General features: G+C 43.5%; 4 protein-coding genes and 2 pseudogenes across 9 annotated transcripts; 1 reads left to right on the top strand and 5 right to left on the bottom strand.

Moving 5' to 3' along the window:
• The first annotated feature begins 4,880 nt into the window (after positions 1-4,880).
• LOC133897799 (uncharacterized) lies at positions 4,881-8,618 on the top strand. 4 transcript variants are annotated; one of them, XM_062338627.1, is made up of 4 exons: positions 4,881-5,096; positions 5,393-6,618; positions 6,994-7,113; positions 8,600-8,618. In XM_062338627.1, exons 2-3 carry the CDS (start codon positions 5,441-5,443, stop codon positions 7,106-7,108), a joined length of 1,293 nt encoding a protein of 430 aa, XP_062194611.1. In that variant the 5' UTR covers positions 4,881-5,096; positions 5,393-5,440; the 3' UTR covers positions 7,109-7,113; positions 8,600-8,618. The 4 variants fall into 4 exon arrangements, with proteins under 4 accessions (XP_062194611.1, XP_062194609.1, XP_062194610.1 ...); XM_062338625.1 differs by lacking the exon at positions 8,600-8,618 and adding an exon at positions 7,265-7,492 and having other exon boundaries at positions 6,994-7,139; XM_062338626.1 differs by lacking the exon at positions 8,600-8,618 and adding an exon at positions 7,265-7,492.
• A 1,078-nt stretch (positions 8,619-9,696) lies between these two features.
• Positions 9,697-11,646, bottom strand: LOC133897797 (7-deoxyloganetin glucosyltransferase-like). Its single transcript, XM_062338623.1, has 2 exons — positions 10,869-11,646; positions 9,697-10,794 (listed from the first exon to the last, which is right to left on the bottom strand). Exons 1-2 carry the CDS (start codon positions 11,365-11,367, stop codon positions 9,842-9,844), a joined length of 1,452 nt encoding a protein of 483 aa, XP_062194607.1. The 5' UTR covers positions 11,368-11,646; the 3' UTR covers positions 9,697-9,841.
• Positions 11,647-18,762: 7,116 nt separating this feature from the next.
• LOC133896940 (uncharacterized) lies at positions 18,763-24,814 on the bottom strand (annotated as a pseudogene).
• A 2,357-nt stretch (positions 24,815-27,171) lies between these two features.
• Positions 27,172-29,576, bottom strand: LOC133896941 (7-deoxyloganetin glucosyltransferase-like; annotated as a pseudogene).
• Positions 29,577-40,273: 10,697 nt separating this feature from the next.
• Positions 40,274-42,326, bottom strand: LOC133896942 (uncharacterized). Its single transcript, XM_062337565.1, has 6 exons — positions 42,247-42,326; positions 41,390-41,921; positions 40,784-41,315; positions 40,678-40,682; positions 40,446-40,557; positions 40,274-40,288 (listed from the first exon to the last, which is right to left on the bottom strand). The coding sequence occupies exons 1-6, from the start codon at positions 42,254-42,256 to the stop codon at positions 40,274-40,276; spliced, it is 1,206 nt and encodes a 401-aa protein (XP_062193549.1). The 5' UTR covers positions 42,257-42,326.
• A 9,828-nt stretch (positions 42,327-52,154) lies between these two features.
• Positions 52,155-56,125, bottom strand: LOC133897963 (cyclin-D2-1-like). 3 transcript variants are annotated; one of them, XM_062338798.1, is made up of 6 exons: positions 55,680-56,125; positions 55,332-55,418; positions 53,834-53,929; positions 53,515-53,716; positions 53,281-53,411; positions 52,155-53,179 (listed from the first exon to the last, which is right to left on the bottom strand). In XM_062338798.1, the coding sequence occupies exons 1-6, from the start codon at positions 55,938-55,940 to the stop codon at positions 52,994-52,996; spliced, it is 963 nt and encodes a 320-aa protein (XP_062194782.1). In that variant the 5' UTR covers positions 55,941-56,125; the 3' UTR covers positions 52,155-52,993. The 3 variants fall into 3 exon arrangements, with proteins under 3 accessions (XP_062194782.1, XP_062194781.1, XP_062194783.1); XM_062338797.1 differs by having other exon boundaries at positions 53,834-53,932; XM_062338799.1 differs by having other exon boundaries at positions 53,010-53,175; positions 53,834-53,932.
• Between the last annotated feature and the right edge of the window lie 5,009 nt (positions 56,126-61,134).

The following is a 61,134-nucleotide window of genomic DNA, read 5'->3' on the forward strand; positions in this document are numbered from 1 at the left end:
TTAAAACCTGTATATAAAACCAGAGGTTCCATCATCAAAATATTGGTGGGGATTGTTGTCTTTTAAGTAAATTTTAATGTTACAATTTGCTTTCTTGGGCCATCCAAATGAGCACATCTCCTTTTGGCCCATCCTAAAATCCAGCCCAAGCCCACGAGTTGCTTCCTCTATGAGCTGGGTGCGTTGCTAGGGTTGCATGGGGCATTTGGGGATCGTTTCAATCCAACCTCAGGTGGCTCAAGGGCGGCGGAACTGCCACGCCCGGTTCTTCTGCACTCATCATGCGCATATCCGTGCGATGGTCGGGCTCTCTATTGTCAGCTGGTTCTGTTTTAGGCTATGGAGATGTGCTGGAGTGGCGCAAAGTATTGGGGAGGTTGAACCGATTTCAATTGAGGCAGCCATCCTTGGAGTGTGTGCTCAAGGTGAGGGCTTCATATATCTGTGGGGTTTCCCTCTCTCGGTTGGCATAGCAGAAAAGGGGATCTCTCTCTCTCTCTCTCTCTCTCTCTCTCTCTCTCTCTCTCTCTCTCTCTCTCTCTCGTTTTGGACACGGTGGCCTTCTCCCTATCCGGCATGTGGTTGAGCATTGGTGTCTTCTCCCTGCTTAACTGGGTGAGATGCCAGAGAGAGCTGGTGGTGGTGGAAGCCGATGCTGTGATGCCGAGACCCACTTGCACGTGCCAATGCAGTGCGGTTGACTTTGTATCTCTGATCTCCTCTCGTCGTCAACGACGAGCGATAGGTTTTCCGGGTTAGCGGCTAGAGTGTCGTGCCTAGCCTCTGTCATCAATACTTTTGAGCGTGTTTCTCTGCGAGTTTTTCCTCTTCTTTGTTCTGGACAGTAAGGTTGCATACAGATTATTGCTCTATGATGATTCACTATACTAAGATTGGGCATATTTTCTAAGTGGAATAGTTTAGACCTATGTTTGGTAGCCCCTAGAGGTTTGTGTAGTACTGCCTGATCTATTCTTGCACACAGATGTTATGACACTGGTGTTGTGACACCGGAGAACATCTATTGTTAGACTTTCTAGTGGGCTACTTGATAAGTTGATCCCTGGTTCTAGTACTGTTGTGATTTAGAGGATTGCTGCTATTTTTTGTTTCTGAATGTTGTTGTTGATTTAGCCCTTTTAGCTACTGTCAGTACTTGTGTTGGTTACTTCTGTTCAGAATTTGCGTCTTTGTTTGGTTGCAGCAGTACTGTCTAGGAAGATGTTTTGAGAATTCTGTCTAGGCTCCACTTACTAGTTGGGAACTTAGGAAATTACCCAATCAATGATGTGTCCAACCGAACAATTAGGGAGCAGGAATTCTAATGTCCTAGGGTCAATTGCTATTTATTATCTGAGAGCACTTTTATATATGCTTTGTTCCTGCTATCTAATTTTTAAGGTACACATAATGTCAGTTACCGTTATTGATGCTTTGCCGTCAGTTTACATCAATGTCATGTGCAATAGAAACTATCTGTTATGCTCTTGCATTTTTACATATAGAATGATTTTCATACTCATTTTATCACAATTTACACAACACAGAGTACAATAGTCAATAAGATAAAGTTGACAAGAACCATATTAAATGGAAACTAATACTCCCTCTAGTCATAAATACTTGACACTCTGATCAAGATTTGATTAAACTTTTAAGACTTTGACTGTCAATAACTTTCACAATATTTAGTTTAAAAATATAAAAATCATACGTGTAGATTTATCTTAAAATATTTTTAAAATATTATATTTTTATTAGATATTAAACTATATTATAATAAAAGTCCGTGATCTATGAAAAATAAAAAATATTATGTATTTTTGATCAAAGGGAGTATAGTGGCAATAAAATTAATACTCAACTCTGCTAAATAGTGCCATCGCGAAGAATCATTGCCTTGTGATTGGCGGATGGTGAAATTCCAACATAGTTTGGCTAAACGCGTGGTGGGGCACACTGGTAAAAGGCATATATGCAAATAGTTGTCAAGAGATACCATCTTCAAGTTTCAACAAGAAATATATGATATGTGTGGTGCTAGCACACATATGGCATGACATGATCAGTCAGTTCCCACATCTGGAGGGCAGCTAGTGAACGCGATAGGTATATTCGGTGGAAGCTCGATACATATACAGACCACGGGAACAAATAACTTTTTTTGGAAATCTAAAATAAATAAATACCTACATCTTATTCTTTTTTCGAGCGCAGCATGGTCAAGTTTTATATCATTAAAGTAAATAATAGATCTATTTTTAGGAACGGGCTGGACTTAATTGATAACTGAAACATTTCACACCTTGCTATGGATCTGTGAGGAACGGTTACGTCTTAAGAAAATGTATGAATTAGAATACTTAAAAATTCAAAATAAATTACTCTAAAAACTTCACAAAATAAACATATATCAATTTCTATCTAAATGTACTCTAGATTTATCTACTGTATCTACTCTACCGTTTAAGAGGATTACAACCTACTCTAGTAAGATAAATTATAAGTATGTACATACAAAACTGTAAATAAGGTAGAGAGATAAACTCGGTATAAGGGATTCTTATCCCATGGTATCGATGATATGAATGTTACCCTTAATCCACGCTATAACTCCACGAAGAATATACTCCTAGTCGTCAAGTCTCTTTCGGTCATGACTCTTGAGCTACCAAGTAACCAAGACAATGTCTCAAGTATGATGAGTCACCAAGCCACCAATATAATTTCTCACAACTAGCCTCTTTTCTGTTACTTGCCGTCGTGATCACTTCAGAGCTTGAGCCACCAAGGCAAGGATCTTCATGTCCCTATACACGTATCTTGCCGCCGCTTCACACCAAGTCGGAGGATCAACAATCTTGAGCCATAAAGGCTCAAGATGTCGTCGAGTCACCAAGACTCCAAGGTGCCGACGTACCACTCGGTACAAGTTAGGATCACTTCTTGATCTCTTCTTCAAGCTACAACACCTAACTACAACTCACTCTAGGCCTATAAACACTAAACACTCTTTAATCTTATGCTTAATTGACTTGTATAATCACTTTAAGCACTTTAGTTGCTTGGATGTCTTCTCAAGTGTGTATGAGCTTTTTTTAGACTCCAGCAGCATGACACATATCAAATGACTGAGTGGAGGGGGCATTTATAGCATCAAACCCACCAACTAGTCATATTCCCAATGGCTTATAAAAATTGTTAACACCGAATGATCCGGTGAGAACAGTTGTACTAACACCGGATCATTCGATGAGTACAAACTCATAAACTAGTCGTTGAAACCCTACTCAAAGTCTCTGTGAACACCGGATACTCTGTTGTGCCTTTAAATCCATCACCAGACCTTCCAGTGAGTTATCTTAGCCATGCGAGCCTTTGCAGTCTCTTTGTGTAAAATGCTCTGGTGCATCTATTCGGTGTGAATGTAAACCTTCTCTTCTTTACCTAGAAATGCTTCGGTGTAATTATCTTTGTGATCACCGAACTATTCGGTGAGTTAATCTTCATTCTTCAACAATTGCAGTCGCCTCTGCAAGAAATGCTCCGGTGCTATAGTCTGATGTGCACAAACCAATCACAGGACCTTTCGATGGGTTGATCTTCCGTCTTTTGCACTTGCATTCTTCTCTGCAAGAAATACTCCGGTGTTACCAAGTGTAGATCACCAGACTACCTGATGATGTCATCAACCTTCTCCCCTTTATCAGAAATATTCCGGTGAGTTCAACACATAGAGTACCAGACTATCCGATGAGGCTATCAACTTCTGTGCATAATGCTTCGGTAAGTGCAAACTCCTCTGCACCGGACATTTCGGTGAGATCAATTCTCCTAGGACTTCTCCAATTCAATCAAACTTTGTCTCAGCTACGGTGGCTTCTTGATGTATTACATCCATGAGACCTATTAACATATATTTTTGACAAACATGTTAGTCCAAATAACTATGTTATCATTAATCATCAAAATCACAATTATAACCTAATAGGATCATTTTCGCTACAGGGTCATTGACGAAAAAGAAAATTACATTGAAACCTTTGATAAGTCCTCATATAATCTTTTTCCTAAGCGACTTCGTGGCCATTGAACAACTTCGACCCTCCTCAAATCTCCATGCCAGATTTTGATGGAGAAGAGCGTCTAGAACGTAGCCGGAGGTCAAATCCCAAACCGATGGAGACACATCAAGTTTTTTAAATTCCACATGAGACAGTACGTCGAACGCATCGATGAACCTTCACATTGCTGAACGTGTTGGGAATGATGAACGATCGTCGACTATTTCTCCGACGAGGATGACAGGATTTGGTAACTCCAACTTGAGTTTCATCGCTGGTGGCCCAAAAGTCGCTTCCCTTGACGACGAATCAAAACCCGTATACAAGGTAACCAAGAAACCCCAAAAGGGAATGAAAACCCAACCCATCCTCACTGGGTTATAGCAAACTTATAACTCACTAGACAAACTTTTACCGCCCTTTCATGGGGTGGATAGGCTTACAGCCCTCTGAAGGGACAATAAGCCCCAGTATATAAACAGTAACCCCGCGGTGAACAATACTCCGAAGTTCAATTTCCCCTCCTATCTTCTCTATTCAAAACAGTGATGTTCTGTTGCTCTAAAAATTCTAAAACTTTTTGTACGCGTTATATAATTCATATGCAACCCATTTTAATTGAATGCATCTAAAAATCCTGTGTAGAATTTAAACTAAAATTTTCTAAAAAATATTATTTTTATAACTTCTAGCAATTGTTAGGGCTCAAATAAATTTCTGATAAAATTCACTAATATCATTCTTATGTGATGTGATAATTTTTAAAATTATTTTCAGCAAGCCCAAGCTGACATTTCATGGCCCACTAAGTAGAAACCGACTCTACAACAAGTGTGTTCCTCGTCTCCCTCGGAAAAAAAGAGAGGGTATTTGTCGTCCCCTTCTCGCTGATTTTTCACCCCCAAATCCTTCCCTTTTCCTCCTCGAATCCGCCCTTCCCCTCTCATCGTGAGGCGTCGCCTCCTCCCAGCCTCTGCTGCCGTGGAGCGGAGATCCACCCGGACTTCGGATTGATTCCTTCTTTCGCCGCTGGTAAGTAACCCTAGCCTGCCTTGAAAAAACCCTAGCTTGCTTCGACGGATTGCTCTAGCTGCGTGGTACCCTGCTAGTATGATCTAATCCTTCCATCCACCCGATTAGGGTCCTTGTATCTTGAGCGCGCAAGAACAATCTACGATTGGTACCCAAGTTGCGGGTGCAATTTATTTTACCTAAATTTTGGGGGTTCGGTGCTACGCGTTAAGTCAGCCCCTGTGTGGAGCTGAAGTAATGATTCATCGGCGTGCCCTAATCATACCGATTTCGTTCTTAATTTGCGTGTTTTGCAGCGGTTGACCTAGAGTGCAAGAGTGGGGAACAGCTGACCTACAGTGACCATGTCTGTGTCGGCTGGTGTTAGCGATGTTGCCATCACGGTGCGCGACAAGCTCCGGGGCAAGATTGGCCAGACCAAGGTCAAGCGGTACTGGCCAGGAAAGGCACCTGAGTGGGCTGGTGATGCTGATGAGGACATTGATATCCGGACGGCACGGGTCTCCCTCGATAAGGCATTCCCGAAGGATGAGGATGGTGATGTCCTGGCAAAGGACGATCGCCGGCTCCGGCGCCTTGCAGAGACCCGTGCGGAGAATAAGGAGGAGCTGAGGGCAGATCACCGCCGTATACGGCAGGCAGAGATTGTGTCAACTGTGGAGGAGGAGAATGAGAGGCAGGAAGCTGACATCGACAAGGAAGATGATGAGGCCCAGGAGGAGAGGAGGAGGAGGATAAGGGAGAGGCAGCTCTTAAGGGAGCAAGAGGAGCTACTTCCTCAGGAAGAGGAGGAACCGGTGGATGAGGAGGAGGAAGAGGAGGAATCTGAGTATGAGACGGACTCAGAAGATGAGCAGGTGGGTATGGCCATGGTGAAGCCTGTGTTCATACCAAAGTCGCAGCGAGACACCATCGCAGAGCGTGAGCGGCTGGAGGAGGAGGAGCGACAGCTTGAGGAGCTGGTCAAGAAGAGGCTGGAAGCTAGGAAGATTGAAACTAGGAAGATTGTGGTGGAAGAGATTAAGAAGGAGGAGCACATTGAGAAGGCGCTGAATGAGGAGGCTAACATTGAGGATGTTGATACGGATGATGAGTTGAATGAAGCAGAGGAGTATGAGTCATGGAAGAATAGAGAAATAGCAAGAATTAAGAGGGACAGGGAGGAAAGAGATGCAAGATTGAAGGAGAAAGAGGAGATTGAGAGGGTAAGGAATATGACCGATGAAGAGCGTCGGGAATGGGAGCGGAAGAATCCAAAGCCGCTTCATCAGACGAAACAGAAGTGGAAGTTTATGCAGAAATATTACCACAAAGGTGCCTTCTTCCAGGAAGGCGCTGATGATGTTATTCAGTCAGCTGGTAAAGATAATATCTACAGCCGTGATTTCTCTGAACCTACTGGAGAGGATAAGATGGACAAAAGCATCTTGCCTAAGGTCATGCAAGTTAAACACTTTGGGCGCAGTGGCAGAACAAAGTGGACACATCTTGTTAATGAGGATACTACAGATTGGAATGCACCGTAAGTACTCCTCTCTCACATTTTCATTTTCTACATGATATTGTTCAATTGGCTTGTTTAATTTTCTTCGATTTGCTTTCAATAAAGGTTGCTAACTTTCATGTAAATATTGATGACCTGAAGGAAAATATTGTATCTTGGATGCTATTCATTAGGAAGTCCAACGGCCACTCTGTTCAAAATGTTTTGAGCTGACAGACATGTTGTAATTTTTTGACCGTTGTATTGACCACAGTTCTTTGATCTAATAGTTAGTCAAAACCAACCTCAAAGTTAGTTTGTATTTATCTATCGAATTGTTTCTTATGTTTTCTGTGGTGCACCTTGGTCTTCTAACAAGGAAAACACGGCACTAATTTCTCAATGAATTTTCAGATGGGCTACAAATGGGCCTCTGCGAGCAAAGTATAATGCAAAAATGGCAGGCATGAACGCACCTATTGCTAAACCAAAGGGAAGTAAGAAGATGAAGGACTGGGATGAAAAGTGAGATGTGTAAGGTCTTTTTGCTGGCTGTGCTGGTACTATTCTCAGCCACTATGGCACTTACCTTCAGTAAAACACTTGGCTGCATAAGTTGCCCTCTCAATGATCTTCTGCTCTGCCAATTTGGCTGCAAATTCTCACCAATCTATAACATTTGCAGGGCTTCAGTCACATATAGATCTTAATCTCCCAAGAACGAATAGTTTTGTTCAGAGAACAGTATGGTTCAAGTCAGCTCAGGTTTTGTGTAACCCTGAAGAATTTCATGTAATATGTTTGCCCTTTGATACATTTTCTCTGAAATCGTAGGAAGCCACTTGCTGGTGGACACCTTTAAAAGGGAGATATTATTTAACGTGAATCAACATTAGCCACTGCCTATTGGTTACATAGCTCGTCCCGTGATAAAGAAACAGTTGGATTAGATTTCGATTATGTTATTTGGCTTCATATTAATAGTCAGTGGACACTAGCTCACGCTTTTAGCTTCTGGACCCCGAACTTCTTTTTTCGGAGCCATATGGAGAACAGTTAGTATCTTAGTGCAACTGTGTACGATCTTCTAGATCACAGTGCTTTTTGCTCAAGTTTAGTTGTAGAAGAACTTGTTAAAAAGTTATGCATAATATGGTTTCTGTAGGTGTTGCTTTGTTTGTTTCTGACAACAAATATGGCAGAGTTATCAACCTTATGCGACGCAGCACGATAGGTCTAAGTGATCACAAACTAAATATGTTAGTTAGAAACTCAGAATAATATTTGATTGGATTGTCATATTTGATTTTTGTTAGGTCTCTTTGGCCTTCCTGTCAGCTTGCTGATGTGTACAACTGTTAGTGTTATACTTAAGTTTTATTACCGGCTTCTCTTGTGGTTGTGGTTCTATCTATTCTCCATACGATGGGATGAGGGAGGGAAGATATTCTCTCTCTTTTCTGTTCCCTTTTAACATACCGGTGTTTGATTGAATTGCTACAACATACATTGAATGATCTTTTCTTTGAATTATCGATGACTAATCTAGCCATTCTGTGCTGCAATAAAAGACTGAATTGATCAAGTTTGTCATTAATGGGTCTGAATTGAATTCAACCAGATCCAGCTATATATGATGTGTCTCATCTGTGCCTAAGGCTTTGAAATGGTAATAGATGAATAAATGAACTATATAGAAGACACAGGAGTAGGACCTAACAAAAATTCTGTACCTTTGCTGTGTCGTAAGTAGTATCTTTCTAGAGGGAAAATTTGAGGATATGCCAATGCCACTCCATATGTTTCAGTGGCCATGTGCCAGTGAGATATGGAGTGGCATATTCTGAAACTTCAACTTAAGGAGTGGCACATCCTGAGAATTCACAAGCTAGGTAGCAACTAGAGCTGAGGCATGAAGCATTTGTAATGAATTGTATTTGTTACAGTCTAATACTGTTGTGTTTTGGAATGGTTGTAGTTATGTGACTCGTGACTGATGTTCTCTTTCACATTGACCCAGAATGTGGAGAGACGACTGATTTGAAGTGGAAGGCAATTATTCTGTTGATTTTGAGGTGCAAGTTGTTCCTTTCTATGCCTGAGCCAAACAATGTGGCTCTGCTAATGCTTACCTAGGGTAACATATAGGCTGTGTCATTCAACCCCATTAGATCCACCTAGTATCACATATTTTTTCCTTAATCCATCCAGGTTGCTTGAATAACGCCTGCTTGACTAGATTAGAGGTCTAACTTCACTTGGCACGGGCACGCGTTTTATCACTTAATGTCACGTGTATTACCGTTGCAGTACTCTGGACGTAGCAGGATGAATAGATAGGATCTACCATTACTTCTGCCTAAGTGAACATGCAACGAGAGCCCATTGGAGCGCATGAAAGGAAAAACATATAATCGAGTGTCATTTCTTTTGCCAGTTACATAATTGAGTGTCATGTCTAATTTAATCCCACAAGATATGAAACCATAGAATTTAAACAAAGCTATGTGTTTGGGCACATCACTTGCGTTCTTGAGTAGAATGAAAGAACTACCAAAAAAAAGTCTTCCATTTGGAACATCAGAGTCTTCACCTTGTATGCTTGTAGATGCAGGCATATTATATTAGTGCATTGGTTCCGGTCATGTTTATAAAGATGCAGGAACACAAGTTCCCTTTTCCCAGCGTTGCTTTGTTTGTAGTGAGAGTGACGATCACTTGTACTATGTCGGAGCTATGCTTAAATAATTTGCGGCCTCCTCGCGAAATCTTGTCATCTTTTCATGGTTGCTTTATCACCGTTAATTAGATTATTCGACAGGATTCATCTGCATGATTCTTGATACTAATACATGAACATGCTGTACTGACACTATACGATCCCGGAGGGATGGGTACCGGAGTATAACATTCCTTAATGTCCTGTAACTGGATGTCGGATACCATTTAAGTGACGACTTTAACTAGTCATTTTCAAGATGAAAACTCCACGAAAGCAAAATCGGATTTGCAAGAGCGGAGCCTCAGCTCTGTGGCCTCTGTCCCCACTCAGCCCATCGTCCGTGACTTGGGCTGCGTGCGGCACGCGTGAACCAGAGATTTCGAAATTCAACAGTATATGTGCAAAATCAGATTGCCAATTCTCACGCGACTAAAAATTAGCAAATCCGATACATTATTGAAAAGGAATGGCTTATCCGCGCACAACACATCTTGCTTTACTTTTCGGTCCAAGAGTAAACGGATCAGGCAACTAAACTCTTCAGGTCTCGGAGTTGGGTGAGCTGCTGAGCGCTCTCACCATGCCCAGCAGGTTCTCATGGGACGACCCGCCGGGGCAGGATGCCGCCTCCGCCTCCGTCTTCCACCTTGCCGCGCTGGCCAGCATCTCCTCGCTCCCCATCGCCTCCCTGACGTGCATGGCGACCTGCTCCCTCCTCACCTCCGCGTCCAGCCGGACACCGACGCCCCAGACCTCGCAGGCGTACTTGCAGTTGGTGCACTGGTCCGCGAACCCCGGCCAGCACACCATCGGCACGCCGGCGGCCACGCTCTCGCACGTCGAGTTCCACCCGTTGTGCGTCAGGAAGCAGCCCACGGCCGGGTGGCGCAGCACCTGCTCCTGCGGGCACCATGTGGTCAGGCGGCATCGCCCCGCCGTCTCGGCAGCGAAGGTCGGGGGCAGCGCGGCCAGGCCGCCGCCGGGGACGAGGTTGTCCCTTATGGACCAGAGGAACGGGTGGCCGCTGGCCGCGAGACCCCACGCAAACTCGGCCAGCTGCTCCGACGTCAGCACCGTGTGGCTGCCGAAGTTGACGTACACGACGGAGCCATGTTCCTGCGTGTCCAGCCACGCGAGGCAATTGGCGTCCTGCTTCCACAGGCTCAGCCCGATCGCGGTGGACTCAGAGTCGGCGGCGCTGTTGAGGTGGCCGTGGCGGAGGAGGGAGCCCAGAGGTCCGATGGTGTAGATGTGCCGGTACTCGGTGCGGAGCGCGGCGAGGACGTCGGCCTCGAGGCCGTCGAAGGTGTTGAGGATGAGGGCGCCGGCCTTGGTGCAGTTGTTGGCCTCCGACTCGTTGAACCGGAGGCCGAAATCGTTCGGGTCGGTGGTGCGGATGAAGCTCGAGATGTCGCCGAGGCTGATCGGCGGCATGCCGGGGATCCAGTCGATGACCGTCGTCTCGAGGTAGCCATTCGTCAACAAGCTCTCATCTGCATGCCGCAATCAACGAATCAAGTGTTTGTGTATGGTGACGTTTGCAAGATGCCAAGATTTGGGTGCTTACCTTTGAGTGGCAAGTAGCCTCTCTCCACGAGCTCCCGGATCCTCATCTGCGCCATCAGCGACGCCGCGCTGCCGCCCCAGAAAATCATGGTCGGGATCCCGAGCTCCCGCGCCACGCCCAGCGCGAAGCTCATCAGCGCCGTGGGCAGCACGCACGTGACAGGCGGCACGCCGGGTTCTCCGTTGAGCCGCGCGATGAGGTCCCTGAGCGGCGCGGCGCAGCGCGTGCTCGTGGACACGGACAGGCCGCGCCCGTAGTCTTGCTTGCCGCGGTCGTCGTCGCGCAGGCCGTCCGGGATGGCCTCGAAGCGGAACCCCTCGCGGCCGCGCACGGCGTCGGCGCCCTCGGTGGCCTGGACGCGGCGGTGGTTGTACTCGGTGTTGACGAAGGTGACGTAGGCGCCGTGGCGGTGTAGCAGCTTGGCGATCTGCAGCGCCGGGTTGATGTTGCCGGAGCTAGGGTACGGCACCACCACGACGTGCGGCCTCCTCCTCGCCATTGATTCTCGGTGCTGCCCCTGCACGCTTCCTGACCAAATTGGCTTCGGTCGATCGGTGCTTATCCTGCGGTGGAGTAAATCAAATGATCGCAATAGCCGGCCGTCGTGACGCCGGAAGTCGATCGAGGAGGATGATCAACTACGTGCACACGAGATGCTCTGGATAAACTTTTCATTTGTTGCCGGCCGCTGCCGCTCAAGTTATTGACTATCTCGATTGCACTCCTCGACAAGACTACAAGATAGATACAGACGTCTGTGAACCAAAATCGGCCGGGACGAAGCCACAACCACAATCGCTGGGGTAACACTGGCTACCGCAGCTACAAACAACCTATCTACGTCACGCATGGTCCAACCTATCTACAGACAAATAATTCATGGCATGCAACTAAGGGCACCCGTGATGCACGCGTGGACTTACGCACGCCTACAAACAGTGCCACTGAAAGTTCTCACATGTGTAAATTGTGGATATCAAATTTAAATTATGATATGTGAAGTCGTATTCTCACATCCACACAACCATATTAATAGATAGTTTCTGCACCCATGCTATATTTTTCGGTCTGAGATTGCTAAACAACACTCAGCTAGTTATTTTCGTGGGGCTTATTCGTGCGCATATGTGACCTTCCAGTAATTTCAAGTCTCACTTTGATAAGGTATGTATATACTCAAATTATAGTTAAATTTATAGTGTAATTCATGGTGTATTTTTTTAATATACTAAGAACAGTATATATGCTGGTTTTCTATGTTAACATTTTGGATAATCCTATCTGCACTTGGTATAAAAAACTGTCAGCAATAAAGGAAATTGGTTGATTGTTCAGGTTGTTGAATATGTTCTTTATCAAGTGTCTTTCTTCTATTGGTCGAAAAACTTGATCGAAATCCTCAAAGTTGATTTTCGAGTACTGTTTTCTCAGCCGTGTGGCATAGACACAACTGCTTTGGTCGGTTATAGCAATCTCCCTTCTAACATTGCAGGTGTAAGACATCCATTAGTATAATGCAAAATGGCAAATTGGCAAGACATGGGGATGCACCTATTGCTAAACCAAAAGGATGTAAGAAGATGAAGAACAGGGATGAAAAATGAGACGCTTAAGTGTTTTTACTGTTGGTACTACTCTCTAACAGTAAAATGAGCGGTAGGGAGAGAGTGTGTGCACATGGGAGGAGAGGGAGTGACGCGAGGAGGGTTGAGAGAGCGAGCAAGGGCCTATTTGTTTGCACTTGGGACTGTGGAATCCAGCTTTTATAAGCTGAAGTGGAAACAAACAAACAGCTGGATTCCACAATCTGTAGTCTAGATCACAATCCCATAATCCATACTCCACCAGCTTTTCTCAGCTTTTGATTTGTAAAAAGACCGAACTACCCATCAATATTGAGTGGAATTTACCCACCTCTGCCCTCCGTTACCCCCCTCCCGTTCCCACAAGCCCCTGAACCGAACCGCGGTCTCCACAGGCACCCACGCGTTCCCCTTCGTCTCCAACGTTCCATGCTCCAACCCTAGCGCCACCGCCATGGACGATTTTGGCACCGCCGCCACCAACGAGTTCGGCACTGCCCTCTCGTACCGGGACGGTCTGGCCGGCGCCTCTCCCTCGCCCGACGTTGCTCCCTCGCCCGCCTCATCTCGCGTCGCGCATCTGATCCCAGGCGTGGAGGCACACAGCCCGTTCCCCGTCGACAGCGCGTCGAGCTACTTCCCTGGAGACGGTGGCTCTCCCTCAGCCATCCCGTCTCCTCCGCCCGGAGCATTTCGTGGCCCGGTGCGGCCTGGCTCTGCTGCGGCCTTGTTCCGAGGCGACAGCGCGGCGGCCTACTTCTCCAGCGTCGGCGCGACGGCGCGGCAGCGTACAGGGCGCCTCAGGCCTCCCGCGCGGCCGGCGCTGCTCCCTTCCTGGGCTTGGCGGCTGGCGCTGCTCCCCTCCCCGGCTTGGCAGCCGGCGCTGCTCCCCTCCCAGGAGCTGGTGGCGTAGCTCCCCTCCTAGGCGCGGTGAGATCAATTTGCCTCAATTTTGTTTAGTGAGATGAAACTATTTTGTGCGTGTGCTTTTGTATGATCATCAACAATAGTTTAGGGCTAGTAAACTAGAATATGGAGTATTTGACTTCCTACCATTTTCATGGTGCATCAAAGCTGCAAACTAGTTCTTTGAGTTTTGCTTCATGTAATCACATGCCTCTTTGATTGGTAAAAGAAGTGCACTCCACTGTTGTACTGCTAGGCTATTAGGTTTCTGGGAGAAGACCTTTTTTGAGAGTGAAAATAACTTCCTAATTGAGATTGCTTAATGCACCTCATTTGTTTGCTCATTTCTGGTATAATCTTAATTTGTTTGCTTTGTTGGAGTTATGTACCTCATTTCCCCTTGGTGACAGTCCTAGAAAGTGATCTCACCATTAGAAAAATGAAATGATAGGGAGTTTGCAAACTGAGAAGATACACTTAAATTGTACATATATTTTCATCTTTCATTCAGCACTTGTTCTGAAATTCTTGTGGAGAGTTGTATTTGTTGCTGTTCCTTTTTTCACCGTTGTGACAAGTTTGTGATATGTTCCTTTGGTCTGATGTTGGATCGAACATTAGCTTTTGATGTATGACTTGTTGTTTGGAAAACCGAAGAGTAGTGTCTGTCATTTGATATGTGCCAAATTACTCCTGATAGCTTGAGTTGAGGCTGGTCAGTAATGGGATAGCTTGAGTTGAGGCTGGTCAGTAATGGGATAGATTGATTGCATGTACTGTTCTATTGCATGTTTAGGGTCAATAGTGTCTGTCATTTGATATGTGCCAAATCTAATGTTCTATTGCATGTTTAGGGGCTGCTAATCTTGCTTATTGTTACCGAATAGATCGATGAGTTTGACAAAGCCGATTGGAATACCATCAACAATAGAGCATTTTGTGAAATATGTGTTGAGGAGATAAGAGCTGGGAATAGACCTATTGGAGTTATGACTACTAGAGGGTATAAGAACATAGCTGAGAAGTTTTTGTTAAGGACTGGCTTGCGTCACTCTAGAACGCGATTAAAAAACAAATGGGATTCACTTAAGGGTTTGTATAGCTTCTGGCTAAGGCTTAACAAAGACACTGGCCTTGGATGGGACAGTGCTAAAGGAACGGTGATGGCTAGTGATAGTTACTGGAAAGTGAACACGAAGGTACTAAATTTTCTAATGATGTCCATCATTTACATTGTATATATTGTTTACAAATCTGAACTACTATTATCTTGTAATGTTTTACAGAATCATGCAGAATGGAGGAAGCTTAAGAATGGTCCACCTGAGTGTCTGGATGAGCTTCAGATCATGTTTGATCTTACAGCAGTGGATGGTTCTTCTTCTTGTGTTCCCAGAGAAGGAATAGGAGAAGGAATTGGAGAAGGAGGTGGTGAAGAAAATGGTAGAGAGGAGAGCAACTCAAAGGGCAGTAATCCACTAAAGCGATGTAGTAGCAGTAACAATGCTACTAGCCCAAAGAAGAAAGTGAAGAATCCCATGGTTAAGATAATGAAGGGCATTTGGGATACTATGCTGTTGCAAATAAGGTGATGCGGGGTGAAATGAGGTTTGAGTCCATTAAGGAAGTGATGAGCTTGACGGTGGAGTGCGGGGCAACCGAAGGAAGTGTAGAGCATTTCATGGCTAGCCAACTCTTTGTAAAGGCTGAAAACCGTGATGTATTCCGCACCATAACCACAAAGAAAGGGAGGCTCAGTTGGTTGAAAATGTTTAGCTAGAAGGAAGGCTATTAGTAGTTATCTAATATTAGCTTGTGTTAATTTATTTGGCTTGAACCTATATTTCACAATGTTTATGTAATATTTGCTTGAACTTATGTATGAAAATGGCTATGTTTGACAATATTTGATGCATTATCAATGTGAAATATGTTTGACAGTATTTGTTGCATTATCAGTGTGAATTATTTTTGACAATGCCTATGTTTGAAAATGTTGTAGATGAACATGTATGGAAGTGATGATGAGGATGAAGCATTTGAGGTTACACACAATCAACTTGATGTGCTTGAACAATATGGAGCAATATTTTGCACATTTGGTATGTACTATGCCGACACTTATTTGAACAAGTCACAGAGAAGAGAATCTATTCTATCGGGTCATGATTGGGTTATGCATACCCTTAATATTCCAAAAGATTGCTATGACATGTTTAGGATAAGTAGACCACTTTTTGATACGCTTCATAATTTGTTGGTGTCATCTTATGGTTTGAAGTCAAGTAGCAACATGAGCTCCATTGAAGCCTTAGGCATGTTTTTATGGACTATTGAGGCTCCTCAGTCATTTACTCAATTGAAAAACCAATTTGAGAGGTCAAAGGAAACAATTAGTAGGAAATTCAATGAAGTGTTGGATAGTATATATCTTATGTCAATAGATGTTGTGAAACCAAGGGACCCAGAGTTTACAATGGTGCATCCAAGACTTCAAGGTTCTCGTTTTGCACCATATTTCAACAATTGCATAGGTGCAATAGATGGTACTCACATACTTGTTGTTGTGCCTGTGGAAAAATTGGTTCAACATGTGGGACGTCATGGATATTCCACTCAAAATGTGTTGGCTATATGTGACTTTAACATGAGGTTTACTTTTGTTGTTGCGGGATGGCCCGGATCGGTACATGACATGAGGGTGTTAATGATGCTATACAGAAATATGCCGACATGTTCCCATTTCCTTCACATGGTATAGACACATATTCTATTGATTTCATCTCACTTCGTTTCAATATCAAAAACTATTTCTCACGTTGTACATAGTTTTTTAGAAAAAAATTATCTTGTTGACTCAGGCTATCCTAATCGAACGGGTTTTCTAGCTCCTTACAAAGGGATGAAATACCATTTACCGGAGTTTCGACAAGGCCCACGTTCTAGTGGCAAGAAGGTGGTATTCAACTATTTGCATTCATCTCTTCGCAATGTGATTGAACGCTCATTTGGTGTTTTGAAGATGAAGTGGAGAATTTTATTGAACTTACCAAGTTATCCTATGCTAAAGCAAACAAGAATAATACATGCATGCATGACTCTTCATAACTTCATTTGAGATAGTGTTATGAGTGATGAAGATTTCGACATGTGTGATCAAGATGAAAATTACATGCCAATACCCTTTCAAGGGAGTGGTGAAAATAGTGAATTATGAGATGAAGAGGGAGATATGAATATCTCCCATGATAACCTTGCTAATGCTTTGTATGCCATGAGAGAGTAGATTATTTATAGGAGGATATTGATATGGACAAAAATTAAAGTTTGTTTGAATGATGTATTTTTTGCAATTTAATTATGCATTTTCGTATTTTACAAATAAGCTACAAGTTCGATTGAATGAGAAACGTGTCACGAAATGGTAAACAATGCACCCAAGACAGATGAGGGCATTTCAGACTTTTGACATGCACAAATAGCAATCCAACCCATCCAGAACCCAGATTGCCAAACAGCCCTCAGCTTTTGGACCCTCAGCTTTTCACAATCCAACTTTCCACAATCCAGAATCCAAAAGCTGTTTTTCAGAATCCACAGCTGAAACAAACAGGCCCTAAGCCACTGACGATTCTATAATTAATAATTAAGAGTTTATTATAAATATGATATATTCTAAAGATAGATATCCTGCACACGTGTCCTTCATATGATATGATAGGTTTCATAACCGTCGTGAGATAAATAAGCCACATATCGATATTCAGGCAGTTTATCATGTTCTATATAGAAATCATCCTCGGATAAAGAAAAAGTAATCTAAATATTCAGAATTAATATAATTCAAGAAGGTTATACTCAGAAATTATGAGTACGATATGTCTCTTTGATCCGACTATATATATAAGCATGAGAGGGGGTGTGTCCAGAGAAAGGGGATTCCAAGCCAGATAATCGGATCCCAGGCCAGAGAGAGCCGTCGAACCAAGGAAAGCGAGAAGCCGAACAAGGAATATAGAGCAAGCCTAGTCGTATAGGAGCAGAAATAACTCATTGAGACCCACAACATAGTCGTCCATGATTAGATTCACTCGACAAGAGCTTTATGATTTTGAATACGCAAGAACTTGTTGCTATACTTAAGATTAGATCTAGACATATCCCCATTGTAATTTTCTTTTTCTAAGAATAATCAAGGTGAAACATGACGTAGGGTTATTATATTAAGGAAGCCTGAACCTGTATAAAATATCGTGTCCTCTTATTCGATACATACAGTTGATGATCAGGTATCTCTATTTTAAATAAGTATTTGGATAATCAACTTTATCAATCATTAAGAGCTGATGCCATCCGTAGGGATTACAACAAAACATGTCTTCATCAACTAAGCGCATCAAGTCTTCGGCACGACTACGATTGAGATGTGTCACCGAGAGCATGGCTGCAATGGAGGCGATGAGGAGGAGGAGGATAAGGAGGGGAGCCCGCCCGAAGAGAAGGATGAGGGAGGAGCCTGAGGAGGACAACAAGGGCTCCAACGACATTGACGAGGAGGAGCCTGATAATCCACATTGGTCACAAATCAACAAATTTGTCACATATTGTGAAATATTTTTCATGGTATGAAATCTGTGACAATCTCATGATGAAAATTCGTTTGTCACCTATCATGCGTCTCTAATCTAATTCAGTGACGAATATTTTATGATGATACTATCTTGTTATTAATTTTATGATGTTAGGTATCGTCACTGTTGAACAAAAAACGTTACAAGCTATGATTGTGGTGGTGCCACGTTGGACAGGGATCATCATAGAATTATGTAACCGGGTGGCATGATCTAATGTGGCAATGTATTGTAATGAATTGTTTGATCATAACTTCTCGTCGGGCTCATTTTGATTGATGAGGCCACTGTGTCCAGGTCCAAGTAGCAACCCACCTATTTGTGGGCTAAGCCCATTTGTAGGCCCAATTTTGTTTGGACCTAGCCTATTTGCTGGCCCAATGTTGGTTGGGCCTAGCCCATTTCAGACACAATGTTGGTTGGGACAAGCCCATTTTTGTAGGCCCAATTCTGATTTGGCTGATACCATTTTGGACCCAATTACATGTGGGTCAAGACCATTTTGGACCCAACTTTCTACGGTTTAAGCCCATTTTAACGATCATTCTAATTTCAAGTCAATTTCATATGTACATACCAACCATTTTTGGCCTAGCCCGTTTTGCTTGGCAGTTTTGGCCGAATTAGCAACCTATCGAAATACATTATAGGCATACAAACAAAAAATATATATAGAGAAACACACATGAATTTATCTCATATCTAAATAGTAGGTAGACCAGCAGATTGTTCATATTGGTCATTGACAACTCCTAGGAAGCAAAATACCACCTCTCATAGACCAAATACTATCCCATTGTTCACATCAGAAATCAGAACTATTAAAATAGCACCAGTTCCTAGCTAGAATGAAAGATCCACAGTTCACAAAATATCATTGCCTCCTAGGTTGCAATCTCATGAAACCAGAAACCACAATGGTTCATCAAAACTAGGAGCTGCTTCAAGCTGACAAGCAGCACCTAGACATGTTAGGGAGTAGAATTGACCTGACCCTGGTTGAAGCTTAGCAAACGATGAAGGAGGGCATTAGTATCTTCTGTCGTCTTCTTCAAATGTTCAATATCGTCTAATTGTGTGTTCCTTGCTACTTCTGATTCTTCTACCTGCTTCTTCAAGGCATCCAACTCTTGCTGCTGACCATCAAGTTTGTGTCGAAGTTCTGCTACTCCTTGTTTCTTCGTCTCAAGTTCAGCCTCAAGCTCTTCTACATGCGAAGAAACGCCACATCTGGAGCTTTTCTTCGAGGCTGACTCAAGGCCCACATTTTGAAGAAATTTTGTTGAGGGTAGAACTTGAGAAATAGCTACAATAGTAGACTTTGGTTCTTGTCCATCTTGTACCGGTTCAGCCATGATGACTTCCATATCAGCCTAGCAATAGAAAAATTACAACTCAATAGTTGTCTTTACCATTGTACTTATGTACAAAAGAAAAAAAAATGAAGAAGTGAATTACAATAGCTTTCTTTACTGGCTCACTAAAACCCTTCTTCTTGCTGCAATGGGTCCCCTTGAAAAGATCAATCACAGTGGACTCTGCATTTTTATATTTCTCTTGCTTCTAAAATGATGTGCAAACAATTTCAAATGTTAGCTTGGAACATGATAAGGGTTTCAGGAGTAATGAACACAAACAACAGTTCTTCAGTTTATTACCACAACATGGCAATGTGCAATGTAGCACTGAGAGCCCGTCCATTGCTGAAACTGGACTTTCTCATGATTCAGTTTGTTTTTCACACAATTGCCCTACAGACAGATACATTCGTGTAAGATAGACTAATTAATAATGCATTGTGTGTGGCATCGTGTGTAAGACACTCATTAACAATGCATCATGTACTTCTATACCTTGTGCTTTGGGCTTGACCACATCTGCACCAGATCTCTCCATTGCTCGTCAGTCATACTCTTCACCGGTAATGTGGTTATCAATTCATTTGCTGGTACACCAATGAAGTAGAGCTTTTTTAGCTTGTACCTCATCTGTCATTGTCCACCCTTGAGCATATCAATGCATGCAGTTGTGACAAACTTGTTATTGGTGTCCATGGTAAATTGACCCTTGTAAAGAGCATGAACATAAAAAAAGAGAGATGCAAAGGATACAATGAAATTTGATAGAACAAGTAAAATAGAAATTGATTTCACTTTTGTCAAGAGTTCATATACTCACAACAACTTTGCCAATGTAGTTTGTAAGATGAGTCTGATGCTTCTTGTACTCCTTCCAGTGTGGAAGGATTGGTATATGTTACCTAAGTATGATCCCACCCTCCAATGCAAGCCTTGCGGCTTGCATAGGTCGTGCCTCCGACCATTTCTTCTCTTCAGAAATGTGGATTACAATCTTGGTGCATAACCCTCTGCTTACCCTATCTAGATCTTTGCCCATATTTCTGCCCCTGTTCCCTCGCTATCTACTGGCAGTTGGTGTATCTAACAAAATGACTTTCATATAGTTAGTGTAAATCATGTATTTTTCCCTTGCAATAGTATAAAGCATATTTGCATCGCACGAAGGAGCATGCTACAATCACTTGCCTTCATCGTCTATCTGGATCTGCTCCTCATGTTGGGTAGGAGAATTAGCAGATACCAATGCATCATATGTGACAGTAGATGGGGTTAAGGTGGGCACTTCTTGTGGATCTGGACTCGTACCATGGCAAACTTCATCATTTAAGGATAATTCCCTTGTCTTCTTCCTAGTGACTCTAGCAGAATGGTCTTGTTCCAAAAGTGCCACCACTCTCTTTGATGGTCTTGTTCCTCTAGGAGGCATCGTGGTTGTCTTCTTCAAACTCTTAGAAACCTGCATATTCAAAGTTAGTGAGAAATAACAATAAAACATTGCAAGCACACCACATTCCTAGTGCCCCCATGCCCCTCTCCCCTAACACACACACAAACAAAGAAGAATTAGCACCTCGGTGACTTTGTCTTGTTCAATGTCGTCCTCATTCTCTTGAGGGTCATACACAAAGCCTGAGTCTTCAGAACCACTACCCTTGCTCTTTGCACACATATTGTTAAGTATTGATGCTAATGCAATGATGCCAAGTCCTTGCAACACTTGATTGTTCCTCATCATAGTTTGAGCCCTTGATTTGTCATATTTGATAAGTGGCGCTTCTTTACATGGATAAAAGAAATTAACTGTAAGATTGTTTGTTTGAAATGCATACAGAAGCAAGACAACTCAATATAAGCATCCATGTACCACTACTATGGAGTGGTTATTACACTTTGAATTGGAAAGAAACAAAGAGGAAATAAACATTCTCCTTTGATCCAAGTTGCTAGAAAAATGATGTGTGTGCAGTAAGCTAAAAGAATATTACTACACCATCTTCTGAATAATAAAAGTTTGCTCATTTCAGTAGTATTTTTATTTGCTCATTTATGTACTGAAACAAGGTTTGTGCAAAAGCTACATGCCCATTGGACAAAGTATGGAAGTGCACATAATTTTCAGAAATGCAACATGATTAGATTATGTTTAAATTCATTTAAAAACTTGCTTCAGTATTTGTCACACACACGCAGATCAAAACCAAAGCACCAGATGTCCCTATTTCCTCAACATGTGAATGACCAAATTGAGCAAGCAAACAAAAAACAGAAACTAAAACCAGGAGCTGCCTTTCTCTCTATTTGAAAAATGCGAAAAAGGGAGAGTCTATTTTTTAGCCGAATGAAATTTCTACTCATCTCAGTTGACGCATTCTGAGCGTTGGATTAAAATCCAACAGCCCAGGTCTTTCTTCAACCTCCAGACAACCAGCAGCTGCCTTTCTATCTCTTTGAACAGAGGAGCTCTGATGAACTCCCTCGCCCTTGTAGAGAAAATGGCTATATTAGATCATAATTGTGATTTTGATGATTAATGATAACATAGTTATTAGGAGTAACATGTTTGTCAACAATATATGTTAGTAGGTCTCATGGATGCAATACATCTAGAAGCTTCCGCAGCCAGATCAAAGTTTGATTGAATTAGAGAAGTCATGGGAGAATTGACCTCACCGGAAGATCCGATGCAGAGTAATTTGCATTCACCGGACCATTATGCATAGAGGCTGATAGCCTCAACGGATAGTCTGGTGCTCTGTGTGTTGAACTCACTGTAGTATTTCACCAGAGCATCTGCACAGGGTAATTTTCTTGTAGAGAAAAATACAAGTGCAGAAGGCCGAAGATCAACCTACTGAAAGGTTTGGTGCTTGGTTTGTGCACACCGGAGTATAGCACCGGAGCATTTCTTGCAGAGGCAACTACAAGTGCTGAAAAATGAAAATCAATTCACCGGATAGTCCGGTGATCACAAAGATAGTTGCATCGGAGCATTTTCAGGGAAAAGAAGAGAAGGTTTAATTCACCGGATGGTCCGGTGTGAATGGAATGAACACTGGATGAATGTATCGGAGCATTTTACACAAAGAGGCTGTAAAGGCTCGGATGGCTCAAAATAACTCACCGGAAGGTCCGGTGATGGATTTGAAGGCACACCGGAATGTCTGGTGTTCACAGAGGCTTTAAGTGGAAATCCAATGGCTAGTTTCTAAGGTTGTACTCACTGGATGATCTGGTGTTAATACTACTGTTCTCACAGGATCATCCGGTATTAATAACTTTTTTGAGCCATTGGGAAAATAACCAATTGGCAGGTTTAAGGCTATAAATACCCCTCCACTCCGTCATTTGAAGGTGTGGCATGCTGCTGGAGTCTAGAGGAAGCTCATATATACTTGAGAAGACATCCAAGCCATCAAAGTACTTAAAATGATCATCCAAGACAATGAAGCACAAGACTAGCCTAGTGCTTATAGGTCTAGAGTGAGTTGTAGCTAGGTGTTGCAGCTTGAAGAAGAGATCAAGAAATGATCCTAGCTTGTATCAAGTGGTACGTTGGCGCCTTAGAGTCTTGGTGACTCGCTGGCATCTTGGACCTTGGTGGCTCAAGCTTGTTGACCCACCAACTTGGTGTGGAGCGGCGGGAAGACACATGTATGGGGACACGAAGACCCTTGCCTTGGTAGCTCAAACTCTGAAGTGATCACGACTGCAAGTGACCGGAAGAGAGGCTAATGGTGAGACCTTTCCTTAGTGGCTCATTGTGCTTGAGACCTTATCTTGGTGACTTGATAGCTCAAGAGTCGTGACTGCAAGAGACTTAGCGACCAGGAGCTTATCTTTTGTGGAGCTCCAACGTGGATTAGGAGTGGCATTAATGCTATCGATACCACATGATAAAAATTCCCTGTGCAGAGTTTGTCTGTCTAACTTATTTACGTTTTCATATTTACATACTTGCAATTTACCTTGCTAAAGTAGGTTGTAATCCTCTTAAGCGATAGAGTAGACACACTAGATAAACCTAGAGCATATTTAGATAGAAATTAAGATAGGTTTATTTTGTGAAGTTTTTGAAGCCATTAGTTGCTAAGTGTTCTAATTTACCCCCCCCCCCTCTTAGGACGTCACCATTCCTCATAGACCTGCTCACCTCCTCCATCTCTGACGGCTTCCCTGCCACCAGGTCCACGACCACCACCAGCTGTCGCGCTAACTCGCTCCACCCCCACGGTTGCCTCCTTCGCCTGGCTTGCCTCCCTCCCGAGGTAAAATTCACCTCACTAACATCTAGCCCAGCAGCCGAGATAACCTCTCGGAGCGAAAACCCACCTCATTAACCTTATTGGTCATCGTCGATTGAAAATCTCACGATTCTTAGTTGATTGTTGCCTAGGAGAAATGCAGAAAACAAATTACTTGCCAACTTTCGTCTTCTTGTTGCCACCTTCCGCCCTGTTGGCATCGAGGTCTTGGGAGGCAGAAGGATTGATTCATCAACTCAGTGGAGAAGGGGATGGGGTAGGGAACAATGAGGGGATTGGAGATGGATTGGCTAGAGTGTGGGGAGATGGATTTTGGGGGAAGCCAGGATATGGATTGTTGTGTTGCGTGCTGTTTACAAAAATACCCTTCATGCGATGTGGGACATCCAATAATTTGTTTAGACAAAGTAGACATTTCACATGTAAATTTAGGTAGCTGGTGGGGTTGGGTTAGCTCACAACGAATTTTGGCAGGGTTGGGCTAGCGCACAACGAATTTTTCACGGATTGGGTAGTGTTTCGTGGGTTGGGTTTGGATTGAGCCGTCACTCGCCCCGACGTAGTAGCATGCGTGCATACAACTAGTGCAACAGATAGTGCTAGCTAGGTAGTTTGTAGGCAGTGTTAGCAATGCTGGCTAGCATAATTTTGCCCATATTTTATAAATCTTTTGGTTCTAATATAAACCAATATATATACAATATATCTCTAACTTAGCTATGAAATATATTGAAATGTGTGTGCATTATGCGTATGAAATATGGATAGCAGAATGCATGCCACGGATCAGAAGATTGAAGAAAAAAAAACAAAGTTTTAAAGAGATCACAGTTGAGATCACAGTTTGTGCCACAATGAAATCCAATTGTGATGGTAAATATCATATTCGGTTCACTAGGAACTGACTGCGATATATATTTTAGGGTTAAGGTTTCAACATCGAGACAATGATATTCTAAACCTACTACTTTTAGGCGTCCCTATAAATAGCCCAACTTTCCATCCACCTTTCCCCAACTTTACCTCCCAAATTGCATCACCCAATTTCTCTGCATACTCCACGGACCACCCCCAACGTCCTTTATCACGCCTTCTACTCCCAACATCTTCCACCGCGGACCCGACCTCCATCGTGTTGCCTCGACTTCTTTCACCATGTCGCCATTGGCCATGACCTCCACGCGCCGCCTCGACGCCCTCCATCGTGTGCCGCTACAGCCTTGATGTTTTTCGTGGTCCCTACCTCCTCCCCGAGCACCACACGGCCCTGACTTGTGTGATAGAGGTGTTGACCCCGACCTCCTTGATGGTAATAGTCCATGCCTCCTCGTCCATGGTGGCCCCGACATGGAGGTTGCGGTGCCGTGGTAGGACATAGATGATGTTTTTTTCCACCTCCACACTTATATGCAGATGGTTCTTCACAAGAACAGTATTAGATATATGCCCTATAAAGCAAACGATTCGTTGTAGCAACCGTCTGCCTTATGACGTCCTATACAATTACTATTGCATGAGGCAACACATATGAGTGTCATCACAGACTATTTCTAGTGATTAGCCATCTCTAATATATAACATCACAGACGATTGACAAGCCATCTATCATTAAGGGGTCATCACATACACTTTCTAGTCAGGCAGAAGGAAAACCGTCTGGTATGAAGCTTTAGAGTCGACCATGATATGTGTTTGTAGTAGTGGTGGTTCCTAGCCATGACCATTTTTTTGTCATGACCGATCTAAGGCATGACCAAATTTTTAGGTGAGGCATAGGTATTTGGATTGCAACCACACTACTTGCCAAACTTTTGGCCAAATGACTAAGAAAAATGATGTTTGGATTAGATAAGCAGCCCATACATGCCAACAATTTTTTTTTTAGTGCAAAAATATAGTCAATATGATCTTAATTTCTATAATAAAAAATGCTAAGGTTCAGACGGGGTACAAATCAAACAAATGGTTTTTTTTCAACAGATCTATTCCTTCATGTTTTGTTGGGTCGGTTTGTTTCCTTTCCGGTAGGTGTCTTCTTTGCATAGTGTGTTGGGTTGCGACTAGCCCACAGATTTTTGTCATTTTGTGCGGGTTGTGTTCAACATTTTATTTTTGATATAGTGAAAGATCACATTTCACTCAACAAAATTAAAAATTTAATCCGACAATTTACAAAAACTAATACAAGTTGTTGAGCCAACGTTTTAAACTGATTTATTGAGAAACCTTGGGCACCAAACAATTTTAACATTCCTCATTCAACAATTTGCTTAACCTAATTCAACAAATTTGCAAATGCGCATTCAAAATATTGTACTATGTGATTTGTTATAAGATCTTTCATACGCTTTCAACAATATTAAAAACTTGTTTCAACAATTTGTGAATCCTACTTCAAATTGTTGAGACAACAATTTATATGTGATTTGTCAAGAAACATTTCATATGCACTCAAAAGTTTGAAAATACTTTATCCAACAAATTCCTTAACCTAATTCAACAATGTGCAAAGACGTTCACCAATGTATATGTTATTTGTTGAAAAGCTTTTCATATGCACTCAACAAAATAAAATCCTTGATTGAACGATTACGAAACTTAATTCAAATTATTGGCTCAACATTTTATATGTGATTTGTTGAGAAACCTTCCATGTGTACTCAACAAATTAAAAAGCTTTGTTCTACAATTTTCTTTAGTATTCATTTTTTAATAATTAAGAAAACATGACATCGTTTGAATTAGAAAATTCGGTTTGATGAAGAATTTTTCAAAAGTACGATCTCAATCAAATATGCACCCGTATGCTTCATCATTAGTTCAACCGTAGCAGCACTATCTGTCACGCACAATCGCGAAAAACAGAGCCTAATCAGTAATCACCAGGTTAATCACGAGTTAATCACCAGGCCACACGAACTAAATAAAAAAGAACCCCTTGCGAGCGTGAGCTACAAGACATGAAGGGGACTGGGAACCAAAAACTGCAATTGTTCATTACTTTGCTAACCGGTGAATGTTCACCAGTTAGCATAACCCCAATCCGTCTTCTCATTAACTTATCTACTCGCTCAAATCATCAGACGCTTAACCCACTCCCACTCCAATCTACTTATTCCACCGCTCGAGACTCCATGGTCCACATGAACCTAAATAGGAGCACAGTTTTTACTTTTGAGGATATATTCAGGCTATTGCGAAAATCGCCCCAGGCGAGCAAGACTGGCATCCAAACTACAGAATCTGCCCGACTTTATTGAAAGCTTAAATAGGAGCACAGTACAGTTTTGCAGGGATTATCAGCTGCCTTACAATATAGGAAGTCCAAAACATGACCAACGTCTGAACTAGACACAAAAATCTCAACTGAAAACGGCCTGACAAACACTAGCAAAATACAGTAACCGAAAAACAAATATCCTTTTTTCCCGTACTGGATTACAACGATATTCGACCTTTTTTTTTTGCGGGGAACGATATTCGACCTTAGGAGCTTGAGTTGCGGACAATTTCGACGGATACATATAGCAAATTTCCAAGCAACTAAAATTAGGAAATCTTCAGGCTTCGAAGTTGGGTGAACTGCCGAGCGCTCTAACCATGCTCAGCAGGCTCTCAAACAACAACCCGCCAGGGCAGGCTGCCGCCTCCGCCTCCGCCTCCGCCACCACCTTCCACCTTGCCGTGCTCTTCCTTATCTTCTTTCTCCCCATCACCTCCCTGACGTGCATGGTGACCTGCTCCCTCCTCACCTCCGCGTCCAGACAGACGCCGACGCCCTAAACCTCACACGTGTACTTGCAGTTTCTTCACCACATCGGCCTGCAAAAATATCTAGCTCTTCAGGATCAATAACCTTCTGAAAAATTATGTTTAAAAATAACACAACTCAACTTAGAGTAACAAATACCAATGAAACAATAAGTTTCCACCGAAATCTAGCAATTTTTTTATTAAAATCGTCGGCCTCTTTCTTCAAAAGTTGCGCACAGGAAACTATAGAGCTGGACTATTTCTGTTTCAAACAAGCTCGAGCGGGAGATAGAGAATGATATAGTCAATAGTATAGATAGTTTCAAACTAAAGTTGTCTATAATTGTACAGACGACTCATAATTATAATTGTCTGTACTATTTGATTAGTATAAATAGCTCATGTTTAAAGTCTCTATGATAATCTTGACATTCACATGGAGCAGAGCAGCAGAGTATTTAACAGAATCAATAGAGCAAAGAGCATTTCACCTGCATATGTACATCCACAACTGATCAATAGAACCAACGTAGCAACAGAACATTTAACAAACTAGAACAAACTTAAGTACTTAGCAAATTAAATACTCACTGTTCAATCCTAACTAATTAAACATTCAATGTACAACCAAAAGTACGTAGCAAATTAAACTACTTCAGATGGCCACACGTGCAAAAGAACTTCATGTCGCATGCAAAAGAACTTCATCGGATCACCGCAGAAGAAGCCTATGCCTCCCCGTCAGAATCGTCAACATCGTCGTGGCCGCCCTTGTCGCTTAACTCCTCACCGTCCGCATCACCGTCGTGCTCTTCCTCATTGTCATCGTCGTCAGCTTCCTCATCGTTGTCGTCACCACCACGCCTCTTCCTCCTCTCCTCCTCGCGCAAGTGTCATCTTCTGTTCGGTTCTGGATCAATGAAGTACTCACATTCTAAGTCGATGGAGGACTGGGAGCCACGGGATCTGGAGTCGAACTGCTGCTTATTTGAAGCCTCCGGCGCTGGAGCTACACCCTCTTTGTTAGACGAAGGCACGGGGGTCAGGGTAATGGCTGGAGATGGTGGCGGTGAGGGAGTTGCCTTGATCGGCAAGGGGTTGGCGTGTGAGATGAGGCATCAGGGGCAGGCGAGCGCTGGAGTGAAAAAGACATGCAGTTTGGCAAGTGTGGATGAAGAACATGAAGTGATGAGACGTACGAAGCTTGTAAAGGAAGGAAACACAAAAGGCGTACTAAAACTAAAGGGTTACACTATTAATATAGATGGTCCGAAGTATGAGTCGTCTGTACTAAAGTAGTACTATAGATAGCTCACATTTTGAGTTATCATTAATAGTATAGACAGTTTCTGTTTGAAACTATATGTATTATTAGTTTTAGTACAAACGACTTCAAATATGAGTCATCTGTATTACTAGTACAAATAATTTTCAATAAGAACTATATGTACTAAAGCGTTCCATCACCTTAGGACTTCTTCTTATTATTATTTTTTATAAAGTTTTAATCTGAAACCGTTTGTGATAATCTTTTTACACAGACAGCTCTGTATAACCATCTATACAGAGAGCTTCCGTTAAATCATTTTTATAGTAGTGCTTTCGCGAATGTCGGCCAACACACCATCAGCATGCTGGCAGCCACGCTCTCACACGTCGAGTTCCACCCATTGTGTGTTAGGAAGCAGCCCACAGCCGGGTTGCGCAACACCTGGTCATGTGGGAAGCGTGTGGTCATGTAGCACCGCCCAGTCGTCTCGGCCGTGAAGGCTGGGGGCAACGTGGCCAGGAAGCCACCACTGGGGATGACCTAGTCCCTGATGGACCATAGGAATGGGTGGCCACTCGCCTCCAGGCCCCGCGTGAATTCAGCAAGTTGCTTCGGCATCACCACCGCGTGGATGCCGAAGTGTTGACGTACACGACGGATCCCTGTTCTTGCGTTTCCAGCCATGAGAGGCACCTGGTGTCCTGCTTCCACAGAGCTCAGGCCGATCGAGTCGGCGGTGGCGCCGTTAAGGTGGCAGTGGAGGAGGAAACCCAGGGGGTCGATGGTGTAGATGCACTGGTACTTGGCAAGGAGGGCGGTGAGGACGCCGTCGTCAAGTTCTTCAAAGGTGTTGAGGATGACGATGCCGGCTTTTGTACAGTTTTCGACCTTTGACTCACTGAATCCGAGGCTGAAGTCATCAGGATTGGTGGATGCATGCATGTTGAGGTGTGCAGCTGGATCGACTGAGCTGTCAGCCTCGGAAACATCTTGAGCTTCGTTCGCACCACAGATCCTAATGACTTCAGGCTCAGATTTAGTGAGTCAAAGGTCATGCATGCATGCATGCATGCATACATATATATGTATATAGGTATATATGTATATATATATATATATCAACAATGTTTTGTCTTTTTTAGCATTCATAATTCGACATAATGCACAATGATAAAATAGTAGTAATATAAGTGCTTACCAAAATAAAGAATCCCACTATAAGGTCCAAAATCACAGACAAATATATGGTCCATACTAACAAAAGATATCATTCAAAATCACTACAAGGTGTGAACTGGGAGTAACAATTAGCCCTTATATCTAACTGGCTCCTCATCCCCTTCCACACTTAGTCTCCTCCACCCCGACACTGCCACATCCTCGCCCACACCGCTACGCCCTCCCCCAGCCTCCTCCACCTCGCCGCCGCCGTGTTTTCCCCTAAATTTGCTATATAATATAAGTTTGTGGTGGAACTAATCCATATTTATCTATCATCTTTCTTATGGTTGGATCGATCAAATTAGAGAGTAAACAGTGGTGGTTAGCATATTAGTCTTTCAAAATATATGAGATGATTCACTTATTCTACCACATGCATGGTTCAATCTAAAAAATTGTAACTGCTTCCAAAAAGTGAAAAATTACTGTGGTTGATTCTGTCAATAGCAGGTAGCCTTTATTCTCTATCAGTGTTTAGCTTGTTGCAAGATGAATCATAATAAAAATCCGTGTGTCATGATTGTTTGAACAGGCAATGCTTATTGTGCCGGTAGGACAAAGAATTCAGTTTTTCGTCAACATATAGAATATTTGTCCCATTTAGAAATTATCATTTTGGATTATAGTTAGTTGAGAAAAAAATGGATTAGAGTTGAGAAAATAAGAGAGGTTAAGTTGAATTGTGTATTTGTGTCAGCACAAATTTGGTTGGACAAGCGAAGAGCATGGGTGTAATAATAGTTTCGGGATCCTTCTCAGCACTATAGTTCTCACTATGGCCTTCATCTTGTCCAGCCATGTTTACCCTGTCAGAACTTAGTTGAAAAGAGATTGACTGTGGTTAATTGATAAGAGATGGATTAGAGTTGAGACAAGAAGAGGGGTTAAGTTGAATTGTGTAGTTGTGGCACGATAAATTTGGCTGGACAAGTGAAAACCATGGGAGGAATTATAGTTTCGGTATCTGTCTCAACACTATAGTTCTCACCACGATTTTCATATTGTCCAGCCATTTTTACCGTGTTAGAACTACCAAAGTAGGGCAAAGCTATCACTAGTTCCTCCTTGCTCTATCCTAAACTACCAAAGTATAAAGAGGAAGAGATTTTCTAGTTCCCTAAAGTGACTTGACGAGTGGAGGGAAAATCATTCACCATATACTCTACCATGGTAATAGACATAGCTTTTTTTTATGACTAAAGTGCACAATAGCTCACACAGGTATGTGATGATTATGTACTTATATGATTGAGGGTAATAGCATATATGATTATCATAATTCCACATCTTCTTATTCAATCTCTTTCATATTCTATGATATGTGGAAAAGAAGATGTGGAATTGTGACAGTCCATGCGTTGTTGCTTTTATAGCTTGTGCCCTTGAGCTAAGGCCTTTTTTTTAGTTAATTTTAGCTTAGTTTCAACTGCCTATGATGTTGTTGTTGTTGTTTTAGGTACTTGTGCCAATGTTAGCTTACTTGGCTCAACGTAAAAGAGTTTACCATCAAGGGATCTTAGTGTAACCTCTCTTATATGAGCTAATGAAGGCAACAATGAGACAATACTTTTTGTCCATTTTCAATGATAGATGATGATTTTGTTGTTGACCTATGATGATGAGGTGAAGGGTGGGCTAGGATGAAATGGCTATCTTTTATCAATATCATCACTCTGAATCTTCTTTTCATAATCATCAGATGATAAATACATTAAGATAAAAAAGGTGCAGAGTGATGATAGGAGGTTATTTTGCTTGTGCCACTTCTGAGTCCCTATGGAAATTTAATTTGAATTTACAATTCAAAGTTATACAATCCCTAGAAATATTTATGTTCATATGCCAATGATGACAGTTACTGTCCGATGAGGTTTCGGGATGACATTTGGAGGTAGTTATATTAAATAGTACAAAGTACCTGCACATTGTTACCCCAAGTGTCATCCCAAAACTTGGGTTACAAAATATAAGGTATTCATTTTTTTATGTTGCATTCTTCACTACTATAAAAACTATTTTTTAGACACTTAGGGTAGGCGGCTCATATAACAAACCACATAAGTAGTTGGCAGGAACCCCCTACGGTTTTGGGCCGCTTGTGGAAACAAATTTCCACAGGTAGGTACTTATGACAACCACCTGTGGTAATGGTAAGATTTCCAAAGACATGCGATATAAGAAGCTGCCTGTGTAAAATATCATTTTCAGAGGTGGTTACTTTACGTGAACCACCTCTGATAATGGGATGATTACCATAGACGGATCACATAAGAAGCCGCCTGTGATAATGGATGATAGCTTATCTAAAGAAATTCATAACTTTTTCATACAAAGTTGGATAGGGATAAACTTTATATGAAAATTGTAGCCCTCGACGAGATGTATAACTTTGTAGTTGAAAACTTTTTCATTTGAAGTCATTAAATATTCAAATAATCATTTGAAGTTTTAGACAGAAGAGATCAAAAGGATAGCATATGCTATTACTATCACTAGTACTTCTGTAGTGGAATGGTAAGGACGTATTACGCGAGCTGAGAGGTCCTAAGTTCAGGGACCGACTATCACAGGCAGTTCCTTAAGTGAACCGTCTCTAGTAATTGGTTTCCATATGTAGTTCCTTAAGTGAAACGCCTCTAGTAATTGGTCTCCACATACAATATCTTTTACGCTTGTGGAAATTTTCTATTTCCTTAGGCTTTCAACCAGAGGCGGGTGGCTAAACACGTCTGCAAACTGTTTTTGCAGTAGTGCTTGTTGTATCTTAAGTTGATTTTATCTTTAAACATTCAAATGATGAATAAGGGATCTATTTTTTTCATATATGCAACAAAACATCTCATCAGGGATGGTTATTACATATGCATCTTGCATGTGTTTTCACTGTCCCTATTGAGTGTCTAGTCGCCTATAGTTCTCTCCATATTCTGATGGAGGGTTTGACATCTTCCTCTTTTATCTTTTTAAGTTTATGAGACTAATAATGTTTTGAAGTTTGGTTTGTCAATGACGATTATTTTCTCTGCCACCTTTTGTGGCCATCGTTGATGGTACCAAGATTCAAGATTAGCCACAAAACTTTGAGAGATCATAGCATGACAGATTTCAACTGGGCATAGGAGAGGAATGTGCATTAGGTTTTCTAGGGTGCTCATCCTAGGATTATTGAAGCCATCTTCCCCCTCTATGCCTGGGTGAAATTTCTTTGTCGTATATAGGATTAGTCATCAAAATATTTTTAGGAAGGTCTCATTTCACCTACCGGACACATTTTACAATGACGGTGACAATGTCCTTCTAAATGATACTGATGTATGTAGCTGCGAGAGATTGCAAGATCCTAGAACTTAACTAGTAGGTTGTACTAAGTTCTTGCACCAATCAACTCGACCAAAGCTCAATTTCTTATGTGAACCCGGTAGGGATGGCAATTTTCCTCATGGAGGCGGGGATCCGCCCCGAACGGGGTAGGGGCGGGACTCCATGAGGCCTCGACCCATGTACTAATATGCAGCCCAAAGCCCAATTAAGCCTATATATCCCTAACCCTAACCTCCAGTGTCCAGCACTCTAGCCGGCACACTCCACTCTGCCTCTGCTCTCTAGATCCAGCTGCCACCAGTAATTCCTCAGCCTCCAGCCCTCTACTCCGCCTCCACTCTCTAAGCTACAATTGATGCACAGATGCATATACGCCACACATAATGACGCAGCCGTCCAGGTGGTCGCTTGTTCACCGTGCGCGGGTGCACAACCTCCAGGGACCAAGGCACGGCACCACGGGCACTGACTGCCGGGGAGCATGACCTCCGAGTCTCTGACCAGCACACCAGCACCAGCACGGGTGTCGGCCACCAGGGCTCACGACCTCCGACTAGCACACCAGCGGTCAGCCCACAACCTTCGTTGGTCCGTCCCATGCCCTCCCTTCATCCCTCTCTGTAGGGATCGGTGACGTCCTAAGAGTGAGGGTGAATTAGGACACTTAAAACTATTTCGGCTCTAAAAACAACACAAGATAAACCTATATCAATTTCTATCTAAATGTGCTCTAGGTTTAACTAGTGTGTCTACTCTACTGATCAAAGCACTTGCAACCTATCTAAGAAGGTAAATTGTAAGTAAGTAAATGCGGAAACATAAATAAGGTAGAGAGAGTAAACTCGGTACAAAGATTTTTTTTCCCGTGGTATCAATGGCAAGAATGCCACCCCTAGTTCACGTTGGAGCTCCACAAAGGATATGCTCCCGATCGGCACCCGGTCACGGTCTTTGAGCCACCAAATCACAAAGACAAGGTCTCCACCCAGATGAGCCACCAAGGCAAGGTCTCCACCCAGATGAGCCACCAAGGCAAGGTCTCCACCCAGATGAGCCACCAAGGCAAGGTCTCACCACTAGCCTCTCTTCTGGTTCCTTGTACGCCGTCTTCACTCATAGGTTTAGTCACAAAGACAAGGGCCTCCGCATCCCTGTACAATCCTCTTGCCGCCGCTCCACACGAGGTCGGAGGGTCAATAAGTTACCGACGAGTCACCAAAACTCCAAGGTGCTGGCGTACCAAGAGGTACACTGTTTGATAACTCCTTGATCCACTCTCTAGGCAGCAATCACCTAGCAACTTACTTGCTAGACCTATAAACACTAATAACTCACTAATCTTGTGCTTAATCGCCTTGGATGATCACTTTAAGCACTTTGATGTCTTGGATGTCTTCTCAGGTATATATGAACTTCTCTGGACTCCAGCACACTCAAATAACTGAGTAGAGGGGTATTTATAGCCTCAAACTCGCGCACTAGCCGTTAACCCAACAAGTCTAAAAAGTTGTAAACACCGGATGATCCGGTGAGAACAGTGGTACTAACATCGGATCATCCGGTGAGTACACTCTCACAAACTAGCCGTTCGAACCCCACTCAAGCCTCTATGAACACCGGACAATCCGGTGAGTATACTTTTTCCACACGCTGGTCTATCAGCTGTCAGTAGCCGTTGCAAAATGCTCCTGTGTTCCTCCACATAGTATCACCGGACAATCCAGTGAGTTATAGTCTTCTGCACCGTGACACAAGTCACAAAATGCTCCGGTGTGATATCCATTTGATCACTGGATCATCCGGTGCCTTATAATCCATTTTCTCCGAAAATTCCAAGCTTCTGTTAAATAGTCCGGTGATAACTCCTTTAAGTCACTAGACAATCCGGTCAGTTCAACTCAGATTTTCTCCAGAAAACAGTCCTTCTGTTAAATAGTCCGGTGTATGCGTCCTTCAGATTACCAGATAATTCGGTGCATGTAACTTCAAATTTCTCTAAAAATGACTCTTTTGTTAAATGCTCCGGTGCAAAATTCCTCTCATCACCGGACAATCCGATGAAATCATTTCTCCTGGGATGTTTTCCAATTCAACCAAACTTTGTCCCGGCTTTGGTGGCTTCTTCATGTATTGCATCCATGAGACTTACTAACATATATTCTTGAAAAATAAGTTAGTCCCAATAACTATGTTGTCATTAATCATCAAAACTACAATCATGACCTAATAGAGCAATTTTCACTACATCTCTCATCTCCGACTCCTCAATTAGTCAATTGTGTCCTTGATATGTAATATGTTAGTAGAATTGTAGTAGTGCTTCTCGTAGATTTGCTAGTAGTAATACTTTGAAAGACTCATCTTCTTTGTGAATCTTGGATTGACACCTTCTGTTAAATTCGTGTTGAATTTGTGATCTGTTAGTTGTTTCTAGACTTTATGTGTAAATGATGCATCCTTATATAAGTACTAGCTATATGTTCTTGGCCTTGGGCCCTCCACCTAGACCTTAGCATTTATGTTGTGCACTTGTGCCAGCAATGATTAGTGATACAGTGTTAGATTCCTAGAATTTCTCTCCATAGCATTGATGTTTGTTTGCAACATTTGTACAGCTAGCTATGCTGATTATTGTAAGACCCCTTTCTAGGGATCTCATATGCCTCTTGTATCAGTCCCTCGATCAAGTAGCTGATACGTATAGTACAACGGTTGTGGTATCACGGTCAAACTTCATACATAGAAGTGTTAGGGTTAGTACAAAAGGTTTACAAATTATATTGTATATTACAAACCTAGCCTCATGACCATCAAAAGCATAACAGAAAGACTACCCAAAGCCACAGATAGCTAGGGTGCGAACGTGACTACTACATCTACTCCTCATCTGCGTCATTGTCTCCAACATAATCGGCATCTGCTTCTTCATCTGAATGATAGCAAGAGTTAGTATGGAAGATACTCAGCAAGTCCTATACTACTTCAAGGTGTTGGTAGATGCATAAAAGACAATTCAAGGACAAGGCTTTATGGTTTAATTTTAAGCGTAAAGTAGTTTTATGCAGGTATCTAGTTATATCCTATATTGTTGACTTTAAAATGGTTTGAACCCGAGAACAAGATAACAAGTTATATCGGGAGGTTTTCGGTCTTAGGAGAGGCTACACCTCACTCCGCAGTCCCGATCATTATATCTGGTGTACCTCTAGTACCACACAGCTCCTGTGAAATTGAGCCAACAATCTTATCACACGGATATCTAGTCTACACACTCAATCGTCAAGGATACACACGCCCCAAGTCTAACCAAAGCGTGGCCATAACTTTGCATATCCATGACCGTGGACACGACTATTCAAATAGATTTACACTCTGCAGAGGTTGTACACTGTACCTATGCGATATGCTCAGCCTACAACCATTGCAAGCAGAGGAGCGAATCATACCGAGACACTTCAATCACCTTCCTTTGTTAGACAACTACTTCAAGACATGTCAAATACCAGAGGACATGTATCCAATGCCAGACTCATAAGCTTTTGTACTGTGCCCGGTCTACAACAACCATAGACGGTTCAAATGGCCACTCGCATCCTCGTTGCACACCACCTCCAAGTAGAATGCCTAGCTCAGTCGGGGAAGAAAAGTCAAGTCCAGCCTATTCAAGATGCATGGTTGCACTGGGATAGCTTAGCATGATGGCACATTGATTCCGTACTTATACGGTCAGGGCAAACACTTTCTAGAAATGAATATCACAGAGGTAACTCAAGCCCCTAAGAGCATCCTCGACCGGAGGACTACTCCACTTGCCCCTGTCAAAATAGTTTTCACCCATTTTACATTTCACCCGCCATATCTCACACGATATCAAGGATTCCACAACCATCAAGGATTCATGGTATATGAGTTAAATTGATAAATAGTGAAGCGATGTCTCCAAAGAGATGTATTCCAAAGTGACATCTCCGAATAGGTGTATTCCATCCTAAGCATGCTAGATATCAAGGCGTCGTCCGTTGTTAATATAGATAAGAATAGGTAATATTAGGGTGATATGTATGCTGAATTATGATATTTAAGGTATGATAATTGTTTGATAGGATTTAACTACTGTAAGTAGTTGAATAGCACAATAGATAGCACATGCGATGATAAGTCATGTCTTAAGTTGATCAATTAGCTTATTGCAAAACATAGGCTCAAAATGATTAAGGAGATAGTACTTTCCTTCTCCCAAGTCTTCCTCTAAGTCTTGATTGAAGTTAGGGTCCTCTGGGTTCTCCGCGAAGTCTTCTGGTTCTGCAAACGCGATTACGATCAACAATGTCCTAAACTAGAGAAGATCAATTAACAACAAATGAAAAACCAAATGAGCCCTAATGGATATCATGCTATGATATATATATGGTTTTAGATGAATTTAGGCGAAAGAATCGTCAAAATTAGAGTCAAAACAGAGAAGTTATGACTCCCGAAAGATTTACTCTAAAATTAAATCTAGAAATTATGAAATGATACTATTCATACTAAACCTTAACTGGGTGGATCCACTGCGTAGTACTCAGATTGGGCTAGATTGGGCTTGGATGTGGGCCTAGGTCGGGCTGTATAGTACTGGGTTTGGCTTGTACAGTGGATGAACCGAGGGCGCTGGCCTACTGAGCTGCTCGAGGAGGCTGGCCCGCCTTTGACCGAGCAGTGCTGGCCTGACCTGCTAGGCTGCTCGACGCGACCAAACGGTCGTGTGGTGCTCGCGCTAGCGGAACAGAGCGGGGTGGAGCGGAGAAGGGGGAGCGACGACGAGCAAAGGCGACAGAGCTGTGCTGGAGAGCTCACCGGTGTTGCATTACAGTTGCTGCTCGGGTCAAAGGAGTTAGGGCTGGTGGTCTACATGGGCACATGGATCCATTTTGGGGGTCGATGATGGCAAGCGGCCACTGGAGTGGATCCAAGCGATGGCCGAAGATGGTCATGGCAGCGATAGCTTGGTCATCGATGGAGGAGAGGAAGGGGAGGGGAACTCAGCCGACTAAGGGCTGCTAGAGGTGCGTTGTGACACGTGGAGTCTAACCATGGGGCTCATGGCCGATGGCCTGGCCGTGGCCCGGCCGGCGGCGTGTAGACGAGGAGCGGCTGCATGCGTTTCCGAGGAGAGGTGCGCCGACATTGGGCCGAAGGTAAACGAAACGCGCAAAAGGAGGAGAAAGGCGAGGGGGAGCTCACCGTGACTGGAATGGGCGAGGAGGTGGCCGAAGTTGAAGAAGAGGCAGCGGTCGATGATGTGTTAAGCTCGGTGGTGCGACGAGTGGTCCACATGGTCGTCGAGCAGGGAAGGGTGGCTCAGGGCCGCCTTCGTGCTCCTCGGATGGTGCTCCTCCTCCTCTGGCTACCGGTAGTGGGTTCAACGATGGCAAAAATTGTCACGACGGTGGAGGATTTAGGTGGCGGTGAATTTGGTGGAAGAAATGGCAAAACGGCGAATGGTTCCTCATTTTATAGAAGGGGGAGGGAGAGAGCAGAGAGGTGGTGCGGCACTTGCGGCATTGCGCTTCCTCGATGAGCAAGACGGCAGCGTGCGGCACCTACCAAAAATCCCGCAGCATGGCCGCTCTGCGTGAGCCATGCGCGTGCGGCAGGCAACAAAGTCGTGGGGTGTCAGGCGGCTTGGGCCTTGGGCTGCATGTGAGGGAGCTGAGGGAGGGGAGAGAGCGAGGGCGCAAAGTGGGTGGCGAGAAGGTCGCCGGCTTAATGGCGATGGGACGGACGATGACTAGGAGTAGTGCAGCGGTGTTGCGCTGGAGGAGGGAGCCGACGGTGAGTGCAGGCGCATGTGCTGGGTCGGGCGAACAGGCCTCGGTAGCGTGAAATGACCCAAGCACGTGAGGTGAGGAGCGCGAGCTGAGCTGGGCTAGCTGGGTCGCGTTGCCAGGCTGTGCAGAAGAGAAGAAGAGGGAGGCAGCCTGAGGGAGAATTAAAGATTTGGTTTTTGATTTGGATGAATTCAATTAGAAATATTTGAATTTAGAATTGGGTTTGGCATAAATTCAATTAAGAGTATTTGGATGAGAAGCTCTGAGATTTAGATGAGGATTTGAATTCAACAGACTTTAATTCAATTTGGATTTGAGCTGAAAAGAAACTAAGAAAATATTTGAATTTTAGAGACACTCAAATTCAAATCTCCACTCAAAGAGCAATAAAAACGAATAAACCAAAATGCATATGATCAATTTAATGCAGGGATTAATTTAAAATTATATTCAATACACTTTGGAATACTTAGCTAAATAATACATTTGAATATATATATATATATATATATTCAAATATATATTTCCTTGATTTTATGTTGGTTTAAATAATTACAAATTTTTTAAATTAGAGTGAATTTTGCTTTATTCTAAAATGCTAAAACTTAGGATGTTACAATTGTGTAGTCTGATAGGAAAGTTCTTTGATTGAGTAATACTTTCGATTTGCATGTAGGAAGGTTTGGTATTTTGTCTAAGCTTGTTTCGGACACTATGAGTTAACATGTGCAGAACACTTGCTGACAGAATCAGTTTTTATGTTCTGAACTTCCAAAATATGGATGTTACACTACCATTTTCAGCAACTACCATTTTTAGAAACTGCCATTTATGTATGTAGGAAGGTTTGGTATTCTATCTAGTTTTGTTTTAGAGAATAGTTTAACCATTTGTCTTTGTGCATTCATCACAACAATCAATAATTTTTTGCAGCACCTGTGTCCGCTGTCCTAATTGTGCCCCTTTGTTTTTTAGCACTTGTTTGATTATTGCAATAGTGACCACTAGCTCCTCCCAAGCTGTAGCAATGCCTACCTCTGAACAAGATCCTGAGAACAACCAAGTCTAAGATGGAGACACAGCTCAAGGCCAACTGCAAGTGCTGGAATCTCGGTACTGATACAGAGGTGCTAGCGGCATCGAAAAGGAGATAACTTAAATCTTCAGTGTGACCGGAATTTTAAAGATTGCATGTAGAGGGCAAATGGAAAGCCGAATGCATATGGTGTCATATTAAGCTAGGAGGAGAAGCTAAATATAAAACCACATACTTGCATGATCATCTTAAGATATATCTATCTAGGTCAGTTATAAAGGGACTTAAACAGTTAACATTGAGATTATCAACGGATGCTAATGAGAAAGTTAGTGTTGAAAAGTACACCATTGGCATACAGAAATGCAAGAAACAGAGTTTCGAGCGTTCCTTGAACTTCTTTTGCATCTTCCAACGCACATTGGAAAATGCTTCCTCCTCCCTGTAGAGGTAAAGAGGTTGCTTGTACATATCAGCCTTGAGATGCACCTCTTTCTTCACATCCCACAACTTGTCAAAGACACCAGCTGAACTAGGACAATTGTGCATGAAGTCCATGTATTTATGAAAAATCTCCAAGATCTCACAAACTTTTTGTGCTTTTCTCCAGTCTTCCATTGATGGAAGACTTTGCTGACTTCTCCACGATTACATTATCTGCAGTTGGGATAATGTACTAATGAAGTAGTTGGACCCATTTTATACTTGGAACACTTCGCTGACTTCTCCATGATTTTATCAAGTTCATCCAGCAATACCTGAATAACCTGATCAAGTAAATAAGTTGCATAACGTACAACAAACAAGCTCTGATTTGCAGCGACTTTGTTGCATTCCTGAAGACTGGCTTTGACGTTTGAAGCCACAGAATCATCACTGAATGCATCATCCAGTATAATGCTGAAAACCTTGCCATGAAGACCCCATTCTCCAATAGCTCGCAATATGATAGCACTCAGTTCTTTTGCACTGCAAGAGGGGTCCACAGGACGAAATCTGATGATCTTTTGTTGCTTCTCCCATTCATCATCGATGTAGTAAACACTCAAGCACAAGAATGCCAAGCGTGGATCGTAGTGGCACATATAAGCACTCAAGCAAACACGGCTGCATAAGGCTGTTAACTTCTTAAGCTTGGACTCTTCTTGCTGATACAGGTTCCAAAAGTTCCGTGTCAGGTCGGAGTGGGACGGCATCTTGACCATAGGATTCAACCAAGTAACAAGCTTCTTGAATCCATCTTGATCCATCATCCTTGGGTGGTGCCCGTGCATGGTCAGTATCTTAAAACTTCTTCAGGAGAACAGGTTTGATCAACTTCCTGATTCTTCCGACCCTGGTCAGTGGGGTTCTCCTGCTCAGACGATGCAATTTCTCCATGAGACTGATTCTTCATACTCTTGTCAGTGGAAATACAAGGCAAAGCATGATTCTTCTGCTCAGGTGCTGCAAGTCCTTCGTGAGACGCATTCTGATGAAGCTCCTTCTGCACAGGCGTTGCGTCTGCTGTGCCCGTGCATCCATTTTGGCTGGATAGCAAGAATGGGAGCTTCTTCTGTTTCGGATCTGAGCCAAGTGCTGCCGTGCTCTTCTGTGTAGATGGCAAGGATGTGCGCTCCTGCTGCCTTGGCCTCTTCTGAGTCCCAGGGCTGCACTTGCCCTGGTGATTTCGCAGGCCGCTAGTGGTGCCGGTGCAGTTGAAGATCCGGTGCCAGAGCATGCATTCAGCCCGCGCAAGCTTCTCGTCGACGAAGGTGGGTATGAAGTCTTCCCACACCTTGGAAATTAGCCTTTTCTTCGGTTTTGTGCCCGAGAACAGTGGGCTAGGGATGCTGCCAGTGCTCTCCTCTTGTTCACCTATGTAATTGTTGGCATTGCCAACTACATCTTCCACGCCTAGGCATCAAAAGGCACAATATTTGAATATGAAACAAGTTGGCGAAAGTTATATTACAATTTGATCATTGTCCTAATGCAATGGAGCAAACTTTCGCTGGATGGCCGGAGAGATTAATTGAACAGGCAGGGTTTTTTTTTCATATACAATACGAGAGAGGTTAACTGAGAAGGCACAGTAGTTGGATACGGAGCAACTTAAGGTCTTGAGCAAATATATGTAGCTATTTGAACATTGTCCTAATGCAACCGAACAAACTTTTATTTGATCGTTTAAGTGAACAAGGAGAGAGAGAGAGAGAGAGAGAGAGAGAGAGAGAGGTACCATTCCCCATTCTCCCATCTCCTTTGCCGCCGCAGTTGGGATTGGGACAATCCACTCTTGATCCATATTTGTACACCAAGGAAACCAGATGACCAGACGAATTCTACCAGAAACTACCACCAACAACTGGAACAAGCGCATACCGATCTTTAGTTTCTCTACGGCTCCACGGCGCGAGAGAGGAGGAACCAATCGAACGAGACAGATGAGTAGAGCTGGATTCCGCCCGGGGGTTCTCTTCTCCCCTTCTCGGGATCAGGGGGAAACCCTGCCGCTCTCACCTCGGCGGCGGCGGCGGAGAGGGAAACGAGGCTGCGGTGGCGGGAACAGGGCCTTTCCCGCCGCTTCTCCCCCGCCAAGCTCAGTTTCAAAGAAGCCCAGGCCGCCTGCAAGGTTGGATGGAATCCATTGTCCTAATGGGCCGAGCCCCTTTGCACTAGACACTCTTCTTCCTTCTCCTTCCTCTCCTTCCCTTTCAACTTTCGAGTAATTCTCACTTCTCCCAAAAAAAAGGGTAATTTTGAGTGCCATTCGTGTATGTTTACAACGATTCCGCGGGAACTTACACATTATATCGATCAGAAAACAAATGGCGATGAACATTTCCTAGTAAAATCTTTTTTTCGAAAGGAATTTCCTAGTAAAATCTAAGCGAAAAATTGAGCATGTGACCCTGTCGCGTACAGAATTGGCAGCAGTGGCCAGTAGTAGGGACTGCGATGCAAGGCACTCTGGCCGGTCAGTGCGACTCACCTCACCTGATGACACCACCTGCCTCGCTTTCCTGCAGCAACTCATGCTGCCTGGGCTGGCCACCCATGGCTGCACGCACGCACCACCAACCTGCACGCTCGCTCGCTCGCTCACCGCATGAGTGGGTTGGCCGAATCACCATCCCATTTGCATCTGAAATATCTGATAGACTGACCGGACGGTAGAGATTGGACATTGGAGAACATCGGTCATCTCATCCATTCTTTTTTTTTTTCTCCCTTTGGTCCTCAATGCTGATCCACGACCAAAGGCGACATGGAATCGGATTCTCGGCTAGACTGCAACTGTTGCAGCGTGTGTACTGGACTAGGAGAGATTTGGATCAAAATTGTGAAATCCCAGGCGCAATCCTCCTCGTTCAAACATACCCTTATACTAGAAGCTTCTTACATATATCGAGCTTCCGTATCGTCGCCAAAGCAGCATACGAACCATGAATCCTGAGTGCTGACGTGCGCTCCCCGTTTTGCATCTTTGCAATCAATGATCGGTTTTCCGTACACATTTGGTGCATGTCTCTGTCGTGCTCATACAGGACCAAGAATCTTTGTTAGGCTACTTACTAGACAGAGACGCCTCACCTTCTCCTTTCCTTTGCTTGGTGGCTTCACTAGGCATCCGATTATCCTGCATTACGTGCCATTATGATCTGCAATCATCGTCATCTACTGATTCCTTTTTGCCGTGCCCGAGCAGGTAGGCTAGCTCTTCTTCTTTTTTGAGACCAGAGCATCCTAGCTCTTCCCCACGGCCATCAAAGAAAGCCTCTTTCTTTAGCCTCTGGTGGCAGCGAGAAAGAGAGGAAGAAAACTCATGGAAAGGGACAGCAATGGCGCTCAGCCTCGTGGGGTCTTCGCCATGCGTATGTGAGGGATCATGCCTTGATGATCCCTTGTACGTGCGGCATGCCGTATACATGCGTATCTTGAGTCGTCGCCATCGATTTTCTCATCATTGGTAGTGGTGGCTCATGGGAGATACGGGCGTGCTGTTGTTGGCCGTACTGGGTGGGTGCACGATGATGTCTCCCGGTAAGGTGCCCGCTCTTTTACGCGGATATCTAAGTAGTGGATACGATGTGTATCACGGTGTGGCGGTCTGCCGTCGGATGTAGAATTTTTTTTCTTTTTAAAAGATGGTAAGAGGGTTACCGAAATATATTAAAAGAAGAAGATAAACAAAAATAACAAGAGTTCAATGGACCCTTTTAAGGGCTTGACTAACAAAAGATGATTAAGACTCAGAACGACTAGATAGACCCGAGCCCCAAAACAATCAAAATGAATGTACAAACCTACTACAAAGAAAAATAGTTGTCTCTCTAAACCATTTTCCAAGCTCGGTTTCTTTGGTCGATATCCTCTTTTATTTTCTGTGTAATTGTGTCTGTGTTAAGACTTTGGCCTTGGAAGACTTCGTCAGATGTAGAATATCATGAGCAGATTTGCCATCTATCTCATAAAAACGCTAGAGATTCTCCGGTCGTCATTTTCTTTCAGTTAAAATTAAAATACAAAATCAAGCTTTATCTGTAGCTCTCCTCTGTTAAAGATTGTAACAACCCAATGTAAATCTTGATGTAAATCTCGGCTGAGATTGTTTTCAACTATTATTATACATGTTCCGAAAATAGACTCCAGATATAAATACTCCTCGGTGGTGATTGTTTTGATCAAGACGGCCATTGCCAAATTCTCATGTGAACTTTTACATAGTACTAGAGCCAAAATCGATCTAGATCATCATGTCAACCATAAGCAACTCTACCATGGCCAGTTTTCAGTGGCAGATCCAGAGCAAAGAAGTAGGAGGGGGATCTCCCTCTTCTTCTTCTTCCTCCTCCTCCTCCTCTTCCTCCTCACCCTCGTTTTCTTCTCTTTTTATTTCTCTTCCATGCCCAAAAATCATAGAGGGCTTGGGGGCTCTCAAGTGTGCCCGAGGGGAGGGAGGCTCAAGCCCCCTTGCCCCCCTCCCTCGTAGATCCATAGCTATCGATTTCATCTCTTCCATCTCTTGCACCCTCTCATTGCCATCCCTTAGCCACTTCCTCAACCTGAAATTCACCCGTGAGAACTAGCTACTATGGAGGGCACAAATCATGCCCTACCTCCAAAGTCAATTGTTTGTAGGATTCATTGATGGTTCAATCCCATGCCTAGACAAACTTATCGCACTGACGATGATGTCAAGTGCCATGCAGATAGTCAATCCTGAGTACCTTGCCAAGTACCAACATAATTAAGTGGTGCTTGGTGCTCTACCCTCATCACTCTCTGAAGAAATTCTCTCTCCCAAGTGTTGTTCCTAACCATATCAGCTGAGTATGGAAGATACTAGAGCAGATGTTTGCATCACATTATAAGACAAAAATGATGCAGACTCAGATGCAATTGGCGAACCTAAAGAAAAACGGTCAATTTGTGGTGGACTACTTTAGCAAGGTTAAGCATCTCACCGACATAATAGCATCCGCTGGCCAATCCCTTCGAGAGGAGGAGATTATCTCTTATCTACTCATCGGATTGAGCAGAGAATATGATTTGTTTGTGATGTCAATGACAACACGCACAAGCGACATAATGTTCGATGATGTCTATGCTCATTTTCTGAGCTTTGACATACACTTGGAGAAGCGTCACTCTGGGTTGCAATTTTATGGTTCTTCCAACTTCTCCTCGAGGGGTGGCCATGGTGAAAAGAACAATCACAACAAGGGCATGGAAGGAACAAATACACTAGCAAGAACAACAACAATGCTCCAGAAGGGAACAGCTACAATCAAGGTAGCTAGAACCACAACAACAATCGACCACCATGTTAGATATGTGGGAGAACTAATCACATGGCACCAAAGTGCTTTTACAGGTTCGATCATGCTTATCATGTAGCTGAGAAACACAGTTTTGCCTTCGTTGCTCCCTCCTATGGTGTTGACACAAATTGGTACACCAACACTAGTGCCACCAACCACATCATGAGTGAGCTAGATCGCCTCAGTATGAAGGAACACTACACTAGCAAGGACAAGGTGCATGTTGCTGATGGTACAAGTATGGCTATTCATTATATTGGTCAATCTCACATCACTACTTCTACAAAGAATCTAAAACTAAAAAAAAAATCCTTCATGTTCCAAGTGCCAAGAAAAACCTTCTTTACATTCACCGCTTAGAGAAAGATAACAATGTTTTTATTTTAGTTTCATCTGTATCACTTCTTTGTAAAGGATCAAGCCATGAAGAACCTTCTTCTGCACCGTAGATGTGAGAGAGGCATGTATCCCCTTACATCATAAGATGTCTTCTGGTGACGACATATCTCTCTGAAGAATGGTGGCACAACCAACTTGGACACCCGTCTACATTAGTTTTGGATCATTTTTTGAAGTCAAACAGTTTACCTTCAACATCCAATAAAGATAGTGCATCAGTTTATGATGCCTGTCAATTAGCAAAGAGTCATTAATTACCTTTTAAACATTCATCTAGTTTGAGTTTAGAACCTTTAGATTTGATTTTCTCATATGTATGAGTCCAACAATAACATCAGCCAATGGATTTCATTACTATGTGAGTTTCATTGATAGCTACAGTCGGTACACTTGGGTTTATCCTCTCAAATATAGATATAATGTTTGATGTCTTGCTTCCATTTCAATCCCAAGTAGAATGAGCTTTTAACAAAAAAAATTGTCACTATCTAATAAGATTGAGGCAGTGAGTATCGCAAGCCCCAATCAGTCTTCAAAGGGATAGAAATCCAGCACTGCCTCTCATGTCCTCAGACCCATCAACAAAATAGTGATGTTAAATGAAAACATCATCGCAATATTTAAGTAGGGTTAACATTACTGGATCATTCCTCTATCCTCATGAAATTATGGGACGAAGCCTTTCTCTCAATGACTTACTTGAATAGGCTTCCAAGCAAATTTATCAACAATGATACCCCTCTTGAGCATCTATTTAGATTAAAACCTGATTACACAACCCTTAGAGTATTTGTATGTGCTTGATGACCGAATTTGAGACCATACAATGCACACAAACTACATTACCAGTCAAAGAATTGCATTTACATTTGGTGTAGTAGTCTTCATAAAGGATACAAGTGCCTTCACATTCCATCTGGTAGTATCTATATATCCAGAGATGTAGTGTTTGATAAAACTCACTTTCTTTTTGCCACTTTTGATGATACACCTAACAAAAATACTGAGACACATACATCTGATTATGTATTTACCAACACTTGTTAGACCTACTGCTGTTCTGGCCAACATTCCTTCCCAAAGTGATGAGATTGATCTATCTAGTGATAGCCATACTGATACTACTAATGCTCATCCACCTAGTTCCTCTGATGCTTTGCCAAGTACTGCAGTAGGTGAAAGTGATCTCTCTGGACAACATCAGGTGAATAGTGCCAACACAGGATGCAAACTCGGTTGCAGAACAACATTTGCAAGCCTAGGGTGTTCACTTATGGTACAGTAGCATATTCAGCAACAAGGTGTAACGTTGAAGAACCTACATCCTTGCAAGAAGCTTTTGAACATCTTTTGTGGAAACGAGCAGCAGACTAGGAGTTTGTTGCCCTCCAACAGAACAACACATGGACATCGGCCCCTCCTCGGCCAGGTATCAATCTAATTGACTCTAAGTGGGTATACAAGCTGAAAAGAAATACATATGGTTATATAGAATGTTATAAAGCCCGACTTGTTGCAAAGGGTTTTAAACAGAGATACAATGTTGACTATGAGGATATACCTTCAGCTCTATGATTAAACCAACCACAATTCATCTTATCTTGTCAATAGCTATTTCTTATGGCTAGATATTGGCAAGCTGATGTGAAGAATGTATTTCTCCATGGCGATATTCAAGAAGAAGTCTATATGCGACAACTCTAGGGTATTCAAATCCAACGCACCCAAATTACACATATGCAAGTTAGAAAAGGCGATATATTAACTCAAATAGGCACCGAGAGCATGGTATTCCAAACTAAGTTCCAAGCTTCAAGATATTGGTTTTAAACCTTCCAAAGCAGATACATCGTTCTTTATTTTCATCCATGAAGGAACAACAATTAATATTTTTTCTCATTTATATTGATTATATGATCATAGCAAGCTCTTCTCCTCAAGCATCAAATAGTTTTCTATAGCAGCTTAAGGCTGATTCAAGGATCTCGGTCATCTACATTATTTTCTAGGAATTGATGTTGTTTCTAAAGGCAAAACTTTACTATTGATGCAAAAGAAGTACATTTCTATACTTTTAAGCCATGCTAATATGGTGGACTGTAGGCTTATCTTGACATCGATGTCTACTTATGAAAAATTATCTCGAGCTGATGGAAGACTGTTGTCGGATGACGAAGCTACAAGGTATCATAGTATTATTGGTGGTTTCAGTATCACATGATCGCCAGACCAGACATAGCTTTTGCAGTCAACAAAGTCTATCAATGTATTCATGCACCGACAGAGAGCCACTGGACAGCAGTATAACACATTTTGCGGTATTTAAAGTACTCACGGGACATGGGACTAGAAGTTCATCAGTCCAATTCAACTCTGGTCAACGCCTTCACTAATGTAGAATGGGCTAGTTGTATTGATGATTGTCTCTCAACTAGTGGATTTGCTATCTACTTCGGCTCCAATTTGACATTATGGAGCTCAAGGAAGCAGCTTACTGTCTCACGATCAAACTAATGCTTCAGTTGAGTTGGTGTGGGTTCAGTCATTACTCGATGAGCTCAGTATATTTTGGGCGTGAGCTCCAATTTTGTGTGTGATAATTTATGAGATACCTATTTATCAGTCAACCCAATGTTTCATGCACGAACCAAGCATAATGAGGTGGATTTCCACTTTATTCGTGAGAAGGTTGCTCCCGAGGCTCTTGAGATCAGATTTATCAACTCTAAAGATCAAGTTACCGACGTGTTCACTAAACCACTGTCAGAGCATTAATTTAGATTATTGAGAAACAATCTTAATGTGGGAAAAAAATCCTAGTTAAGATTGTGGGAGAGTGTTAAAATATAAAATCTAGATTTATGTATAGCTCTCCTCTTTTAAAGATCGTAACAATCCAATGTAAATCTCAGTGTAAATCTTGACCGAGTTTTTTTTTACTGTCACTATACACGTTTCAAAAACAGACTCAATATATAAATACTCCTTGGTGGTGATGTTTTGATCAAGACGACCATTGCCAAATTCTCATCTCTGAACTTTTACACTTTTGAGCTGTCCTCTGGCTAGTTTAGACCTCGTGCTCGCTGGACTAAGGGCTTAGGGTGCACTAGTGTACTTAAGCTTAAAGGGAGGCACGACGACGGAGGCAATGTGGTTATGGTACTTCAAATGAGCTAATTCGTGAGGGTGGAAGCAGGGTAGAGTCATAGCAAACGGAGCTCAAAGGACATCTAGCACAAAGCATTTGGTTATATTTCTGAAGTTGTGGTTAGATGTGGTTGGTAAAATAGGAAGATTGCATTAGAAGATCATCTCCCATGGCAACATTTTAGTCGTCTCATCCGTCATCGCACCTCCTCCACTCCCCGCGTGATGCTTCCATATAGCCTAACGCATTAGCCTCATCATCTTTGTTGCCACCTCTCACTGATCTTCTCCAAACCCGTAAGCCTCCATATTTAAACCATAATGTTATCAATTTATCATTATGAAACCATCACCGTCCATCCTAATTCGAGGTTCCACTAAAATCTAAACCCTAAATCCTAACCCAACCAGCATGTGCCACAAGCCTTATTGTATATGCAACTTATCTCAAGACCTCCTTAAAGAAAAGAAAAGAACCGCAAATGCGGCAAAGCCCGTGGATGCTGTTGCGAGGTGCAGCCGGATGGGGCAGCTGCCTCCCCACGCCGCACGAAGGAAACCACCGCCCGCCCCCTCCAAATATGCCCCCCAAATCATGCCCGCTTTTGACCGTTCTTCAGGGGCCCTGCCACCACACCACACCACACCACGCCATGCATCGCCACCACCAGCGACACTACGACACCGGCAACCAGCTCGTGCGATTGCTGGGATGAGGTCGACGCTCGTGAGCAGCTGAGGTGAAAAAGCAGGACGCACGTATGCGGGACCAAAAGGAGCAAGCCCTTCTTTTTCATCCATCTTTGCCAGCCTCTGGATTCTGAAAGCAAATGTGCATCTGCAGAGCTGCAGATACATGTACTGCTCTAGGCGCCAGCAGTCTCTGGTCTCTCCTCTGTTCTCTGGGGGGAAGGTTCACTGGTTTCTGCTCTAGCAGAGGTGCAGATATCGTCTGTAATAGTCCGAGCATTTGTAAGTAACTTGTCAGAAGATGGCATGTGTATCTTGCACTCTGAACTGCCCTCTGAAATAGGAGAATGTGAAATGCCCTCTGAAAGAAATGTTGCTACAGCTACAGATTAGGCTTAGACAATACACATGTACCTGCAGTATAAGACCTAGTCTTTCGTCGTACGTCTTTTGGGCTCGTTCATGAGATTCCAAAGCTGCCTGGCCATGACTTTTTCCGAGACCAAAGTGCAATGCTGAATCATTAAAGCTGTATTCTGAAAGTCTGGCCTCCTTGTAGCTGCAACATTGGATTTAGCTCAGTTGCATCTCAACCGTTCGATCGGAACCGGAGTCTGCGTTCGTGCATCTTGGCCGTCCAAAGTTTTACTCAATGAGATGTCAGGAGGACTTTGATGGAAAAGAAACTCTGGAGAAGAAATATTTTTCCTACCAAAGTTTGCGGAACACATTTGTAAGCCCTCAAAGTTGCTTTTCCCCCTCTTTTGAGAAAAGATTTTTTTTCACCCTCCTAGAAAGACTTCTCAAGATCTAACCCCTGTCAAAAAAGCAGCTGCAAAACATCTACAGTATGTACCACTCAGCTGTCTGAGACAGGACTTTTCTCTACCCTGCCATTTAGGAAAAACAAAAAACAAAACAAAGGATAGTCCTATATATGCTGAGTGCACCACAGCACCAGATTACAAAAGCTTGGAGATCTGTGGTGGGGCTCCATAGTCATGGCCTCATTTGTACATTAGGGCAAGCATGGCATGGCCACAGATCAAAGCAAAGATTGGCAGGCAGGCATGCAGCACCTCATGCCATGGTCATATGACTTCCCTGTGTGCCTTGGGATGTCATGTCACCCACCTTGAAGATTGGTAGCAGCTGTGGTAGACTCAACTCCCTTCCAGAAACACGGAAAAGAAGGATCAAAAGACATGACAAACTACCCCTGTTAATGGGCACCTCCAATCGGATCCAAATCGAACGCTATAGCAACGGCACTGCAGCAAAGGTGATGCAGAGATTTTACTGCTCACAAAACCGTTGTATCGATTTTACCGTGAAGTCAAGAGGATCCATTCCCCTCCAATGATTCCTGAAAGCCACTACTATTGACCACCATTGTAAATGCTGTTGAACAGCCGTGATGGGGTCAGTACAGTATATATATATATATATATTACATAGAGTGGGGCATGCCCTGCACTATCAGATCATGGATATTGCATTCTACACAGACAAATTCAAATTGCTACTTGTTTCATCTTGAGATGAAAAGGATATTGGAGATCTTAAGCAAATTGCTAATTAGAATGCCTCAGGATATAATTAAACGTTGCCCAGATCAAACTCATGAAAAAAATTAAGGAGAGGGTACAGATGTCGTTATGTGGAATATAATATGGTTTTAGCTGTTAATAAGACGAAAACTAGAGCACGTTACCTTCAAATGATAGAGTGCATAATTCTTGTTGGGAATGATAAAAAGGCTAACGCAAAGTTAAGTCATTCCTTGCAGTGCATGTCTACTTCCTACAGCACCTAACCTACTCATATATAGATTTTCAAATTTCAATAATCATGTGATTAGGTACATCAATTTTGTTTGACATTGTGGGTTCATTAGCAAGTGAATTCAAAGTTTCCGACCATCCCGTGCTTTCCGAAGCACTTTATGTTATAGGATGACAGTAAAAGTGACTATATATACAGCTCAAATAACAAAATGCCAGTGTGTCACTCTGACCAACTACATACAGTCTGACTGAGAACAGACGAGCGTGAACACACGGTAGGATCATACAGTATCAGATAAACCACAAAAATATCTCCATTTTTTCAAGCCAATTCAAATGGCAACATCTTTATTGATACACAAAAAAAGAGATACAAATGGAAACAAATAGCAAGGGGCCCCCAAAAGCCTCATGCTTGGACGCTGTGAGCCTGGAGATGGACAAATATTTCACTCCAGAGCTTCACCACACTAGGGCAAGCATGCATGTGTCTCCGACCACAGCATTCTCTCTCTCTCTCTCTCCCTCTCTCTCTCTTCAGTAGCATCAACAAAATACAAACAAAACACTTGGAAACAAACAAATTTTGCCCTCATGAATATGAACAGACTTGGCAGTGAGGACTGCATCCTGGCAGGAGCCCCGACCACTCTCTGACCACCTCATTTATCCCTACCATCATCCACTGCATGGTGCATGTCTGCATCTCATGCATTGCCATTGCCTCTCTTTTACTTCTCTCTCTCATTGCAATCCCATGCATGGCTAATGAATGGTTTCTCTGCAACTCTGCATTGGGGGGTGAAGACCCAGAGAGTGCAGCACAGAGAAACACAAATGTGTCTGCCCTGCTGCCTTTCTAACTCCATCTCTCTCCTCCTCCTCACCTTGACACTGTTTCTCCTTCACAGACTGGCTGGCAATGCAGAGGCTGCCATGATGGCGTGTATCAATAGGGCCGATCGAGCAGGCAGGCAGAGCCCCCACCGAGTTGTAAAGAGCCAACCCCAAAAGAAGAGAACAAATGGAGAGAAAAAAGAATCACAGGAACGCAACAAACTGGAAGAAATCAAACCCTGTTAATCTGCAAAACCCCATGTAAATAAATAATTCTATCTACTTCCATTATTCCTTTTCATGTGCCTGGTGGTGACCTCTTCCTCCTCTTGGGTGAGGGAGGGGAGGAGGAGGAGGAACAGGAATGTGAGGACAGCACCTCATCTGAGCACCACAGGTTAACTGCTGCTGTGGTGGCTACCCTCCTCTGCACATTGCCGATCACCAGCTGCTGCATCAGCTGGTAGCAGCTGCTGATCCCTTCCTATAGCAAAAAGAAAATGTTACATACTTCCAAATTTCCAATCCATTGCACGTGACTAACAATATGCTGAATTATAACGTATAAGGCGATTCTTGCATTACCTCGGCAAGGCCAATGCACCAGCTGACGGCGGCCCCAGGGCTGACGGACTCCAGCGAAGGCATCCCACCGGTGGCGCAGAGCACCGCCGCTGCGGCCATCGACGACGGGCAGTGGTCCAAGAACTCGATGTCTGCGGCAATTCACAATTTGCAGTCACATTAGAGCTGCACTGCAGCACATGGTACTCAGTGTCAGTAGTGTGCGCAACACACATACTGCAGCTAGTAGATTACCATGCATTGCAGCCAGAATCACTTTTGTGGCTCGGGCAATGAGGCATCCCGTGTGCCTCCCTCCCGGATCGACCTTGCAAGCAAAGAAGTCGATGAAGGTGAACGGCGTGACCGACCGGAGCCGCCAATTCAGCCCTGTCAGGACGAGGAGCTCCATCCGACCGATCGTCCGCGGCTCGAAGACGTATCTGGTGCCCTCTACCTGTCAATGCACAGTGTTCGTATATGCAGCTCTGGTGAACACAGCATCCTCTGACGATTAATCTTAATAGATCGTGAGTTTGATCACAGTGGTTGGGGAAGATAGTGGTGTAATTGCCTGTAGGTCCAGGAGGGAGGGCACCAGGGTCTCCTCCATCTTAGCAGCCAGGGAGAGGCAGGTCACAGCCAGCAGCTGCATCGCCCATCCGTCCTCCTGCTTCGTGCATTGAGTTGAGGGGGAAGACACAAAAACACCGCAATAAATATACTGGAGCAGCAAAGCATGGACAGATGGTGTACTATGTATGGTCTTGTATCTCTTGTTCTTTTATGAGCAGCATGATAAATCAAACTTCAAATTCTGAAAATTATTTTTGCACACAAGGCATGTAGCTAGGCCACCTAGGTGTAGCTAGGACCAATGGACCATGAAGATTTTTGGTACAGATCTTCACATGACAAGCACACAAGTAGTTATTTTCTAGACAGGTACTGGGACAGGCATATATACATCGATTGTTACCTACATATACAGGGGTCCCCAACCTCATGAGCTATGCTCTGAGAAGAACTGCGTAGATAGTGGACATTAGGAAGAGCAAACAACAAATACTGTTGCATTAGCACTCTAATCAATGTTAATGCCCTCAAGCAAGATCTGTCCAGCTTTTTAAAGATTGTTTCCAACAAAGGTTGGTGAGGTCTTCAGTCAAAGCACCGTCTGGATAAACCTATTATCTTAGCATTAATCCCTGAAGTTTCAGAGGGTGGCGTCAGCATGTCATGTTCATGCTTTGCTTTTACAGTGGAGTCCTGATTGTTTCATCTAGCATAAATACAAGGGCATGTGCTCAGAAAACCACAGTAGCACAAGACAACAAAAGTCAGAAAAATAATGCTGCTGCCCATTTCAACCAGGGCGTGTGGTGCATATGGCTTGGTGCAGAGGGAGATGAGATACTTTGCAGTGTTTACAGCTAGCTCGCAGCTTGTGTTCTTTTCCTTTGGTTCAGATAAACTTTTTTTGAACCACGTGGTTCAGATAAACTACTACCACACCCCACACCCACAATGCACAGTCACAGAGGCTGGGAGATGAGGTGCCACCATTGCAGTCTCTGCAAACACTATCTCAAAGGCCATGGAATAAAAATGTGGAGCAAGCACAATGATAAGGTCTATTCCACACACAAAAAAGCGTCTGCTTGCTTGCAATAAAGCATGGCGCAAAGCCAAAAGACCCCTCTGTCTTGAGTGCATAAACAAATCCCCACAGGCCCTGCAGCTGCCCCCCTCATTCCGTGTAAGGGTTGAAAGGTAATTAGACAGTTGATTAATTGATTAATCCGCACAGACACGCTCTTCCAAATCTTTTCTTTTCCCATACCAACATCAGCACTACTGCACTTTGAGCATAAACTTCCCACTGACAGCCACCATGGCCCATGCATACACTGTGTATGGCACCATACTTCTTCTATGGCCACCACCATATACTCGTAAGAAAAGAATTGAGCAGAGGAAACTATAATCGATCCATCACACATGGTGCTTATGTATGCTGATATTTACGGATGCAATTAGCGAAACAACAATGGAGGTGGCGTCGAGCTTACGGGCAGACGGTGGAGGGAGAGGAACCGGTCCATGTAGTTGACGGCGAGGTAGGCTGTCAAGGGAAGAAATCCATAGTATTCTTGCACCTGATGATAAAGATCGAAGAGCAAGGTAATAACTAGATAAGATGGGATCGCTTGCTGAATTAATACATCTACAAACTAAGATTGGAGTAAGAACTAAGAACAGTACTATGAGATATATATGGAGACATGACGAAATTATATAGATTCGTACTGGAAAGAACACAAGCTAGCATGCATGATGCTTGATGCATACAAGAGGATTATCAGGACAGTTTATATATATGCATATTTGTGTGTATGGCCTCGCGAGCGTTGCGTCACCTTGAGAATCCATGCAACCGACTCGGCGCGGGCGGCCGGGTCGATGGACCTTGACCGGAGCCGGTCGGGGTAGTCCGGGCGGGGCGAGTACTCGGCCTCGCCGCCGATGAGCTCGGCGATGGAGGCCGACTCCTCCTCGGCGGCGGAACAGCACTCATCGTCGTCGTCCCCGGTAGTGGTCCAGGAGGCACCGCCGGCCGCGGCGTCGAAGAAGGCCGCGGCGGCGTCCTCGGCACAGAAGAGGTACGCGTCGTCCGGCATGTCACCGGCCGGTGGGTCGCGTCACTGGGTGGCCATTGCTGTCGCCAAGGAGAGTGGGCGGAGCAGTGGCGCAGGAACTAGCAGGCTCGGTAGTGGAAGTGATGAACGGCGTAGTGTGAGCGATCGATCTGAGAGCACTAGAGGATATATAATACTAGCTCGCCTAGCTACTAGGTAGTACTAAGTGTATGTGTGAGGGCAAGTGCTCAATATGAGTGTACATATGCATATATATATACATTCATACATATATATATACATATATATACATATACATACATATATATAAGTGTTATACTACACCCATGTAGAATAATATTCTACACCATTAACTAGCTAGCTAACCAACACAACCGGCCCAACAAAGCAGCCCACACGCGCACCTCAGTTCACGCCACCACGTGTCGCACAGCCCTGCACCTGCTCGCCCCACTGCTCCTAGCGCGCTCTCCCCGCGCGCCGCACACGCCCACGCTGCTCACCCTACGCCCGCGTGCCACGCCTCTATAGCAAACCGCAGTTATGTGTGTAAGAGGATAAGCCTGTTGCTAGTGTCGGGGAGAGGATCAACTGTCACCACTCATCAGTGGAGTGTTTCTCTTCACAACTAGTATTCAATTCCTGACATGACTGACCTTTTTTAAAGGGCACTGTTGAGAAACCAAGTTAAAATGTATCTTGGTTTATTTGTGATGAGTGATTGATATTAATATTTATTTGGTTTGATGATTTTCAGTTTTGCATGAGCTTTGATGTGATTTGAATTGATTTAGGATTTCATTTGAGCATATTGATTATAGACTGACTGTAATTGGAGTTGGAGATATGTGTTTGCTTGTCTCATGGTGTGCAAGTGATGGATGCAACTTGCCGGTCGACGGTAGGATGATCGGGGCCAAGCGGAGTGCTTGGTGCCGGACGATCAAGGAGGCCGTGCGGAGTCAAGGATGATTCTAGCTGAATCCATAGAGGTTAAGCAAAGTATGAAAGACGGATGGAGATGGTGTGTTGACAAAGTCAAACTAAGGGGATGCCAGTGCAAGTGACAAGGCGGTCCGAGGGATTGGGAGCAGGAGAAACTTACCGACAGTTAGGATCGCGTGACGGAGTACACGTGTCAATATCGAAGCGCTTCCTTAAGGTGTAAGCAAGGCGACGAGTCACACTTTGAGAAACATGCAAGCGGTTTCGTGGTTTTGCCTCAAAACCGTGGGAGTATTGGAGGAGTACGTGGCACCATCGCGAAGCTTACGTCGAGACGAAGCTAAGTCGTGAAGGCGCCGCAGCCGTCCGATGAATGGAGAAGAAAATACCATCAGTGTTAGGTAGGAGTATACTATAAGAGAATAGTATTTTGGGAAAAAGCTCGAAAATTTAGATGTCAAGTTTCTTAGACCTATAAAAAGAGTGGTAGGGGTATGAGAGAGTTTGAACCAGCCACTTGAGCCTCTCTTGTGCCACCCATTTGAGAGCTTAGAGCTAGAGTTTTAGAAGAGAGAAGGATGAGTGCTTAGCCTATGTAATATGTGAGAGTTTTGAGAGATAAATCTTTGTAATTCGCCTAAAATAGGGCTGACCTCTTTGAGTAATGGAGTTTATATTTTTGCATATGCTTGAATTTCTCTCCTTCTAGTTTTCCTCTATTGGTTCCCTTGCAAGTTTTTCAGTTTCCAGATTTGATTTTTTTTTTGTTTTTGCGCTGAAATTTCAGCAACTTATGAGGTCATTTTTCTTGTTGCTAGAGGTATAAAATTCGTATACACACGCTTATGTGATGGGATCTTGAATTCCCTTGCCTCTAGATAATCAACTTAGAGAGTTTCGTTGCTCGGTATTCATCTTTTCTTGTTTCTTTGCAAGTTGTGATCTTTCGAGTGCTAAGACACATGAAGTGATCTTAAATGGAACCTATGGTTCATATACCATCCGTGGAGTCGTGTTACCTCGATTTTTTCTTGTTAAAACTTCTCTCTATTTTTGCTTCTGCTTGAATTTTGATGTGCGTTGGGTGATCCAAATAGAAGAAGACCATCGATTTCGCAATAAATCTGTTGAGGCACCTATTCACCCCCTCTAGTCGCCAATCTCGTGCCTACAATTGATATCAGAGCCGGTTTGATCACTTGTTGATATTAACCAGCTTTATGATCCGTAGGCGGTATAGAGAGAAGTGGGAAGATTCTGCTGTTTGATGGCCGTGATTTCTCGTACTAGAAGGTGCGTATGGAGGCTTATCTCTTAAGCCAAGGAAGTACAATTTGGGAGGTAGTTGATTCCAACTACGAGATCTCTGCTGCTCGCACGACTCAGGTTCAAATCGAACATGTCAGAGAAAAAATCCTGACAATGATTCTGAGGTGTATTGGACGACAGGTACGTGATCTTTGTTCGAGGAGTGCCTACTGAATTTGCTTGTGTATGTGTAACTTAAGAACACCAAGGATTATCCAGGTTCAGGCCCCCCCTTAGGGTAATAGCCCTATATCCTGTGTATTCTTTTTCTGTGGTCTCAGTTGGTTACAAATGATCTTCTCACCCTTTTTCGGAGCCCTCTCCTCTCCTCCCTTTATAGCCCAGGAGAGAAAGATCCTTACAAGTGGGCCCATCCAACTGACCTATCCATATCTATACGGTCAACAATAGGCTATCATTATGGAGCACGCACGTGCCGTGCCAGCTCCAGAGCGCTGCGAGGCCTGTCCCATCCATCAGCTCCCTCTGTACTTATCAGTCCGGGTCGCCCGATCTGTTCCGTCCCATCACCGATTGCCCACGCGCGCCCGCCACACCCTTAGTGACATCCGCGGACCTATCTTGTAACAATTAATGTCGTAGGAGGGAACACGGAAGCTCTGCATCCGCCCCAATCGCCTCAGCTGGTGGGGTGCGCCTGGGAAAGGAAAATTGCATGGGCATTAGCATTAAATTAGAGTGGTCTGGTTTAGACGAGTACCTGCCCCACGACCAGTAGGGACTGGTCGCGGGAAATCCAGCAGGGGTCGGGAGTGTGGTCGTGCAATGTCGAGTGGTCGCACAGTGGACCCTATTTAGAGAAAAAGAAGTAGTCCCACAAACACCGGTCGTTGACATCCGTCCTAGCAAGGGACCCCCATGTACCTTACACCGACAGAACATTATGTGGCCAACAACAAGCCCAAAAATATTTTGTTCATAAGCCTGAGTCAAAATGAGTTTGACAGGGTTCAGCACCTCCGTACTGCCCAGGAGATCTTGACTACTCTGAGTGTCTTTCATGAAGACACTAATCAGATTAAGACCAGACGTCAAAGCACATACAACCAAGAATATCAAATGTTTGTGCAAGGTCTCGGAGATTCTTTGGATGCCATGTTTGCTCGCTTTGATGGAATTGTTAGCAATCTTCGTTCAACTATTTTTTTGCCCTATTTTGACCATGAGAGAGCGATCAAGCTTCTATATGCTCTGTATCATAGCATATGGGAAGTGAAGATCTCGAGCATTGAAGAGTCATCAAGTTACGACACATTAACTTGTGATGAACTCTTCAGCAAGCTCAAGTCCACCGAGATAGCCAAGGCAGCTCAAATTGGTCTCGAAAACCCCCTTTCTTAGAACATGGTGTTGGTTTCCTAACCTAGCAGTGAAAACCAGTCTGGAGTTGGTGTTTCTTGTGCTAACACTTTATCTGGTGGATTTGCTCTGTCTTTCTTGGTCTATATCACAGAGCAGCAGGTGGATGTGCTTTATAATGAGGATCTTGCACTGATCGTGAAGAAATTCACTCGCTTCTACAACAACCGTTGAGACCGGAGGAGGGGTAGTACTCATGCCTGCTTTGAGTGTGGTGACACCACCCACTTCAAGGCGGACTGCCCCAAGCTCAAGAAAAAGGAAGATCGCAACCACGACTACGACAAGCACAAGAAGAAGAACAAGAGGCCCTTCTTCAAGAAGAACAGCGATAAGATGGCCAAGAAGGCAGCCAAGGCGGCTTCTAGAGTGTTCATGGCAGCTCTCAGAGACATCGATACCTCTTCAAGCGAGGAGGAGAGCTCAAAGGAGGATGAACCGCAAGTGGAGCAAAAAGAAGGCCAAGGACCTCACCGTCTCTGCTTCATGGCGGACGACAACAACGACAGCGATCCCGAGCTTGATCCCTCCGAGGTATTACCTTCCTACGATCAGCTTTCCATCCAAGTCGATACCTTGAATGATGCTCTCGTTAGTCAGGATAGGTTACTTAAGAAAGTTGTGCGTGAGTTGAAGGAGCTTAGGCCTAAGTATGAGTCTGTTTCTTCTGAGCTTGCATTGCTTAGGTCTAGGTGTGATGATGAGGATTGTGAGAGTTATTTGGTGGTTATGATAGAACTTGTCGAGCTTCAGGCTTTGCATGCTCAAGTTACCAGTCAACTTGAGACTGCTGAGAAGAAGCTCTCTGAGGAGGAGTCTAGATCCACTCTCTTAGGCGCCTGCATGAATTACCCTTTACTTGCAAAGGATGTTGAACTGAAAGCAGTGTGCATCAAGTAGTTGGAATCTAGATTGGAGAATGCTGGGAGTTCGAAGAATGTGTAGCCAAATTATCCCACCTGTATCATCTTTCAGGATAAACTCAGCTAGGTTAGAGGGCAACTTTAGAAGCTTTTAGCTGAAAATGAGTATCTCCTTTCTCTAGTGGAGAAATACTCAGAAGGCAAGGACAAAATAAATTTGATCTTGGCCATGATCAAAATGTGTGCCGATAAGGCGGGTTTGGTTCTTGGGTTGGGTTTTGAGAAGGTGGCTTATAGTGGGGAGAGTAAGACTGTTTTTACCACATCTACTACCCTAAAAGCTGAGAAATCTAAAATCAATGCCACACCACAACTCAACAAGAAGAAACCCACACCACATCCTACCAAGAAGAAGCCCGCACCAAAACCCAAGAGAACTTCACAGTCTCAGATGAGAGCCCCTATGAAAGAGCCTAGAGTGACTGGTAGTCGAGTTACAGAGAGACGCTACCACTGCACTTACTTCTAGAGAGAGGGTCACTTGTTTGGGTTTTGCTTTCGCCGTAGGAGGGATGAGCGACGTGAGTGGGAATGGAGTATCCGAGACATGTACCGCCTATCTGTTGGTGTATATGAGCCTTCTCCCCGGTCCTACCCATGTTTCTATAGTGCTTTTTAGTTTCTTTCTAGAGGTGGTGCCCGGTGTGAATTTTACCATG

The sequence above is a fragment of the Phragmites australis genome, chromosome 17 (genome assembly GCF_958298935.1).
Source record: "Phragmites australis chromosome 17, lpPhrAust1.1, whole genome shotgun sequence".
NCBI lineage: Eukaryota > Viridiplantae > Streptophyta > Magnoliopsida > Poales > Poaceae > Phragmites > Phragmites australis.

What these genes read in the sequence shown, in the direction of transcription:
- LOC133897797 (XM_062338623.1), bottom strand. Translation starts at nt 11,367, where the DNA reads ATGGCGAGGAGGAGGCCGCACGTCGTGGTGGTGCCGTACCCTAGCTCC. An exon ending in AGGCTACTTGCCACTCAAAG is followed by an intron (nt 10,795 to 10,868) that starts GTAAGCACCCAA and finishes TGCGGCATGCAG; the next exon opens with ATGAGAGCTTGTTGACGAAT.
- LOC133896942 (XM_062337565.1), bottom strand. An exon ending in TCTCATGGAGAAATTGCATC is followed by an intron (nt 41,316 to 41,389) that starts GTCTGAGCAGGA and finishes CTCCTGAAGAAG; the next exon opens with TTTTAAGATACTGACCATGC.
- LOC133897799 (XM_062338627.1), top strand. Translation starts at nt 5,441, where the DNA reads ATGTCTGTGTCGGCTGGTGTTAGCGATGTTGCCATCACGGTGCGCGAC. An exon ending in ACTACAGATTGGAATGCACC is followed by an intron (nt 6,619 to 6,993) that starts GTAAGTACTCCT and finishes ATGAATTTTCAG; the next exon opens with ATGGGCTACAAATGGGCCTC.
- LOC133897963 (XM_062338797.1), bottom strand. Translation starts at nt 55,940, where the DNA reads ATGCCGGACGACGCGTACCTCTTCTGTGCCGAGGACGCCGCCGCGGCC. An exon ending in TCTCCCTCCACCGTCTGCCC is followed by an intron (nt 53,933 to 55,331) that starts GTAAGCTCGACG and finishes CAATGCACGAAG; the next exon opens with CAGGAGGACGGATGGGCGAT. An exon ending in GATTCTGGCTGCAATGCATG is followed by an intron (nt 53,412 to 53,514) that starts GTAATCTACTAG and finishes GAATTGCCGCAG; the next exon opens with ACATCGAGTTCTTGGACCAC.